General features: G+C 37.1%; 3 protein-coding genes across 7 annotated transcripts; all 3 read left to right on the forward strand.

Annotated features, from left to right (window-relative positions):
• The first annotated feature begins 287 nt into the window (after positions 1-287).
• On the forward strand, positions 288-19757 carry LOC106064880 (sterile alpha motif domain-containing protein 9-like). Of its 3 annotated transcripts, XM_056011757.1 has the most exons (9): positions 288-713; positions 901-986; positions 5257-5410; positions 6285-6403; positions 6511-6611; positions 8352-8583; positions 9634-9713; positions 12224-16821; positions 18209-19757. In XM_056011757.1, the coding sequence occupies exons 2-9, from the start codon at positions 916-918 to the stop codon at positions 18287-18289; spliced, it is 5436 nt and encodes a 1811-aa protein (XP_055867732.1). In that variant the 5' UTR covers positions 288-713; positions 901-915; the 3' UTR covers positions 18290-19757. The 3 variants fall into 3 exon arrangements, with proteins under 3 accessions (XP_055867732.1, XP_055867733.1, XP_055867734.1); XM_056011758.1 differs by lacking the exon at positions 901-986 and having other exon boundaries at positions 289-713; XM_056011759.1 differs by lacking the exons at positions 288-713; positions 901-986; positions 6285-6403 and having other exon boundaries at positions 5278-5410.
• A 2652-nt stretch (positions 19758-22409) lies between these two features.
• Positions 22410-39206, forward strand: LOC106050909 (sterile alpha motif domain-containing protein 9-like). Of its 2 annotated transcripts, none has more exons than XM_056011760.1 (9): positions 22410-23026; positions 27068-27285; positions 28047-28223; positions 29392-29510; positions 30085-30185; positions 30918-31149; positions 32367-32476; positions 33049-37661; positions 39039-39206. In XM_056011760.1, the coding sequence occupies exons 3-9, from the start codon at positions 28131-28133 to the stop codon at positions 39132-39134; spliced, it is 5364 nt and encodes a 1787-aa protein (XP_055867735.1). In that variant the 5' UTR covers positions 22410-23026; positions 27068-27285; positions 28047-28130; the 3' UTR covers positions 39135-39206. The 2 variants fall into 2 exon arrangements, with proteins under 2 accessions (XP_055867735.1, XP_013061423.2); XM_013205969.2 differs by having other exon boundaries at positions 28076-28223.
• Positions 39207-49303: 10097 nt separating this feature from the next.
• On the forward strand, positions 49304-65557 carry LOC106050905 (organic cation transporter protein-like). 2 transcript variants are annotated; one of them, XM_056011831.1, is made up of 12 exons: positions 49304-49548; positions 51599-51816; positions 52413-52516; positions 52796-52922; positions 55058-55254; positions 56978-57104; positions 58371-58531; positions 59495-59629; positions 60187-60275; positions 61231-61351; positions 62240-62312; positions 65360-65557. In XM_056011831.1, the coding sequence occupies exons 1-12, from the start codon at positions 49410-49412 to the stop codon at positions 65537-65539; spliced, it is 1671 nt and encodes a 556-aa protein (XP_055867806.1). In that variant the 5' UTR covers positions 49304-49409; the 3' UTR covers positions 65540-65557. The 2 variants fall into 2 exon arrangements, with proteins under 2 accessions (XP_055867806.1, XP_055867807.1); XM_056011832.1 differs by having other exon boundaries at positions 49305-49548; positions 58371-58489.
• The last annotated feature ends 4944 nt before the right edge of the window (positions 65558-70501 follow it).

A 70501-nucleotide genomic window follows, 5' to 3' on the forward strand; every position in this document is an offset into this window, starting at 1 on the left:
GTTTTGTGTATTTCATAAGAGTGATATAATTGTGTGCCTTATTAAGTATTAAAGTATTATCGATATTCATGAATATAAGGAGTTAGAGTTGATGTATACTAAGAGTTCGTATTTGAGTTAAGCAAGTATTGACAAGTGTAATTGAGAATCATACCCTAGATTATCGAGCCATATGTAAGTGGTAAAGATCTCACCCGAGTTCCCTCACACAGACGTCAAATGAACCACGGGAAACATCTCGTGACACGGTCTGTGTGTATCTTTAAATATGCGGCAAAAACAATCTTGGAGGCGTCATTACTAGGAATTGACTCGCTTCTTGTCAAACTTACACGCGTGTCGCTGTGCAGTTTTCGTATAATAGCGAATAGGATTACGTCAGGGCATATAAACGACATTCAAATGGTGATATTGAAAGTAATCCTTTTACAAGCAAGCACCTACTGTCACTACTGACCTAGATCTAGATCTAAATACATGTTATTATATAATTATAGTTCTAATCATGAGGATGTAAAAACATCTTTTTAGCTTGCCATTAAATACAGATATAGAAAATCTGGGTCTAAATATATATAGATCTAGATGTTTAAATCATATCAAGAATCTATGCTAGAGTGACTAGAGACAATTTGAATGTGACTCTACTGTCACTACTGTGTAATAGAAGCACTCACTCTGTGTCAGCCAACACTGTAAACATGGTCTGAGCGGTATGTTAATTTCGTTTTATTAAAATCTGTTAAACAGTAATCCTTTAGCCTTTTATTTTTAAATCACGGTAGAGGATAGCATTTATTCTTAGTTAAGATGTTGGCTTTGATTTTGATGACTGTTGAGAATCTTTCGTTAACTAAAATAAATATATAGATCTCTATGTTTAAAATGTCTCTTAACCAGGCACGGACTGGCTATATGGGCAACTGTGCAAATGCCTTGTGGGCCGATGCCGGGCTGGTGAGGCTGCCAAGCGGTCCACTTTGTCAGTACGTATCGTAGACGTGATTGGCCTTGCCTTACCATTTATAAAATATATTTACAGACTTAACTGTGTAATATTAGCCACATCTTACACTCTGAATAGTTTACATTTCCTTTTATTTTTTTTGGATTTGTTATTACTTTAAAATAGCCCAAAACATCTTCCAGGACGGCCTGGGGGGGGGGGGGGAGTAGGCGACCTGCAGAGTTCAAACCGACTCGAAACCCGAAATGCATAACGCACGGTGACACGACAATTCGTTCACGTGTTAAGCTTTACTCTTTTAGTTATTCTAAAATAACGTAATAACTAATTAATATTGCGATTGTAGGTCTATTGTAGTTTTCTTTTTTATAAATTGAGATTTCCCTGTAGCCTCTAAGTCTATTTACATGTAGAAATACCGTACAACACGTGACTGAAACCCACGTTTGACCACACGCGTTCAGTTTTATGTATATCAGAATTCATATGCAATTAAGTTGTGGGCCGAATTGTATGGTGATTGCCGTGGCGATTTAGCCACCCAGTTCGCCCCTGCTCTTAACATAATATAATATATATTATATTATATAAATTACAATTTAAACCATTATATTATTTAGTTATTTTATTAAGCCTATTATTATTACTATCATGATTGATTTTTTTTTTCGTAATCATTATTGCTGTCGCCTTCAAGCTGCTATGACATGCTAGGAACGTTATGGCCCAATGGACATCATTCACCAATCGTAAACAAACAACATTTATTCACGTGATAATATTAATTAAACAATGAAAAAAACGTATCACTTGACAGCCTTTATGGACTACGTAATTTGTATAGAAGAGATAGAGAATCACATGGCTAAATGGTGTTTATTTACGATTGGTGAATGAGGTCCATTCTTGAGTGAACATGTCGAGGTCCTTGATAGTAGACTATAGTGACAGTAGCTTGACCTCAGCGCCATGAAGGATTAGCGAATGCGTAAAGGTCCCCTTTTCAGACCTTGCGGTCTAGATGGAAGATGGTGTTAATATCATCTGTTTCTTTACAAAATACAGGACAATGGAGATATTGAAAGCAATCCTTTTCCCAGGAAGCACCTTACACTTGTGATTGCTCGAAACACGAGGATATAAAAACATTTGATAGCTTTTTTTTTTCTCTCGCCGTTGATTAGCGATACATCTATCTAGATCAGCGGTTCTCAACCTTTTAAGCTCGGCGACCTCTTTTTACAATCCTCCACTCTGCCGCGACCCCCCCCCCCCACAAAACACATTCAGAAATAGAAGAGTAGACAATAACAATCCATATTTTCGATGGTCTTAGGCGACCCCTGGCAAATCGTCAATCGACCCCCAAGGGGGTGCGACCCACAGGTTGAGAACCCCTGATCTAGATCTATATATAGATCAAGGTCTAGATTCTATGCTGTTTCTTCGGCTAACGGTTAACGAGCAGGGTGTCATGTGACCAACACGACGACCAACCGCCTTTTATCTCATTAGACTCGAGGCTTCCTAAAAATCATCCAAAAAATTCAAAATCTTAGCCTTCACCGAGATTCGAAACCAGGACCCCAGGTTCGGAAACCAAGCGCTTAACTCTCAGCCACCGTGCCCCGCTGCGAATGCCTTAAGATGCCATTAAAATGCATCTTTTTATAATCCACTGAGGTGTTTTTTCGATTGTTTTCTTTTGTCTGCCCTTTCTGAATTTATTTACATTCTATTGTTTCCGGCTGGAGGATCGTCGCTATGCTTGAGACCTACCACTAGAGTACTCACAAAGCTCAAGGACCTCTTTCGATTTCGTCGCTGGTGTTGTGAACATCCCCTTTTAAAAAAAAAAAATCCTATTTTAACTAAAATTCTCTTCTTCATTGGGTGGATGGACTATGTTGATCAAAAGTTGGACATTCCGGAAAGTGAAGTTGATAGAGCGAAGTGTTATTAATGTGACAACTGGCCGTTTTTTTTATGACAATTCGTTCCTATCCTTATCTTATATGATACAGACGTTACTTCAAAAAAGAAGATGATTACGTCCTACGCGTCATGCATTTAGTCATGCATATTAACCAATGACTTAAATTCTGCCAAGTCACTGGTTTTCCTGGCTAGCTCAGGCAACCCATTCCATGCTCTAATAGCACTAGGGAAGAAGGAGTATTTGTACAAATTTGTCCTAGCATATGGGACGAGGAATGTGCCTTTATCTTTGTGTCTTTCAGAGTATTTTATTAGATTTTGTTTTTGTATCTGAAGATTATGATTCAGAGTTTTATGTATAATTGCTACTTTACTTTTGAGTCTTCTGTCCTAAAGGCTTTCTAAATTTAGTGATTTTACTAAAGGTGCTACTCTAGTCAAATGTGAATATTCGTTTATTATGAATCTCCCATTCTATTTTATTTCAATGTGAAGCAGATAAATGAAAAAAAAAATTCTTGCTTATTTAGTTGTTCTTATAAGTAATATCCAATAACTTTAATGTACTCCCCCCCCCCCCATGTCCACGTGAAGTCTTGTGTTTTCTTTAACGATTTATGTGTAAGACTCTAAAGTGTGTTATTAAAAGAATTATTAACGACGTAATGTGTCTTGGCAAAACTAGGTCATGTGTGGCGAGCATGTCACGGACTAAAAATAGACTATCCATTTTATCAACTTGACTGTTACATTGGTTTGAATGTAATATTCCAGACGAACAAAAGTCTGCTGTAACGAATATGACCAACTTTGTTCCCCACAATTTTCTAACACAAAAGCTAAGTAAAAAAAAAATAAATAATTTTAACATTTAACTAGAAGCAGAATGAAAAAAAAAAAAAAAAGGAAACCGTGTCGTATTGAAGTAAGGTCTTGTGGTGTACAAGGCAGATGACGTAGAGCTCATATGTTTCAAAAGCCGACGGTTGATGATGGTGTCATGTGCCTAACACAACGACCAACTGCTTTTACTTCGCCAACGCGTGTTCGGTTCGGTTCGGTTCCCTTTAGATTTGTGTGGACAAAGGGACGTCCATAAAAATCCGAATTTTTAAATCGCAGTCTTCATCATGGATTCGAACTTGAGACCCCTCGCTTCGGGAACCAAGCTATTACCCCTGGGCCACCACGTTTGAAAGCCAAGTGCTCTAGCGCTCTGCCACCATACCCCCAGACATCTTTATGTTATTAAATTAGAAAAAAAAAGTTTCTTTTTTTTTTTTAACCAGGAACAAGCTCAGTCGACATAAGACACTGGCTTAAATGCCAGACTGAGTCTGGTTGTAGTAATTAATTGTGGCCCTCGTATGCATGTTATTGTTATTTAATGAACGGTACATGATATTGTTACGTTGTAATCGACTTTGGCTAATTGTGTCGTTTCATTAGTGAACTTTTTGGTGAAAGAACACACTTGCAACTTTGGGTGACGACATTAAACATATCGGTGGCCCTTAACTACTATCGTGAAACTATTTGGTTGAGACTGTCTGAATTGAGCAAAAGAGGTAGTGTGACTACGCAAGTCACACATCAGCTCTCTAATAAGTGTCTAAAATGCGGGGGCTTAGATTAGGAAAGATCCGATCAAATTTAACTGCAGAATCAGCTAAGATGTTAGACTCTCCCCTTACGTCTAAATCAGCGGTTCTCAACCTTTTAAGCTCGGCGACCCCTTTTTAGAATCCCCCACTCGGCCGCGACCCCCACCCCTCCCCACAGACACAGCAAAAGAAGAATAGACAAAAAAAATCCATATTTTCGATGGTCTTAGGCGACCCCTGGCAAATCGTCAATCGACCCCCAAAGGGGTCGCGACCCACAGGTTGAGAACCCCGGGTCTAAATGAAATGTGTACGGTAATTCCCGAAGACAACCTTTTGCGGCAAATGTAAGCGATTCTGACGGTGCACTCTTGCTTATTTCTAAGTGTAAAGATCGATTACAAGGTGGTCACGCCTGCGTTTCTCTGAGTGTAAAGATCGATTGCAAGTTAGTCAAATCTTCGTTTCTCTGAGTGTAAAGATCGATTGCAAGTTAGTCAAATCTTCGTTTCTCTGAGTGTAAAGATCGATTGCAAGTTAGTCAAATCTTCGTTTCTCTGAGTGTAAAGATCGATTACAAGGTGGTCCCTCCTGCGTTTCTTTGAGCTCAAGAATCGATTACAAAGTAGTCACTACTGCGTGCAGCCAAAGTCTCTTTGTCTAATACATTTTGAATTTATTTAGGAAATTTCATAAAACTCAAATATGTATATATAATAATATTTATATTTATGTATATTATTGCAGAGACAAACTATCAGCTCTTGAGCAATATTCCTCTGCAAAAGACACAAAGCAAACCGAAAAGATGAACGCTTCAGACTGGGAAAAGCTTCAGAGGAATTGGAAAGAGCTGCTTGAAATAAATCCTGTATGTCACATAATAAATCATCTTTATCAGGTATGTTGAACCTGTTATTTGTATGTTTCTTTATAGGGATGCACTGAAAGATGGCATCTATGACCTTCTTCAGACGCGAAGCTACTATGGATCATCTCATGGAAATGAGATGAATGCCTCTGCATTAGCTGTGATTGGAACGATGTCGCCCACGCATCAGTTTCCTCTCTCCACGCAGCTCCAAAGGAACGGCAGTGCCTATACAGTTTGGGGTCAGCGGCGTCGCAGGTTCTGCCAGGGTGTAGCACTGGATGCTGCAAACTGTCTCAGGCTCGCCATCTCCTGATTTTTCCTCAGGTTTGACTCCCGAAGCCTTTCCCATGATTGGGTATAGCTGCAAGGCAACAGAGGTTTGAATTTAGTGTTTTCATTCTCCTAGGTGGGTAGCCAGCCATGGCTAACGAGCCCCTCCTGCCAAAAGCTTACTGGTTAAGGCGCCAGTTACTCACTTTTGCCCCTTCTCCTGTTAGTGAGAACAGTTTCGCCGGACTCAATATCTGAGTCACACGTGAAGGCCAGGAGTTGGACTGGTTGTCAGAGGCTATTTGAGACGCATGCCATTAGGAAGCATTTTATAGGTTGTAGAGTGCTTACATCCATTACCACTTACGGTAATGGCGACCTTGCGGAACCGGAGGATGCATATAATTTAGCTATCGTTCTCAACTTGTCTGGTTCAAGATATTTTTACCTCTATTGGTCTCATTTTAAAAATATTATTCTGTGTTTATTTCATTGCTTTTTAATTTAAAAAATATTATTTAGACCTACTTTTCTTTAAAAGTGCTTTACATATAATTATTAATATCTTCAGCATTTCAAGAATTTAAAATAAAGTAATTACTGATACAAAAATTGGTAATGTATGTTTTAGGAGGATGTCATTACTATTAGTGAAAAGAAGTCCATTGAAAAGCTGAAAGTCTTTGATAAGGAAATGCGAAAGTTGTTGCACTTGTTGAAAGAGAAACCAGAGAAATGCAAAGCTTTCAAGTAAATCTATTTCTGTTTAAAGAGTAATCAGAACATTATTGTAGAGATGTTAGTTATGAGAACCTCACATAATGTATCTAAAAATTAAGTCCATTTTTTTTTTGCAGACATTTTTTAGATGCCTTAAAAGCGGATCCTGTGGATAAACTGATAGCAGATAAAATATTGGAAACTGAATCCAAATCTGATCCATCTCTCAAAACTAAACGTAAGTATACTTATAGAGTGGGGGGAGGGGGAGGGGGTAGAAGAGAATAAGAAATGATAATTCTTTTCGTTTGCAACCTTTTAATGTACAAAACTTCTGTTTGTAGTATTTACAAGTTTCAGGCCTCCCTTCAGAAATGAAGGTTAGTAGGCCTATGTTGTAGCCCTAAACGCTAGCAGGATGGTAGGGCGTGGCAGAGGGAAGGGTTTGAACTCGCGACCATGGTGCTGACAGTCTGAAGGCTCACCACACAACCGAACAGCCAAGTCCCCTAATTTGTATATTGTGTTTTCTTTGTTAACGGATTTTGTTTAATTTCTTGTATACATTTATGTGTATCAGGGTAGTTTGTAAGAGAGGGATTTTGATTGGTAGTACTTTGGTTGGTGATTGGTTGTTGATTGGCTGCTGATTCTTTGGTGATTGGCTGGTGATTGCTTGATATTTACTTGTGATTGGCTGGTGATTGCTTGGTGATTGCTTGGTGATTGGCTGGTGATTGCTTGGTGATTGGCTGGTGATTGCTTGATATTTTTTTTGTGATTGGCTGTTGTTTGCTTGGTGATTGCTTGGTGATTGGCTGGTGATTGCTTAGTGATTGGCTGGTGATTGCTTGGTGATTGGCTGGTGATTGCTTGGTGATTGGCTGGTGATTGCTTTGTGTTTGTCTGGTGTTTGTTTGGTGATTGGCTGGTGATTTATTGGTGATTGGCTGGTGATTGCTTGATATTTACTTGTGATTGGCTGGTCATTGCTTTGTGATTGGCTGGTGATTGCTTGATGATTGGCTGGTGATTGCTTGGTGATTGGCTGGTGATTGCTTGGTGATTGGCTGGTCATTGCTTGGTGATTGGCTGGTGATTGCTTGGTGATTGGCTGGTGATTACTTTGTGTTTGTCTGGTGTTTGCTTGGTGATTGGCTGTTGATTGCTTGGTGATTGGCTGGTGATTGCTTGGTGATTGGCTGGTGATTGCTTTGTGTTTGTCTGGTGTTTGTTTGGTGATTGGCTGGTGATTTATTGGTGATTGGCTGGTGATTGCTTGGTGATTGGCTGGTGATTGTTTGATATTTATTTGTGATTGGCTGGTGATTGGCTGGTGATTGCTTTGTGATTGGCTGGTGATTGCTTGATGATTGGCTGGTGATTGCTTGGTGATTGACTGGTGATTGCTTGGTGATTGGCTGGTGATTGCTTTGTGTTTGTCTGGTGTTTGTTTGGTGATTGGCTGGTGATTGCTTGGTGATTGGCTGGTGATTGCTTGGTGATTGCTTGGTGATTGGCTGGTGATTGCTTGGTGATTGGCTGGTGATTGCTTTGTGTTTGTCTAGTGTTTGTTTGGTGATTGGCTGGTGATTGCTTGGTGATTGGCTGGTGATTGCTTGGTGATTGCTTGGTGATTGGCTGGTGATTGCTTGGTGATTGGCTGGTGATTGCTTTGTGTTTGTCTGGTGTTTGCTTGGTGATTGGCTGGTGATTGCTTGGTGATTGGCTGGTGATTGCTTGGTGATTGGCTGGTGATTGCTTGGTGATTGACTTTATTTGATTTTCCTCCTGTTATAATATTGTACCATTTTTTATATTGTAAACATTTATTTATCAATTCCTCTTTCTGCTTCTATGAGATGGATGTTGTAGGAACTGATGGTAAGGGTTTTAATAGTTACGATCAAATTATTGTTTTAAAAATTTATTAACAGACACTGTATTCATTCCTTTTGTATTATCCTAATGTTACTAGCTAACCCTGATCTACTGGACAATGATGTGAGAACAATCTTACATGACAACTACGCTAACATGACTGGCAATTCGATTCCATTGTCTGAAGTCAGAGACCTTCTGAAGGTAAAGAAAGTATTCACGGGACAAGATGAGTGGAGCAACATAAAACTCATTGAGTTCATTAAAGAAACATACACCAACATTGAAGAGAAAAAAGAGAAAGTTGGACATTACAAAAAGCCAATCACGTATCCATTTTTTGCCAGCTTTTATACAGTTACTATAAGAAAAATGTCTTATTATTATTAATGATTTTAAAAGATATAATACATAGTGTTAAAGATATAATGTAAAAGGTGTAATGTAAAAACCTTATTAGACTGTCTACTGGGGTTTTCAAATATGTATCCTCCATGTTCATTGGTTAGTTCAGGTCAAACATGCAATATATTTCGGTATACGCACAATAATGTACTAACTTTATCTTTAAGGGATGCTACTTAACGATGATTAACAGCAAAAAGATAATGACTGTTTATTTACAGGTAATTTTATGAGGATATTACAAACAGATAGCAGGCTTGCTTATACGATCCTCTAAATCTGGCCTACGGGTTCAGGGCCGTCGTTTCTGTCTTCTCTTTCCTATCAGATTCACTGTCGCCGCCTCTGTCACGTCTATCGCCGCCTGAACGTTGCAGTTATTGTCGCTTTCTATCTTCTGGTCTCCTCAACACGCGACCAGAAATGTCTTTCACTCGTAGGAACGACCATTCCACTGTTTGTCAGGATGGCTGCCTGGCCGTGCGGTTTGCGCGCTGGACTGTCGTTCGGATTTATCGACGGTCGAGGGTTCAAACCCTGCCCGCTCCCATCCCCCGTCGTCCTGCGGGAGGTTTGGACTAGGAAGTAAACTATCTTCAACTCTGAAGGAACATCCGAAACATGTAAAACATTTTACAAACAACACCTTCCAAACCAGACAACGCACACAAGAGCACTAACACTTCTTCTCATTTGGCTGGCCCGTCTACTGATCCCTTCCGTTACTTAAGAGGCGTCGTTACTTAAGAGGCGTCGTTATGCTCTTTTCTTTCACGTAAGCGGAAATCAAGTGTCACTCCTTTCTCATCTAAACCACCCGTTCGTATTCAGTGTTGAACAGTGCGCACCATATACGGATGTGCGTTTACGAAAAGCTCTTACAACAGCAATATTTAGATAAAAACACAACAGAATTCGTAATATTTTTTTTTTATTATAACATGCCATGTATTCTGATCCTTAAACACTGTTAGACTTCTGAGGAACATTGGTCGAATAAGCGCAAGCGTTCAAGAAGAAAAAACTGCAGAGCTAGAGTCTAATATATCCACAGGTAATATCTGGAGTGTTAACATAATCTTATCTTATCTTATATAATACAGACGTTACTTCAAAAAAGAAGATGATTACGTCCTACGCGTCATGCATTTAGTCATGCATATTAACCAATGACTTAAATCCTGCCAAGTCACTGGTTTTCCTGGCTAGCTCAGGCAACCCATTCCATGCTCTAATAGCACTAGGGAAGAAGGAGTATTTGTACAAATTTGTCCTAGCATATGGGACGAGGAATGTGCCTTTATCTTTGTGTCTTTCAGAGTATTTTATTAAATTTTGTTTTTGTAACAATCCCTAGCAAGAGTAATTTATATGTATTATTCTCCGATCTCTGCTTGGCATATATTTCTTTTTGTACAGAACATTAATTTAAAGCAAGACTTGTTAGAAATTTGAATTTGTTGTGATTGCAAGGACTATTTTCTCAAATAAAACCACCACCATTCCACATGGACAGTCCAGACCCAACTGTCAACGTCAGGTTAAAATGTGTAACGTTGTAATGAGTAATGTTGAAGAATGCTGTATTTACTATTACACCTGAGGCTGGTTACTGTTAGTGTGTCGCGAATGTCGTAGACTGCTGGGTTCGTGCTTCCTGGAGTCGCACTTGACACATGACAGACACAGACCTTACAGATTGACTCAAGTTCTCTTTGGCAGACAAATATATTGTTTATTTAATGACAATAACAACACTACTGCACCTTATTGGCAGTTACATCAAGACTTCCGATGTGAAACATAATTACATCCACATAACAGCGGTATTGAATGTCCAAGATGATTAGATACAGAATAAACCACAAGTAACGTCCGCATCACAGCGGGTAACAATAATACTTCAATAATACATATCCAACTCTCTGTGTTGCAGTATTACAGAGTATTGAACGAACGAGTTTTTATAGCGCTCGGTATGGCCTTGTTGATGGACAATAGTCGCTTTCGTCGCGAAGACTTCAAGTAGTTGTAGCGGAGCGGGTGGCGGTTGTCTTCTAAGATATTGACTTTTGCTGAGACATTTCTGTTTTGAGAGTTGCTCTTCACATGACAATGTTTTGCGTGTGGTTCTTAATGCTAAAATGTTACACAAATCAGGGCCAGTCACCAGGTTTACTCCTGACCAATTCTTCATTGGAAAAGTTATTTTATTCGTGATTATTTTTCATGCCATGGAAATAAATGACCAAAGCAAGAACCAGATTTTTTATCTTGCCCCTGACTTGACGACTAAATTGACCAGTACCGAGATTGAAATACGAATTTAGAATTTACAAAAAAAATTCTGGTTCTTTGGACGCGACTATTATGAAAGTTAGCCTGTCTGTAGAAGGAATCAATATTTATAGTAGTGGTCTTGAATTTAGTAAATAAGATTAACTAAATGTTTTAAAGGTTTACTCCGATTTACCGACACATTGAAATAATTGTAAGCCATTATGCTAATTCGTCTGTGTTTTATGTACAACAATAGGCTCAACATATATGTATTTGTATGTATTTGTAGACGTTGTTAGGATTGATGATTATAACAGGCTCAACATATATGTATTTGTATGTATTTGTAGGCGTTGTCAGGATTGATGATTATAACAGTCTCAACATATATGTATTTGTATGTATTTGTAGGCGTTGTCAGGATTGATGATTATGACGTTCGTTTGGCATCTACTGTAAATGACGTAGCAACTCTTCTTGTCACAGACTCAATGAATAACGTTTATTGACATAAAATATAGACACCATAAATTTCATAGTACACAATCTTAATATATAGAATAGATTATAATCCAATAGAATACAAGCTCTTTCACAGAAATAGATTCTATCACCATCATATACTGACTTAGAGAGTGACTGAAATACTAACGCAACTATGAACTTTGACTGACTCGCAACTCAACATCTAACTAGGGACTAACCGTCTACCCTCAGTATAAGATTAGCTGAAGGTTAGAGGAATGCACTCTAAAACCCATGAGTGTTGTAAATCTAGTTCATTACATATATATATGTTGGGGTTTACGTTTACACCTTGTGGAACTAACTTTGAGGTGTTGACTAGCAGTCCCTGTTGGTCAAGCGGGTGCTGTTAAACTGAAGGTGTTTTGAAATATATGTTTAAGACAAGCGAAAATCCATTTTTGAAAAAAATAAAACTTAGTAAATTAAAAAAAAAATTTGTTAGGTACAATAAATAATTGTTTAAAGTATCAACTTGATCGGAGAGTTCGTGTGGGAAAATTAGCTTTAGCCATTAAGTTTTAATGGGAATTAACCCTAAAAATTTAGCTGTATCTGTGAATTCTTTTGTTAGTATAAAAAATAATTAATTACCAGTAATTAATTGAAAATCGGTTAATGTTTTTTTAAAAATTATTCATTGTGCAAAGTTTCGACTTCATATGAGAATGGGTGTGGGAGATATAATGTGTACACACCTTTTTTTTTTATCAGAGAGATAGATTGGTATGATTTTTGTAATAATATCCTTTATTTCAGGTGAGAGCGGTGAAACTAAAGAGGTTAAAGATATGTCCAGTCCTGAACTGACAGCCTATCTGGCATTTCATCTAGGGAAAGATGGGCCTAACAATGTCAATCTAGAGTTCTTACAAAAACAAGATGTAACTGGCAAAGTGTTTCTTTCCATGACAGAAGAGGACTTTGATAAACTACTTCCGGAAGCCACGTTCGGCGCAAGGCGATCCCTGTCTATGCTAGTTGCAGAACTGACACACAAGACAGATTCCTACCCAGCATTTTTACGTCACTTTGATTGCGAAGTCACACATACAGATAAATACACCATAGGACACTGCGCCGACGTCTCTGTGAATATAAGAAGCAGAAAGACACACCCTGTGAGAAACTTTCATCTCATTGATGAATCTGACAAAAACATGGCTCTGGAATACATCGCCGTCGAGACCATTCCTTTTGTTTCAGCATGTCTAAATGACAGACGAAACGGCACAATATATTTCGGGATTAGCCCAAACAGTCAAAATACGTTGAAAGAAGGGGAAATAGTCGGTGTCTCTATACCCAAAGAGGAAGTCCAGGCAAGAATACGAGACGCCATCAAAAGTTCTTTTACTGAAATCCAAAAAAATATTCTGCAAAATACTGTAAGAGACGCTGTCTTCGTGCCTGTCATCGGCGCAGAGAAAAACAGATTCGTTGTTGAAGTAGATGTTGTGCCGTCTACAGTTGTTCTAGAAAAGGATATCATCAGAACTAAAGAGCACAGTCTGCCAGAGCGTTTCTTGAGAAATCATAAAGGGAAGGATTCTGTTGTGTTTAAATTTTCAGAAGACGGCTTTCCGAAGATTATTTCCTCAGAAGAACTTTGTCAATTCGAAAAAGTGCAACAACCCAGGATTGTTGAGCAAAGAAAACAGGAGGAGCAATGCCAAACTAATACTGAAACTGGGCCAACTTTAAGAACAAAATTGTTAAACCTTCTAACCGGTGGCTCTGAGGTCATCCAGGATACCATTTATCCGTTTTTAATGACCAGCCCTCTGGACGATCACATGACCCAAGAATTTTTAAAAGACAGGATCGCATTTATAAAATACTTAAAACCACACATCGTTTTTGACTTCGATGTAAATGGGTCAAATGCTGGCTTGCTCAAAAGTCTAGAAGATCACCACAAGGAAAGCCCAAGAATTCTTACAACTAATGATTTTGATGAAAGGATGACAAAGCCAGAGGCTTACAAAGAGCTAGAAATCAGTTTGAGGGGAGAAGAAAAACAATCTTGGATGTTTTGTAACGGCTGTCAAAATGTATCTATTTCTGAACTGAACCCCCTAGAATGGAACAAAGAAAGGAGCAGTGCGTTCCAAAAAGCACTAAAGTGTTTTATGGATATTTTTGAAAAGGAAAGAATACTAATTATAATATGTTTATTTTCTAAAAACTATACGACGATGATTGAAGCCTGTGACGAGGTTCTTAGGAAACTTCCACTTAACTGGATTGTTTTGGCAGAAAAGGAAGACATTGCTAAACTTTGGCAAGATCAAATGCTAACAAGGAACAAAGCGCAACCTGCTGATGTAATCGGCAAGTGTGTCTTAGGGCTACCCTGGGAGCAGGTGAACTCTCTAGTTTGTCATGCAGCCAACTATGATATCATTCATGACTGTAATATTCCAAGCTCAACAGGCGTCTACGTGGATGTCAGCGAAATCGATATTACAAACTGGTCTGACATTTTCATTCTGCCGTCCAACAACTTTGATATAAATATCCCACCTGAGGAGAAAGAAACGCTTGTAAAGCAGGTTGAAGAAAAGTTTTACAGAGGTGATGAAGTAGACTGGTTAAACTTTTACTTCAAAGACCATGTCCTTAGAAGAGATATTCAGTCTACACTGCTGGATAATGTTCGCAGAGCGCTTGAAGGTAGAATACGGGAGGAGCAGGAGAAAGTCAGTGTCATCTCCATTCTTCATCAGCCTGGTGCCGGTGGTACCACGTCGGCTAAACAAATCTTATGGGATCTCAGAAACGAGTATAGGTGTTGTTTGGTGAAGAGAATTACTAACGAAACCTGTGAACAAATTGACGAGTTTCGATTTTTCAAAGATCAGCGTCCGAAGCCTATCTTAGTACTGATTGATAATGAAGAGAAATTTGAGTATTTGAAAGATCGTTTAGAAGAGAAAGCCAGAGAAAGACATCGTTCTGAAGGGGAATCTTTCCACGTCTATTGTACAATCATTGCGTGCACACGAAGGGCTTCACTGCCAATGCAGTTGAAAATTAATCAGGTAGCTTTACGGCAAGAGCTAACATCCAATGAATTGGAGTGGTTTAAAGACAGACACCGAACATTGGTGAAAAGATTTCAGAACAACAAAGATGACAATGTTAATCCTGAATTTCTGATTGCCTTTAACATATTAAGGCAAAATTTTAATAAAGAATACGTCTCTAAAGTAGTGAAAGCATTTTCTGAAGACATTCGTAGTGACCATGAGATTCGTCTGCTGAAATTCGTCTCTTTGTTAAACACATTTGATCCTGATTTCAAGGCTATTCCCGTGTCATGCTTTGACAGATTTTTCAGCACCAGCTCTAGTGACTATCTCGGCTTGCAACAAGGAGCAAGAATCATGAACTGGGAGACGAAGCTTAGCCAAGGCATCAAAGTCTTATTAAATTTGTCATCGAATAAAAAACTTACCAACAGATATTCTCAAAATCTGAAAGTGTTTTGTAAGATCATCGCGCATGAGATTTTATTCCGAATGAAAGAGAGAACACAACAAAAGGACAGTGAAATAATGATTGAACTTTTAAGATATGACATTTTCCAACAAACTACTGCCGATTATAATATACTTAAGGCAATCATTAACAACATTTTTAAAAAACGTGAAACAAAGAAAAACGGTATCGTTCGGCGAAAATTTTCAGATTTCATTCTTCATATTGAATCTACTGAGACTGCTGAAACTGTTTCAGAACTAATAGAATTACTTTTCGATAACAACAGTGATCCCTATACTGCGCAGCTGCTTGCACGGTATTACATACGGGTGAAGAAATGGTCAAAGGCTGAAGACTATGCTAAATGCGCAACAGAGAGACTTCCTGAAAATTCATTTTTTTGGGATACATATGGTCAGGTGTTTAAGGGACAGCTTTATGAAAAGTTATCATCAGAAAGAAATGTACAGGACAGTTCAAAGTTCAATGAACGTAAAATTAGTGAGCTCCTCATTCTGACCCATAAATGTTTAATGGCTTTCAGAAAAAGTCAGGAAGTTTGTGAATGTGAAGCATCCACCAATGAAGGGAGCAATCTGGTGGCTTATTTTGGAGAGCTGAGAGCCATTGTATTGCTCTTAAACGCGCTTGAGTTATCCTCCCAATTCCAAAATACTGACGTATTGCACAGATATTTAGTCGACAAATCATACAGACCGCCCGAACTTTCATTCCTTCGCCATGATGAAGCAGAGTTTCTAAAAAGTCTTGATAGTTTTTCTAGAGAAGCGATGCGTAGACTTGATGACGAGTTTCTTCAGATGAAAGGAAAAGTGAATTACTCCACAGAGCAACAGGAGAGTGACAGAAAAACTCTAATCGAGCTGAAAGCAAGTCTTGATGTCTACTTTGGAGAAATGAATGTTCTAGTTCCAAAATACACCAATGAAAGATATAGCTGTGATTACAGATTAAGATTGGCCAGACGGCTTGGAGCATCCTCTCTTAATTCTTTGCTAGAAATTAAAAAAGAAGGCAAAAAAGAAACATTGATTCAAATATTTAATTTATTGAAAGAAAACATCACATCGGATCAAAGAAATTTCGACGATCTACGGAGTATGCTTGATATTGTAACCGTATGTCTGTTGGATCAAATTAAGATTTCTGGTTTAACTTATAACCATATTTTAGAATGGAGCAAGGAAATGTATATTCTCGGTAAACAGAAACACTCTAGCAACAGGTCCCAATTAGAACTGTATCTCTACTATGTTCTCTATAATTTCCCCACCATAGAACGCTCATCTTTCAGCTTGTGCATGGAAGTAGACCTGTTAAATGCCATTGAAGAATGGAAAAGAGCTTTCAAAAAGAATTACCCGAAATCTGCCTGGTTTCACAAAAGAAGGGAGACTACTCTCTTTTTTCTAGGTAATGGCCAGCCCTTGTGTGACGTACTTTTCTTTGACAAAACAGACGTCATAGAGATGTACACAATTCACGAAAAATGGCAGCACCCTCAGTTCAGAAATAATCTCAGAATACTTAATGGCATTTTGGAAGAAGGCGGTCACGAGATTAAAGTCCAAATCCAGACACCAGGAAAATCTGGCTTAACAGTTAATATCCCTACTGCATATCCAGTGCTCAAGAACACAATGTTTAAAAGACTTGTTTATTTTTATATAGGCTTTAGTTTTTCTGGTCCAAAAGCTTTTGGCATGTGCCAAAGGAAACCCCAGAGCTGTGAGTTACTTCCTGTACCAACTAAAACAGTGAGAGTTACCTCTCCAAGGGCAGAACCGGAACCACTCGGTCAGCTGATACTTAAATTGAAAACAGTCTTGGATCAACTGAAAAATACAGAGGTGAATATTATAAGTTAAAATGTTATGTGTTGCTATACAAATTTATTACCAGTCAGTTAAAATTCAGAATAACATTCAGGAATATATATATTGCATATAAACTAGATATATGCCAGAATCTATCATTTAAACCAGTGATTCCCGAAGTTGTCTATATAGACCCCCAGAGGTCTACGAAGACTTCCAAGGGGTCTACGAAAGTTATAAAGGGAGATGTGCACGGGGGTCTACGATAAAGAATATCAATTCAGCATGTCATGACTTAAATGTTGACAATTGGAATTTTTTCATACACACATTTATGATTTGTACCTTAGGAAATCCTTAAAATTTTTTTCCTGCTGATTAAATGAAAAAAAAAATGTTTAATTTAATAACTATATTTAAATAGTGTAGTTTTGTCTAGTTATAACTTTGACAAAAAGAAATGTAGACTGTGCAGCATTAAGTATTTGAAATTGAACTTCATTACTTCCTTGTCAAACAAGCGAGTGTTAATGTGCCATTTTTTATGATGCTATGAAAAAAATGTATTATTGGAAATTTATGAATTTTCAAAAATTCAACATAACTTAAGCAGGGGGTCTACTGAAAACCAGAAAACATGACAAGGGGTCAAAAAGTTTGTGAACCACTGATTTAAACCATATTGGCACATTTTTTATAATAATTATTATAAACATTTATGAAGTACAGTATCGCCTTAGTCTGTTGGGGCGCCACACAAGATCTGTTGACCGTCCTCCATTCCTCTCTGTTTCCTTTGCCTTGGACATAATCTACACTCAATGGTAGGCCCGTCCATTCTTTTATGTTGTCTTCCCATCGCTTTCTCTGTCTGCCTCTTCTTTTCCTGGTACTGTTCCCTGAAGGATCTTGTAATATTGTCATAAGAATTCTCAGGCTCGGATAGGCTTTAAAAACTCTTATAAAATGGACATTATAAATAAAAAAAAGCCCTAATACTTCTGACTGTATGTCACATATTAGAGTATATGCTTATGCCCTATTGAAAACTAAAGCTGATACATCAGCTGTGTTTTTAAGTAACTCGGAGAATGATAACACATTAAAATTTAGTTAACTCTTTCTCTCCGTAAATATTTTCCTCGTTCCGATAGTATTATTCATTTTTGCTCATTTGTATATCGCTATCCTGTTTAGAAATTCAATAACATTTTAGCTAGTTATCAGAAATTGTTATATTTCGTATCGAATTATAGAAGAATGCATTCTCTTTTTACACAACACAAATTAGAGTTTATAAATCCAAAACTCCATTTAGTTTAATGAGTTCAAATCAACGTTTGGCCTCGACAATTAGGAGAGAAAGAGTTTAAAAAAAAAAGATTTCTAAATTGACTTTAACTCAATTCTTGTTCCACAGTTGGCTGAAAATGTTAAAATCAAACTGGAGAAAGAGCAAGAGGAGTTGAGTCGAAGAATAAAAAGCATTATAGGAGATTGAACCAATACTACCTGCAACTGTCAATAATAGAATTCTAATATGAACAATATTGTTTTTTTAGTAGCGCTATATAAAAGCTATAATTTATTCATTTATTTATGAATTCCACAAAATCAAAGATTTTTATTTTATTTTATGACATTCAAACGGGCTGTCTTGTTGTGCGTTATGCGCGCCTTTCTTGCTGACATTCCCCGTGCTGTTGACGGCCGTTGACTGTTTGTACTAAGATACTGGCAGACGACTAAACCGACGTAGGCGTAATATATCTTAACTAATAAAACTTGGAAATAACTTGAATAACTATTTTTGTGAACAATACCAAATATAACTTTTATTAAAATATAGACAAAATCAAATTGTGATGAAACGAAACAAATCTAGTAGACTCTAAGTAATAATATAAAATGGTATTTTAAACAAAACCTAACCACTACAGTAACACATCTTGCCAGTCTCACGTTCTGGAGTCGTCTCCCCTAATTAAACAGCTGGCGACAATGCCACATTTCCGCAGCATTCAGAGCCAATCGCTAACTCCTTCCCGTCGACACCATAGAAACATACACACACACACTCCATAACACCCCGTCGTCCTACGAGAGGGTTGGGCTAGGGTGTGGAATATCTTCAATTCCGAAGCAACTTCTGAATTTTGTATTTACTTTTTTTAAAAAAAATTACATTTATTTTGTTGTTTAGTGTTACTTGCAATGTAACAGTTTGCATGGACCAGACAACAGATTCTAAGACATATCTATTATTTTTTTTTGAGGGGGAGGGGAGAGAGGAAGGGGGCGTAAAGGTAAAGCTTTAAAATCCTAAACAGAAATCCTGGCATTTTATATGTATGTATATATTTTACATTTACATTTTTAGAAGACACAATGTAGAAATTGTATATTAATCATTAAAGTTATATATGTATATATTGTTTTACCGACTCAGAAAAAAAAATCAATACCTACAAGCAGTGGCGTTACTAGGGTGGGTGTCACCCGGTGCGGACCCCACCCCACCCCCTAGTGACGCCACTGCCTACAAGTTATAATTAGAAAAGACCAAGCCGATGAAATTATTATATGTTGATAATTTATCCTTTCATTTTTTTTTCTACATTCAAACATTGTTAGTTTAATCATTTTTATTGTGTTTGTAAATTATTTGTTAATTATGTTGAATATTGTAATCATGAAATGATGACAGTTTAATTCAGTGTTAAGAATCAAAAACCTTTAGTATGAAAATGGAACAATGCAATTGTTTTTATGCAACTGTTTTTCATTATTGGGCCTACTTTTGGCTTCAATTTATTTTATTCGGTAATTTGATTGTATAGTATATTTTTGAAATATTTTATATTTGTTATTTATATTATTTTTATTGTCAATATATATCATTATGAATATTGAGAAAGTACACGTTTTACAAAGTTAATATCTAATAATTAAAGCAAGTATTAATACTGCATGTTCCATTTCCTTTCTTTGAATTAACATACATAATATATAGTCCAGTGCTTTAGGTTTGTAATTAGTGAAAGACTTAAGAAATTTTTGTTTTACTAAAATGGCGTAGCTAGGACTTTAGGAGCCCTGGGGGCGGGTTGGGGGGGGGGGCTTGAGCTCTTTACGGGCTTCCTGCATTTAGACCTTCAACATCATGGCATGAGATTATGTTCTTAATGAATATGTAACGTAATAATAAATAACTCAGGTTACTCCCTCAGATAAACCCCGCAAGGAAAGAGTTAATCTGTGTGGAACACGTGCAAGAGGATCAACAGCATGAATAGCAAGATTACATGCCAGTGGCGTAATATTTAATGTGATAGAAAGAAAAATCAGACACTTGCCGTGGGAGCCCTTAAGTGGGGGCCTGGGTGACTTTCAAATTTGCAGCCCCTCCACCCAGCTTTGCTACGCCACTGATTTACTATAATTCTAAGATATACAGATGGTTTAGATAGTTTAGTAAACACAATGCTTTGAGATGAACAGAGAGATCTGTACACCGTATAGATGTCCACGTATGGTACGAGATGACCTCATCTCTTGTGAACCATGTGACCACGGGAAAGGCTTTTGTCCCGTGGCCAGGATGAAAAATTGGCTCTTCACCAACTCCTCTGTCAGGAGTCCCCGAACAACTAGGTAATCATTTAATCAAACCCGGCTTGTCATGTTCCATGTCCTCTTCCCGTGACATGAGTTCCTCTCCTCATGCGAGGCCGGAGGCCGAGTCCACGTGGGGGGGGGGTGGCCTCCATATGCCTATAATGTGCCAACGCACCCGTGAGGGGACTATCATCACCCTATGGCCCCGTTGGGGAACGGAGCAGTGGGTTTCAGACTGGTTAGCAAGCCTTTCTCACATCCCCACCACGTGCAGGTACACTGGCTAGAGCATGCAGTGGTAGCTCACTGGGAGATATGTTCGCTCACGTACTTAGCCTTTCCACATCCCCGGTTGGACGTTTCCACGGAGGTACCACGCTGAGGCGACGGGAGCATTTCCTCCGATCTGTACACCAGCTAAGAAAACCCGCTTTCTAAAAGATGACCTTTCCTCTTGTACCAATATTTTATGAAAGAGAACAAATAGGTTTGGTCTCAAAAAGTACGTCAGTTGGCCTCCCTTCTGTCGCAAAGCGTTTATGGATCATCGTATAAAAATGATATGAATACCTGGGCTCAAGCTATTGTTGGATCAATGTCGCACGCATAGCACTTGTCTCCCTCTCTCGACGCCACGGATGTATCCAAAGAAATGTAAGGTGGCCGATACAGTTGAAGTTGAGAGGCGTCGCAGGCTTTGCCAGGGTGTTACAAGTTGTCTGTGGGTCACCGGCTGATTTTTCCTCAGGGTTGTCTTCCAAACCTTTTCCCAATGTTTAGGTAGCCTATAGGTGCAGAGCAGCTGAGGTATGGATTCAGAGCTTTAATCTACTTATTTTGTATCCACCCACGGTTAAAATAAAAAAAAAACAACAACTGTTAAACGTTATTTGTTTAGGCGCCAGTTCGCCTTTGCCCCTTCTGTCAGTGATAACAGTTCCACCGGACAATATCTGAGTCACACGTGAAGACCGCAAGTTGGACTGAATTGGTATACGAGCTCCTGGTAAATCGACAGGAGGGCGCGGGAAATCTGTTTTAAGTTATAAAATGGTTTAATTTAACAATTTATACACATTGAATTAGAGCTGGTCCTTTGAAAGTGCGGGTCCTATGTAAGTGTGGGGCCTACTGCGGTCGCATAGGTTGCAGTGGCCTAAGGCCGACCCTGCAAAATTGCGGCGTATGCTACGCCTCCGGTCGACTACTATATATAATTCTCTTCTTCGCTCAAGAGTTTTGACGAGAAGAAGAAGTAAAGGAAAGATCACTCTCTTATTTCTGGTTTACGAGAAGAAGAAGTAAAGGGAAGATCACTCTCTTATTTCTGGTTTCATTAAAAAATGTATACACCATGAATTAGCGCGGGTTCTATGAAAGTGCGGGGCCCACTGCGGTCACATAGGTTGCAGTGGCCTAAGGCCGCCCCCTCAAAAATAGCGGCGTATGCTACGCCGCCGGTCGACTAGTACAATATTAAACATATAGAAACACGTAGGGTAATACTCTATAGTCGATTCTTTAATAATAAAATACATGTACTTTGAATTGAAAAAAAAAAGTTCACTTTGCTGTTATCCCAAGCAGGGCCGGCCTTAGATAATTGGAGGCCATGGGCGAGGTGAATTTGGTGGCCCCCAAATGAAATATAAAAATAAACAGCGAAAAAATAAAATAACGCAATTGATTTATACGGTAGTGCACTCCAACAATAACACTGGGAACAAGTCTTGCTATTTATTCTCTAAAAAATGTTTTTTTTTAGTCCTGTGCGAGGCCCTCATGAATCAGAGGCCCTAGGCGGCTACCTATTATACTTTGCCTATGCCTAAGACTGTGACGTTATTCAAAGAAAAAAAAAGCAATAATCAATTCGATGGAACTTATCGAAAGTGAAAGAACTGGACGCTGTCTGGAATTTCTTGCTGATCGCAATCAATTTCTAAATTTAGCCTTCTTGGAATCCCGTAATACACGAGCGAGCGAAAAAAAAAAAAACCCACAGCAGACGCCGTCATGCAATTGGAGCAGACGAAAAAATATTGGCACGGTCAATGTTATCACGTGAGACTTGCCGTGTAGTGTTTTGAAACTAGAGGAGGGATATTTATGCAGTTATCAGCTGTGATATTGCCCATTATTCCTCTAGTGAAACAAATAAGTTTACTGTTCGTTTGTAAATGAGACGTGGGCAAGTTATTTTTAGGAAAGCTAAACAGATCGGCTAAGATTTCTTTTTTCCACACGGAAGTGTAAACAAGTAGCCGGGATCGAGATTTACAAATGTGAAATACACATATTCTTAATTAATCTAAAGAAAATGTGTAAAAGACTCAAATCTATGCATTTCTAGATCAGGATAAATTCAATCTAGTCCATAGAGTCTAGATCTAGTAGTACTAGTGTTGATTATAGATCAAGATCTATATACGTTGTATTTTTTAGAAAGATCTAATCTAGGTATTGCCCAGACATTAGATCACATAGATGAGTAAATGTAGTCTAGATTAGATTCTATGATCTATTTTTTCTAATCATCAAGATGTATACGCCTACAAAACAGGAGTCTAATAAATATTTGATTTTTTTTAATGGATATAGATCGTGAGTCAAGGAATAGGTAAGTAATGTGAATGTTACATTATTTTATGATTAATATAGTCATATTTATATAGAAATTATAATATAGATCAGGGGTTCTCAACCTGGGGTCGCAATCCCCTTGGGGGTCGATTTACCATTTACAAGGGGTCGCCTAAGACCATCGAAAATATGGATTAGTATTGTCTACTCTTCTATTGCTGTATTTGTGTGTGTGTGTGTGTTGGGGGGTCGCGGCAGAGTGGGGGATTGTAAAAATGGGTCGCCGAGTGTAAAAGGTTGAAAACCGCTGATATAGATCTAGTGTCTTTACCTAAACTCAGTGTATAGACATTGGCTCTCACCAAATCATGTTGTAGTAGAATCTAGAATCTATCCATAATTAGAATCAAAATGTTTAGAAAGTAATTACGTTACCTGATTAATTTAGATCAAAGCAAGAGGCAAAGAATGATTCACAGGGAATTGTGAGCGTAATAATGAGGTTACAAACAAAGTGACTGATTTGATCATTTGTAGAAAGTGCTGCACTATGGCCTATTTAATCTAGCCATTACAGTAGCTTTGAGTAACACATTAGTCTAATGACTTGATGATTCTGTGTATTCTCGTTGATATGCATGTCTAATTGTTGAACTAATATCAATATTATATATATATATATATATATATATATATATATTTATATATATATATATATATATATATATATATATATATATATATATATATATATATATATATATATCTGTGGCATTTTACGTCTCAAGAGAGCATCTTTTCCCTTTGCAACTTCTTGTGTGACTAAAGAGGCCAATTCTTGATACACAGCTGCAGGCATATGTAATCATCAGGCGCAGTTGCATTTTCACCCTTCTTTCTGCTTCTGTTGTGTATGGCATATGCAATCCGAGACACTTCCTTTATGCTCTCTCTCTCTCCATGTGCATCTATCCAGTGCTATTTTTTCCCAGCTGCTAATGTCGATTTTGAAGACCTTCATGTCGCGTTTGCATACATCTATATATACATATATATATATATTCTAGACGGATATGACTTGGGGCCTTCAGGCCTTAGTGTTGGTATTACTGATTTACTGGTGTGAGTTTAGATCTATGTTAACTCTTTCTCTCCTAACTGACGATACCATCGTTGATTCCACCATAATGTGGTAAATAATTACGGAGAGAACGAGTTAAACATGGAAAATACTTATTCCCTTCACATTTTTTAAAAATTTTTTACCACGAAATCAAGAGAACAATGTTAAAATGGGTTTAGGCTACCCGATTTGTTAAAAAGTTTTGTTTTTTAATAGAGATACAATTAGGTACCTTTTCATGCTTTTGTCTATTTTTAGGGCCCTCCGGTAGTGGTAGGGACATTAAACAAACACCATATTTTAAGGGGCATTTAATCCAATTTAATCAAGATTAGTCTAACGGTTTTGACTTATATGCAGGACATACATACACACATATATTATATTCACACTACATTCTGCTTTATATATATATATATATATCATGGGCGTAGCCAGGATTTTTTTTCGGGGGGGGGGGGGGGTTTGGGGGGGTGAATTTTTTTCTCCCCCCCCCCCCCCCCGAACCCTCCCTCCCCCCCTCCCGGCGAAAAAAAAATTATATGTATTTATGTGTGTGTGTGTACATAATCTTTATTACATTCTGACCCTTCATTCTTTCGGAAGACGTTTATTGTGCCCTAGAATAGGTTCTTCCATGAGTTAGTGAAAAAATTGTAGATTCCCCGACATTAAAAGCAAAGGGGTCTGGGGGAGCGAAGCCCCGCAGCCAAGCACTATTTTTGATATTGAAAACCAACAAAATGCATACTCTGAGGTATCTACAGTGCATTTTCCTGCTATTAAAAAGTTCTATTTAAAAAACCTAATGTGCTATTCTTACTGGCTTAGACCCTCCCTCGTCGTTCGGCGCATTTGCCATCAAGCTGTTTCCATAAAATTGTGAACTCCCCGCCATTACTAGCAAAGGGGTCTGGGGAAGCGCTAGGAGCTCCCCTAGCGCGGGGCGAAGCCCCGCCGCCAAGCACTATTTCTGGTATTGAAAGCCAACAAAATGCATATTCTGAGGTATCTACAGTCCATTTTAATGCTATTAAAAAGTTTTATTTCAAAAACCTAATGTGCTATACTTACTGACTTAGACTCTCCCACGCCGTTCGGAGCATTTGACGTCAAGCAGTTTCCATAAAAATCTGTCACTGGTAATGTCTGAAGCCTCTTCCCACCTACCATGAGGACCTCCATGAATGAGTGGCGTCAAGTTGTACTAGGATATCATTGCAACTCTTCTTATGCGTAATTCATTTTGTCGGAAAACATGTCCCGCAAACCTCATGCGTCGTTCTCTCACAATCTTACTAAGGGGTTGACTCCCAGTTCGGCATAGGATTTCCTTGATTTAGATCTGATCTCTATAACTAACTCCTAAAATCTGTCTTAGCCATCTTTGTTGAGCTATATTTAGTGTTTTTCGATTTCGGTAGATGACTATTCACTGCAGTTCATTAATGGAGCCCTGCCACTGGTAAAAATGTGTAACCTCTCTTGAATACGCTCTTAGAATTAAGTGACTGTAGTTTGCTTTAGATTTTATATCTAAAAGAGAAGTTTTATCGTCAAAATCTTCTGTTGGCGGTTTTCCACCTCAAAATGCTCTGTAGGGGGATCTTAGACTCAAAACCATCTGGAGGGGTTTTAAACTTTAAAAAAAAAAGCCATCTGTAGAAGAAACTCAAAACCCCCGATTGGCTTGGCTACGCTCAAATAATTTTAGTGTGTAAATTGCTTTTTTTTTATATTGAAGATGTATTTTTAGCACCAAACCCCTCTGAATGGGGGTTTAAACTCAAAACCCCATTCGGCAACGCTCATAGTATTTTGAGTGCGTAATTTGCTTTTTTTCTTACACTGAAGATGGCGGGGGGTTTAAACTCAAAACCCCTTTGACTACGCTCATAGATTTTAGAGTGAGTAATTTTCTTTTATTTATATTGAAGAGGTACTTTTTAGCTTCAAACTCCACTGGAGGGGAGTTTAAACTCAAAACCCCATAGACTACACTCATAACATTTTTAGTGTATAATTTGCTTTTTTTTTATTATTAAAAAGAGGTATTTTTTACCTTCAAACCCCACTGAAGTGGGGTTTAAACTCAAAACTGAGTCAAAACCCATTTAGCTACGCTCTAAACATTTTGAGTGCGTAATTAGCTTTTTTTTATATTAAAGAGGGGGTTTATCGTAAATTTTAGACGGGGTTTTAAAAGCAAAATCTTCCTTAACTGTGCTCATGGAATTAGGGGATTTTCGTTTGCATTTTTTTTGGTTTTGTTTTATAGAAGAGGGGGAGTTAACTGCAAAAACCCCAGGTAGGGGGTTTAAAACTCAACACCCCTTGTAGGGGGTTTTAAACTCAAAACCCCTAGTAGGGGTTTTTATTTTAAACTCGAACCGCTCTAGTAGGGGTTTTAAACTTGAACCCCCCTGGTAGGGGTTTTTAAACTCGAACCCCCCAGGTAGGGGTTTTTGAACTCGAACCCCCCTGGTAGGGGGTTTTAAACTCAAAACCCCTTTGGTTGTGCTAGGGCAAGTGATGGTTTAGTATTAAAATCTCACCTAAAATAAACAAAATCAAAGCAAAAAATCGGTCACTAAATTCCGACTCCCCCCCCCCCCGGGGGGGGATTTCATTTCGGGGGGGGGTTTGAACCCCAAGAACCCCCCCCCCTGGCTACGCCCATGATATATATATATATATATATATATATATAATTTAAAAAAAAATCTTATCTTATTTTCATATAGTTTTGCGAGTTTTAATTTTATATTACCCCTGCTCAATCAACAGTTTTGTTTGTTTGTTTATATGTACACAAATCCTTAAAAAAAATCTAGTCAAGTCTACTTCCTCTGTCTTGCAGCTATTTTGGTGGTCATGGGAAAAAAAGTTGGTATGATTGTTAATCGGATTTACTTAAACAGCTACTTTATCTCTGTTGCTCTAATTCTCCTTTAGAACACTTCAAGACCCTTAAACAACCCCCTCTTGACCTGAACATAAACTTTGAAGACCCATCACCTGACGAAGACCACAATATCTGGACAATTCTACTAACATCCGAAATGGTCAACAGATCTTGTGTGGTGCCTCAACGGTCCAACAGACTAAGCCTGACTAAGGGATAAATGAAGATTGTTTTGTTATGACGATTACAACAGGCCATAGAAAAGCAGGTAGGCTTACGAAAAGGCAGATTAGAAACAGGATTAATAGAGCTGAGTAGCTGAGGCCCATTTCTTTTTCTTGGTCACCTTTTCTCTACACATAATGTGGTCTATTGGTATGTCTTCCCAATAGTCTAATATTCGCTGCTTTGGGGTCTCTTTTGATTACATCCACGTAAAAGAGGTGGGGATGACCAAATTTTTTTTGAGCCAGTCGCTTAATACTAGAATGCAAAATCCTACAAATGTCATAGTTGAACAGTGCTTGCACGGCAAAAATGCCCTATCTACGACGTGCTGGTCAGTCCTTATGCAACTTTTTTTATGGGAAGCGCTCTAACATAAGCTGTCAACGTAAGAGATATAAAGATACTCTCAAGAGTTTACTTAGGAAATGTGCAAACGACACTCATGACTGGGAAATTTTAGCCCTTGATCACGTGGAGCCCTCAGTGTCGGTGTCTAAAGTTACGAGGACAGTATTCTTCGAGTTAGTAGGAAATAAATTAAACCTGACAACATTGGACGGGAAGGGCGAATCATTCTCTTTTTAAATGTATTACACTACATTTTTTTTTATAAATATAAAGTTTGTATTAACTCACTCTGGGTGTCTGTCTGTCTGGTACAATCTTCGACCACAAAGGAGGAGTGTTTATCATATTTGTAATTATTATAACAATTATTATATATTATGGTTGTAATAATGATTTAAAAAAGAAATTTACCTAGATTTGTATACATTGAACAATTTCTATATTTTTTTTAAGGGATTAACTAAACCCTGTTCATCTGTTAGGTTACAAAAAAAGTAAGAGAACAAGATTTATGAGCCCAGCCTGATAATAACAAAAATGAACGCCCATGACTGGGAAAAGCTTCAGAGAAATATGGAGGATCTTCTAGATATTAATCCCGTCTATCCAATCATTATCCACCTTTATGAGGTAACTATTTATTTGCAAATAATATCATGTATAAATTAGTCTATAAATGACGATACATTACATTTACAGGATGGCTGCCTGGTCGTGCGGTTTGCGAGTTGGACTGTCATTCGGATTTATCGACGGTCGAGGGTTCAAACCCTGCCCGCTCCCATCCCCCGTCGTCCTGCGGGAGGTTCGGACTAGGAAGTAATTATCTTCAACTCTGAAGAAACATCCGAAACATGTAAAACATTTTACAAACAGCTAATATTTATCAAATTTTTAAAAACTAAAATAATGAACTGTTAATATTATCAACGTTGATATTATAGTTAGATATAATAGAAGTTCATATTTTAAAAGTAAATATTATTAAAGTAAATTATAATTTATCCCAATTTTTAATTTATCTGTTTCTGATGTAATGGAAATAAAAAAAAAATCCTATGCCAGTTTTTCAAAAATAGTGCTACACATGGTAGATATATTTAAATGTGTACAATAAATTGTTCATTTTTTTTTTAAATCAGTAGATACTTGATCTACAATGTAAAGGTTGAAATGTGTAACATTTATCGAAATTTGTTTGTTTGCGTCCTACATTTGCATTTAGGGTTCAATAACGTATGCTTGCATCATGTTATTTTCTGCCGTCATAGAACGACTTACAAGTTATTATGTTGTTGATCTGATTGGGATGAAAACCTGGGTTGGACACATTAACACGTTCATTACACATTTCGTTACAGCGTTTATTCTGAAAACCTTTTCCATGTTACGGTAACAGAATCACCCCTCTGATGAAATGCATCTTAATTAACCATCAATATTGAGTCCAACTCGTAGTTTTCATGAGAGGCTCAGTTGGGCTGTTCTCATAAAGAGAAAGAGTCATGCAAGCAACTGATGCTGAAATTATTAAATGTTCCTAACAGATTTGAATGAAAAATTAACCAATAATTTAATTTTTTGTTGATTTGAAAAAGAAAGTAGATAAATGGTTTTAAGTGTGAAGTTCTTCCCCTTAGATAAGCTTAGTTTTTTTTTTACGGTATCTCTTTGTATAACATGCTTGCTTAGGCACTTGAAACTTTTCTTTAATACATAAATAGATTAGACAAATTTGTATGTGTATATTTTGTTTGTCTTTCTAAGAAGATTACTTTTAAATTTTTATCCTTGACAGAACGATGTGATAGAACTTTCGGAGAAGGTGGCCATAGAGAAGATTAAAGTGTATGACAGACAGATGAGAAAGCTTTTAAAAATACTTAAAGGAAAACCAGAGAAATACAAAGGTTTCAGGTAGCCTCAATAGAACATTTACAAGACATGAAATTTCTGTCATAATTGTGTCATGTGTATGACATTTATATCATAAGTTATATATGTAAAATAAACAAATAAAGTAAAGTTCCCCTTTCCCCTATCGTTGCAGTAACCCTGTTTCTAATCTCTTGGTTTGTGATGCGGTCTTTGTATGGGATAGCTTCTGTAGCATCTCATTTCCATTGCTAGGATTCTCCTCTATAGGGCAGATGATGTAAAGGTCATCTGATTCTGTGGCCTACAGTTAACGAGGGTGTCATGTGGCCAGCCCAACGACCTTTACTTTTCCCCAACTAAGTCAGGTACCCATTAGAGCTGGGTGGAATCAGAGGCGCCCGAAGATCCAGAAATAAAAAATCCCAGTCTTCACCAGGATTCGAACCCCGGACCCCGGTTCAGTAGCTAAGCGCTTTATGGCTCAGCCACAGCGTCTCCGTAAGTTATATTAGAATTTATAAATTTCAGGGCAATTTCTACACTTCTCAAAGAGTACTTTTTAAAATTGTATGTTATATAATATTTTTAAATATTTTTGTTTGTTTGTGCACAGGCATTTTGTGGACGCCCTGAAAATTGATCCTGTTAATAAGTTGATTGCTGATAAGATCACAGGAACTGAATCAAAATCCGATGCATCTCTAAAAAACAAGAGTAAGTCTTTGGCAAGTAACTTAACAAAAATTGAAATGAAAACCTCTTTTATAAATATGAAGGTGATCTAATATTTTTCATACTATTTATTTTATGTAATCCTCCATTATTGCAAGAGTTGTTTTTTGTTCAGTGAGCTCTTCATACTGATGATTTTCTTTAAAAGTCTAGTTAGTTATTCAACTCCATTCTGAATACAAAGAAACATTTAAGTCAAGCGCGGGAATTTTTTTCTTTAGAAATAACAAATTATTGAAAGTACATTTAATGGAGTTACTGTCAATGTTTAAATTAATGCCTTCACCTTCATCTATCCCTTGCACTGTTGGGACTCCACACAAGATTTTTTTAGACCTTGTATGACGCAGTCTTTAAATGTGATACCTTCTGTAGCATCTCAATTCCATTGCTAGGATCCTCCTCTCTAGCTCTGCAGTCAGCGTCCAAGACTCACAAGCATATAAAAACGTGGCCATAACCAGGGAGCGCATCAGTCTAACTGCCTTAGCCTTTCCATATTGTTTTAAGTTATGATAGTGCTGCTGTGGACTGAGCAATCCTGATCAGTTTTTTTTTCCCATCTGAGACGATAGCTCCGAGGTATTTAAAGCTACTGACACGTGCTAGCTTATAAGAACGCCAAGGGTCCATTTAAGTAAAATGTTAAATGTAACAAAAATATTTATATAATAATTTTATTACCTAAGCATCATTTTACACTTTCTATTTCAGCCAATCCTGATATGTTGAATGAGACTGTTAGAAAAATTCTACTGTCAAGTTTGACCTGCGTCCCCAAAGAGTCCATTCCAGTCTCTGAAGTGAGAGAGTTGCTGAAGGCCAAGTCAGTTTTCTCTGGCCAGGATGAGTGGAGCAATGAGAAGCTTATAGAGTTTGTCAAAGAAACATTTACCAGGGTGGAAGTTACTAAAGTGAAAAGACCACGTAAAAGAACTGCCACAACGTATCCTTTCATTAGTATCTTTCATAAGTATTTTTCATTAGTATCTTTCATTAGTATCTTTCATTAGTATCTTTCATTAGTATCTTTCATTCATATCTTTCATTCATATCTTTCATTCGTATCTTTCAATCGTATCTTTCATTCGTATCTTTCATTAGTATCTATCTTGTATATTTGTTTCTTTACTTTGTATAACATTTTTATGCCAACGTTGTTTTTTTTTTTTTTTTTTGGAAAACTTCGAACAAACTTATATAGCATTTAGGGTCAATAAATTACATATTTTCCAATATATGTTTTTTATGTAACATTGTGAATCAGTTTTCACTTATGACAGAAACGCTACAAGGTGGCACAAAAGTAGGTTTACTGTTATTAAACTACCTTTTATATGGCTGAAGTTACTTGCTTAGTTATACTAATATAAAACATTCCTCAGAGTATAGATCTAACTTACATAAAAAAATTGTCCTATCTGATTGTAATGTATTTCATTATTTAATGCTAACTAATTTACTTGACGATATTTTTTTGTATTTCGAATTCTGAAGACTGGGATTTTTAACTTCGCGATAATTTGGGCGCCTCTGTGTCCACCCAGCTCTAATGGGTGCCTGACACTAGTTGGGGAGAAGTAAAGGCGGTTGGTCGGTGCGCTGCCCACATGACACCCTCGTTAACTATGTGCCACAGAAACGGATGACCTTTGCATCATCTGCCTTATAGTTCTTAAGGTCTGAAAGTCGAACATTGTTTTTTTTTTACTTATTTATGCCAACTTTTTGGTGTATCAGGTGTACAGAGAAAATGTAAAATGTTGTCAAGCTAACCTTTTTTTTCCTATTTAAAGTTTTATGATCATTTTTGTATATTTTGTGTTGCACTTCTTTAGCACTGCAGGATTAAATTCTCAAAGCTCTTTCGTTAGTAGCGCAATTGATTTTTTTTTTGTTATATAGTTGGCAACATTTAAAGTTCCATTTAGCGTCTTTGAAATTGTTTCATTTATCCTTAAAATCGTCAATAGGGAAAGGTTGAAGGAGTTTAATTAATGTTTTCCTGTTACATAATCAGGTACAAAAACTGTTTAGAGTATTGAAAGGAAAGTATATGAAAGAGAAGAAGGTGTTTAGTCTTTTTATAAACATTGTACTTGTTTTCTTAGCAGCTTTTATGAAGTTGTAGAAAATGTTAATTAACCCTTGACCTCTGTAAAGGTGCTTTGTTAACATTGGCCCGATCTTTGAAAGTGTGCAACCTCCTCCGGAGGTGAAACCTGAAAGCCCTCAAGAGCCGAAAGAATTAGAGACGATCCAAATTTCTGAAGGTAATATTTACCAAGCTTTCTAACGCCCCCTTTCTAAACACCAACATATGCATTTATGCACCTTTTTTTTTCTTCGAAATTTGGAGAACAAATCAAGCAATTATGTCACTATGATTAAAGCATGTGACCATTTTATTTGAAAACTTCCAGATAACTGGATTGCATTAGCAGAGACGAAAGACATTGCAAACTTTGGCAAACTCAAATTTTTATGTAGAAACAGGACAAGTTGCTCTAAAGTAAATGACAGTGGTGTGGTTGGTTTGTCAGGGAACAGGTAAAACTGAATTATTACAACCTTTAAAGGGTGAGACCTTGGGAGACTGCACAGTCTCGTAAAGTCGTAATTCCGGCCTTGAAGATATACCTAAAGAACCACAGGGATATGCATATAACAAGGTGTTATGAAATAAATATTATTGATAAATTGTCTGTTATCGTTATGTCCCTCAAATTAGTTCTTTTTTTTTTGCTATATTGTTTGTTGTAGGTAAACGAAGGACCTATGCATGGCAATTACTGATTAATCAGACTAATACACTTATAAAATTAAATTTCATGTTATTTACCAGGTGGAATTACGGAATGCAAAGAACAGAAAGAGCTCAATGAACAGAAAGAACTCAAAGAACAGAAAGAGGTTAGAGACATGTCAAATACTGAGCTTCGAGAATTTCTGACGTCTCGTCTCGAGCAAGAAGGACAACCCACTGAAGACTTAAGTGTCTTAGAGATGCAGAATATTTCTGGGAAGATTTTCTTAACCATGAAAGAGGAAGACTTTGATAAGGTCCTTCCGAAAACTTCAACTTATGGTGTGAAAAAGACATTGGCTTTGTTGATAACAGAACTTTCACACAAAACAAATGTGTACCGAGCATTTTTACGGAGATTCGACACTGAAGTTACACACACAGATAAATACACCAAAGGCCACTGCGCGGACGTGTCTATTAATATCCGAGGCAGAAAAACGCTTCCTGTTAAAAACTTTTATCTAATTGAAGATACAGACCAAGAAAATGCTCTAATTTTCATTTCTGAAGAGGTTGTGCCTTTTGTTTCAGCCTGTCTGAACGATAGAAGAAATGGCACAATATATTTTGGAATAAGTCCCGCCGAAAACGAAAAGTTTAGCCAAGGGGAGATAGTTGGTGTTTGTCTGCCAAAGGAAGAAGTGGAAGCCGAAATCCGAGAAGCCCTTAGTTGCTCATTCACAGAAAATCAAAAAGAGGTGGTCCTCAGTACAGTTAGGGATATTCGCTTTGTGCCTGTGATTGATACTGAAGACCATCGGTACGTCATAGAGCTAGACATTGTACCTGCAACAGTTGCTCTCGATAAAGATATTGTCAGAACAAAAGAAAAATTTCTCCCTGATCGTTTTCGCAGAAATCATAAAGGAAAAGATGTAGTCGTATTTAAATTTTCCGATGAAGGTTTTCCAAAGGTTGTTTCGTCTGAAGAACTTTGCCTGTATGAAAAAGTTCAGCCAAGGATAGTTGAGCAAAGAAAGCAAGAAGAAGAGAGTCTATCAAATGCTGAACCGAGCCGAAATTTAAGAGTCAAACTTTTAAATTTTTTAACTGGGGGCTCAGAGACAATTCAAGACGTCATTTTTCCTTTTCTTATGACCAGTCCATTAGATGAACACATGAACCAAGATTACCTGACGAACAGAACAAAGTTTATAAAACATCTTCAACCCCAAGTCGTTTTTGATTTTGACGACAATGGAGCGGATGCAGGACTGTTAAAAAATTTAGAAGACAAACATGAAGAGAGCCTACGGATCCTAACGACTGATGATTTTGATGAAGCTAAGTTGAAAATAGAACAGTACAATGAGTTGAGAACAAGCCTTGATCAAGAAATGAAAATAGTTTGGATGCTCTGTAATGGTTACAAAGACATGTCTATTCCCGCTTTAAAACCTTTGGAATGGAATAGAGACAGAAGCGGCTCGTTTCAAAAAGCACTAAAGTGTTTTATGGATATATATGAAAAAGATAGAATCACCATCATCATTTGTTTATTTTCAAGCAATTATGTCACAATGATTGAAGCGTGTGACGAGGTTCTTAGAAAACTTCCAGATAACTGGATAGTATTAGCTGAGACGGAAGACATCGCCCGACTTTGGCAAGATCAAATTTTGTGTAGAAACCGTGCGAATAGATCTGATGTCAATGAAAGATGTGTGGTTGGGTTGCCATGGGAACAGGTAAACTTAATTATTTGTCAAGCTACCAACAAAGAACCCAGTGAAAACTGCTGCCTCCCAAGCTCCACTGGAGCCTTTGTTGAAATAAGAGAAAAGAAACTGAAGGACTGGAGCGATATTAGCGTTTTGCCTGCTAAAAATTTTGATTTGAAAATTGCAAAAAATGAAAAAGAGAAAAGGGAGAAAACTGTAGAGGAGAAATTCTACAGGGGTGAACAAGTGGATTGGTGGAACTTTGTCTTTCACGATCAGGTTTTAAAAAGAGATGTCCATGACACGCTTATGGAGAATGTTCGCAAAGCCGTTGCAGTTCGACGCAAAGATGATCAGGATTGTGTGAATGTAGTATCTATTCTACACCAGCCTGGCGCTGGTGGAACTACATCTGCAAAGCAAATTTTATGGGATCTTCGAAACGAGTTCAGGTGCTGTGTTGTGGACAGAATAACGCCACAAACATGTGCTCAGATTGACGATTTTCGACTGTATAAAGAACAGCGCCCTAAACCTGTGGTAATATTAGTAGATAACGAAGAAAAATTTGATCAACTGCGGGATAGTTTAGAAGAAAAAGGACGAGAAAGATTGCGTTATGGTAATGAAGTCTTTACAGTTTATTGTGTAATCATTGCGTGCTTACGAAGAACGTCACTGCCATTTCATATGTTCAAAGAAAATCATGTTGCACTGAGGCAGGAGTTCACCCCCAAAGAATTAGAATGGTTTAAAAATCGACACAAAACTCTGACCAAAAGATATAATGATAACAAAAACGAAAATGTCAACCCAGAGTTTTTAATTGCGTTTAATATTCTGCGCCACAATTTCAACAAAGACTATGTGTCAAATGTGGTCAAAGCTTTCACGCAGGGGATAACCGATGAGCGTGAAATCAAACTTCTGAAGATCGTGGCATTATTAAACACGTATGACCCTGATTTCAAAGGCATTCCAATCTCTTGCTTCGACCAAATGTTAAATTACGTTTCATCCCGTCAACAGGGAAAGCGAAATGTAAACTGGGAGGCCAAATTGAGCCAAGCAGTCAAAGTTTTATTAAACGTGTCCTCTAATAAAAAACTCACAAGCAAGAACTCCCAGCACTTGCAAGTCTGCTGTAAAGTCATGGCCCAGGAAGTTTTGTCGCGAATGAAAGAAAGAACGGGACAAAAAGACAGCAACATAATGTTGGAAATATTGAATCATGTTTTCCACCAAACCACCTCTGACTTCAAGTCATTGCAAGCAATTATAAACAACATTTTCAAAAAAAGAGACTACCAAAAAAATGGTTTAGTCCGGAACAAATTTTCTGAGTTCATTCTTCAAGTCGAGTCCAATGAAAATGTTGAAACTGTTGCAGAATTGCTGGAGCTACTTTACTCCTTAAACAGCGACCCTTTCACAGCTCAGTTGCTAGCTAGATATTATATAGAACAAAAGTGTTGGGATAAAGCTAAACATTTCGCTAAAAGTGCCACTGGCACGCTTGAAGAGAATTCATTTCTATGGGACACTTACGGGCAAGTTTTTAAAAGCCAGTTATATGAACTCGTGTCGTTTGAGAAAAATGTGCAGGAAGGGATGAGGTTTAAGGAACATGATATCTGTGAGTTTATCAGCTTAGGAAAAATGAGTATTTGGGCATTCAGAAGAGGGCAAAGTGTTAGCGAGCTAGAGCCATCCACTAACGAAGAAAACAATCTGGCTTCCTATTTCGGTGAACTTAGAGTGATAGCCTTGCTCCTCAGTGCTCTGGAGCTGTCCACACGTTTCAAAGACAGAGACGCCTTGCATAGCTACTTAACCAGTAGTGACAAGACGGACGAAGAGCTGACATTTCTAGGAGAGGAGGAACAAGAGTTTTTAAAAAGCCTGGAACAATGTTCTAAAGAAGCCATGCGTCGGCTGGACGACGAGTTTCTCCAAATGAAAGGAAAATCTGCTTACACCACGGACAGACATGAGACAGACAGAAAAACATTAATTGACCTCAAAGCCAGTCTAGATGTTTACTTTGGAGAATGCAGCGATGAGGTCCCGAAGTATTACAACGAAGTTGATAGTTGTGCCTATCGTAGAAGACGAGCACGACTTCTCGGGGCCAAGTCTTTACATTCTTTACTGGAATTAAGAAAAGATGGTAAAAAAGAAATTTTGTGCCAAATCTTTCAATTACTGCACATGAATGTAGCTTCAAAGGAAAGAAATTTTGATGATCTACGCAGTATGTTGGACATCGTAACAGTCTGTCTTCTCGACAGAAATTTGGCTCCAGGAATAACATACGTGAATATTTTGGATTGGTGCAAACAGATGTACTTACTTGGGAGACAGAAGCAAACAAACGACAGATATCATTTGGAAATGTTTCTGTATTTTGTCCTGTATAATTTCCCAACTGAAGAAAGATCAACTTACGGGTTGAGAATGGAAGCCGATTTAAAACTGGCCATAGAGGAATGGAGAAAAGCCTTCAACAAAAATTATCCCAAGTCTGTAAAATACATCAAAAGAAGAGAGACGACATTGTTTTTCCTTGGGAATGGTCCTCCATTGCTGGACCTAGTTTTCTTTGAAAAAGCAGAAGTTTTGCAAATGTATACGACACCACAATTCAGGAAAAACGTACGAATCCTAAATGGGGTCTTAGCAGAAGGAGGTCATGAGGTGATAGTCAAAGTAAAAGTTGGCAGCAGTCGTGAATTCTCTCTGTCTGTGCCGACCGCGAACCCAGTTCAAAGAAATGAGATGTTTAAGAGAAAGATTTATTTCTTCTTGGGATTTAGTTTTTCTGGACCTAAAGCGTTTGGAATGTGCGTGGAACCACCTCAGCCTATAGATACTCCATTGTTTATAGCAACAGGAACGAGCAGTCCGCAGCGAATGGAACAACCTGAAACTCTGCATTTGCTCATTAGTCAGTCGAAGAAATATCTTATGCAGCTTCTTGACCCAAAGGTAAATTATAGAATTTTTGTATATGAGATGTAATATAATAAATGAAACGTCCATAAAATCTAAATCTACCGATTCACGCTGGTTATATATATATATATAAAATTATTACTTTTCTTGTATTTTAACGTTTATTTTTAGTTTATTAGTAGTTTAAAGTTAGGCAATCCATCACTAAGTACCGGCACATATTTTTGTATTACAAAATAGCACTGTATAATGTATATATAGGGGAGTGTTCACTGGGGAATACTATTATGTATTGTTATCTGGGTGCGACTCAAAGTCCTATCAACCTGACAGCAAGAAATTAAATGACAAAACCCCTTATTATAATTTTTTTTTCTATCGTAGCCCACAAAGTTTATTTCAAAACAAGTAAAATTATTATATATTATCATATACGGATACCAAGCTTATCCATGACATGTACACATCTGGCCTTTTAAAGCGAGAATTGGACTCCATAGCTATCTACGAGTTCATGGGAAATAAGAACTGTGCTTATCCCCAACGTAAAGATCTACCAGTACAAAGGCGAAATCTGTGTAAATTTTTCAGGCAAAATTAATTGCACTGAAGCCTTGCTGAGCAGGATGAATTAACTTGTGCGTTCCACGATCATCACACTAAAATATAAATCAATATCAAGGCATGCGGTTATTTCTTTGTAGTTATAATCGCATGGATCACATATTCTTTTATAGTTCGACTTCCATACAACACAATATAAAACACTATTTGTACCAACAATTTACAGAGCTCCATAAAGTTGTGCACACTCAGTTGTAATTTTTAAAAGTCTACACTTTAAAGAACAGGACTATGCTATTTAGTCTACTGGAGGGTAGAACTATTTTTCCCGAAACTAATATTACTTATAAAATACTTTGAATCAACATTTCACACTTTGCCTGGAGCAGTTCTAGTCATTCGATAGAATGTTGGGGGCGGTGGCTGAGTGGTTAAGCGCTTGGCTTCCGAACCTGGAGTTCTGGGTTTGAATGTCGGTGACGACTAGGATTTTGAATTTCTGGATTTTGAGGACTTCCTGAGTTCACTTAACTCTAATGGTTACCTGACTTTATCTGGGAAAAGTAAAGGCAGTTGGTCGTTTTGCTGGCCACATAACACCTTACTCGTTAACCGTTGGCCAAAGAAACAGATGACCTTAACATCATCTGCCCTATTAGATCGCAAGGTCTGAAAGAGGAACTCTACTTTTTTTTTTTAATTGTACAGATTTAGGGAAAAAAATCATTCCTACCTTGCCTGAAATCTTCAGACACTCTTTAGAATGCTGGATTACACAATATGCCGGTATATATTTATATATATATATATATATATATATATAAGCATTTTCTTGTCTATTTCCAGCTACCTCCGCACCTGAGATCAAGAATTTACGAAGAACAAGATCAAGTCCGTAAAAAAATTCGGATACTTTTGGGTGAACGCCTCTCATATACTTGAGTTCTCTCTGTTTTTTCAAAGCTTGACAAGAAGTGGCTGTCTTCAGGTGGACACATCCTGACAAGACATTTTTTTAAAAATCTTTTGGACAAGTTCAGTTCCAGATATGGACATTGGAGCGCCCTTTGGAGATCAGTCTGACACAACGTAGAGTGTTTTATATTTTTAAAAATATATAATTTAAATTGTGTATCGTTTTACGCTTTAAATAAAAAAAAAAGTATCACTGACTGTAACAAATTTATAATAACTAAAATAACTAGTATTGAAATTAAATCTTGTTGATCATTCATTGTAATTCAATTGTTAAAATGGATGTTATATTGCCATCGTCTTTTCAAAGGAGACAAATCAAAGGTAACTTTAAACAAGTAAAATAAAAAAAAACTACTGGTAATTAGTTTACTTCTATCCATCAGTTTGGATCAGTCATATAATTAAACTTGTAATAGATCTAGACTAACAATAATATATTTGTACGATTAGAAATATTTTTACCAATTGTTTTTGTTAATCGCAATGTCATGTTTTCTCAATAAGCTATGATCCTATCACTTGTCTGGACCAGTTGGAAAGGGGTAAGGGTGAGAAAGAAGGGGGTATCTTGGTGATCGCTTTTTAAATGTATTTATACCAAAAAAAAAGTTGGCGACCTGAATTTGAACTCGAGAGTTAAGGCCTCCTTAAGCCAACACACTAGCCACTGGGCCAGGGAGCTGCTTATGTAAATAGGTTTGATATTTATTTACAAACTTTTCTTTCTACAAAATCTAAAGGGGACTAATTCAACTTATACCACCTTATCAGTCAAGTAAAATTTTTGTGTCCCTTTTCGAAATACCAAACATATTAATTACCAATAGTTAACTAATTGGTTAATTTTAAAACTAATTTTTGTGTTGTCGGGTAAAAGAAATAATTGTTATAAAATTTCAGCTAGATCAGAGATTGGGTGTTGGAGAAATAACGTGTACAATCTTTTTACCAGACAGAGTGAGTTGATATAACCTTTGTAAAAAATGTATCACACACGCTCACACAACACACAATATTTACACATGCTTTATCAAGAATTGTAGATGTACTAGCCTCTAGTGTAGACCTACTGATTTTAAATTCATGTCAACAGTGATGAAGAAGAAGTGCATATGAAATTACTATAATATAGAATTCATAAAACTATATATATATATATATATATATATATATATATATATATATATATATATATATATATATATATATATATATATATATATATATATATATATAATAAGATCATTGCTTTTATGTAAAAAAAAAAATAATTTAATATTGCATTAATTTATTTCATGTCTCGCTATTAAAAATGAATGTGTGCTATGTAACAAAATTATGTTAAATGTTATCTGCAGCGAAGTGGTCTACACTTGTGTATGTCTATATGCTAACAATATGAAAAAAAACACCCAAGATATACCTTTTTTCTTTCATTGTTTTATAATAATGCAGAAAATATTCATTTATAGGTAACATATCACATTGTTGAATTTAATATTAGCAGGAGATAAACTTGTTTAACTTTGAATTGATACATCAGTGTATAACATGAAACGTTTTCCTGTGCTGTATACTTTCTCGTAATTCTTTGTCCAGAACCTCTTTAACATAGTAGACAATTAGTAAAAAAAAAAAGTAAAGTTCCCCTTTCAGACCTTGTGGTCTATAGGGCAGATGATTTTGTAGCCTACAGTTAACAAGGGTGTCATGTGGCCAGCACAACGACCAACCGCCTTCACTTTTCCCCAACTAATGTCAGGTACCCATTAGAGCTGGGTGGACTCAGGGGCGCCCAAGGATCCCGAAATAAAAATCCCATTCTTCACCGGGATTCGAACCCGGGACCCCCCCAGTTCGGAAGCCAAGCGCTTCACCGCTCAGCCACCGCGCCTTTGTAGACAATTAACTGGGTCATAATTTATTGATATATATTTTTTTAATCATTGTTAATAAGAATTCTAATCGCTTCAAGATTTCAAGATAATCCTGGAGTCTCGGTGGTTGAGTAATAAAAGATCTTTGTTGACGAACCTGGTTCGAATCCTGTTGAGAACTGGGATTTTTGTTTTCGGGAATCTCAAGGCCCAGTTCTAATTGCTACGTACGCATCATAGTGTGAATTTTGTATGGTGCAAATGTGTGCTGAAAGGAGAAGGAGGAGAAAATGGAGTTATGTTAACTAGGTTATTATTAGAATCAGGGGCGTAGCTAGAAATTTTTCATCATTTGTGGGCCCTGGGGGTTTGACCTCTTTGGGGGCCCCTGCATTTTGCATAATATTTAATATATAATGTAAAAAAACACTCAAGTGGGGGCCCGGGGCGATTTTCAAATTCTCCTCCCCCCTTCTCCCCCACCCTAGCTACGCCACTGACTAGAATGTTGTTTGTTGAACAAAAGATGAAAGTTCCCAGAATCTATTATTGATGGGTTTGTTTTGGTGCATGATTGAGAGTCTAGTCTATTGTTGATGGGTTTGTTTTGGTGCATGATTGAGAGTCTAGTCTATTATTGATGGGTTTGTTTTGGTGCATGATTGAGAGTCTAGTCTTATATTGATGGGTCTGTTTTGGTGCATGACTGAGAGTCTAGTCTATTATTGATGGGTCTGTTTTGGTGCATGATTGAGAGTCTAGTCTATTATTGATGGGTTTGTTTTGGTGCATGATTGAGAGTCTAGTCTATTATTGATGGGTTTGTTTTGGTGCATGATTGAGAGTCTAGTCTATTATTGATGGGTTTGTTTTGGTGCATGATTGAGAGTCTAGTCTATTATTGATGGGTTTGTTTTGGTGCATGATTGAGAGTCTAGTCTATTATTGATGGGTTTGTTTTGGTGCATGATTGAGAGTCTAGTCTATTATTGATGGGTTTGTTTTGGTGCGTGATTGAGAGTCTAGTCTATTATTGATGGGTTTGTTTTGGTGCATGATTGAGAGTCTAGTCTATTAATGATGGGTCTGTTTTGGTGCATGATTGAGAGTCTAGTCTATTATTGATGGGTCTGTTTTGGTGCATGATTGAGAGTCTAGTCTATTATTGATGTGTCTGTTTTGGTGCATGATTGAGAGTCTAGTCTATTATTGATGTGTCTGTTTTGGTGCATGATTGAGAGTCTAGTCTATTAATGATGGGTCTGTTTTGGTGCATGATTGAGAGTCTAGTCTATTATTGATGGGTCTGTTTTGGTGCATGATTGAGAGTCTAGTCTATTATTGATGTGTCTGTTTTGGTGCATGATTGAGAGTCTAGTCTATTAATGATGGGTCTGTTTTGGTGCATGATTGAGAGTCTAGTCTATTATTGATGGGTCTGTTTTGGTGCATGATTGAGAGTCTAGTCTATTATTGATGGGTCTGTTTTGGTGCATGATTGAGAGTCTAGTCTATTAATGATGGGTCTGTTTTGGTGCATGATTGAGAGTCTAGTCTATTTTTGATGGGTCTGTTTTGGTGCATTATTGAGAGTCTAGTCTATTATTGATGGGTCTGTTTTGGTGCATGACTGAGAGTCTAGTCTATTATTGATGGGTCTGTTTTGGTGCATGATTGAGAGTCTAGTCTATTATTGATGGGTCTGTTTTGGTGCATGATTGAGAGTCTAGTATATTATTGATGGGTCTGTTTGGTGCATGATTGAAAGTCTAGTCTCCCCGTGTACGTGGTACAAACATGAGTTGGGGAAAAGTAAAGGCGGTTGGTCATTGTGCTGGCCACATGACGCCCTAGTTGAACGTGGGCCACAAAACAGATGCCCTTTACATCATCTGTCCTATGGATCACATGGTCTGAAATGGGAACTTTTTAAAGTAATCCTAGTAACTCATTCTCATGTTTATCCAGACTTTCTAGAGCCGAAGAACTAGGAGTGCATACGTTTTTATAAGTTAACAATATTTCCTCTTCGTATCAATACATTATTTAAAATTACCTTTTACCCACACGTCAAACAATGATGACATTTTAAATGTGAAAAGTTTGAATATAAGGCGGAATGATTGCAACAGAGCATACACGGCAATATGTTCATTATAAGTAATGGAGAATTACCGGTACTTGAAATTGCAGGTTTATAAGGTTTATGTAAGTGTTTTAGTGTTTACCAATGTTTCTACAGCTACTTCGTTGTATAAAATAAGGGTTTTTTTATTTATGTATGTATTTATTTATTTTTATAATCTTAATGACAGTCATTTCATTGATGATGTGATTAAAGAATAGTTTAAGTCATGTGTAAATAAGAAACTCGATTTGACTTTATCTTTTTCTTTTGTCATGTACACATAGATATAAATAAATATAGACTGGCCGAAGGAAGTAACTTCATGTAACTTGAGAACATGTATATCTATTGTATTCGGATTTCCGAATTATGAACAATTGCATGATCTTCATTGTTAGAGATTAAACAAAAATACACTGCCTCCTTATTTACAATAGATGTAGGTGTGTATCAAAGTTAAAAAAAGCACTTTTATACTGCTCATAAATGCTGTATAATAAAGTACACAAAATTGCAAGTCACAAATTTTCGTTTCACAAAACTCTTTAATTGGCCAGTCTATATTTATTTATGTCTATGCATGTAGGCCTACACAACATAGTGATCTCCCCTGGCTTAAAACCTATCGCAGCGAAAAGTCTCTTCACCAGGTTTACAATGTACAACTAAACTTGTTAGAGAATGATCGAAATTAAAGTTTTTTGAGACGTAATGATGTACAACTCTCCCTACAACAATACTTATGTTTAGCGCATATTTCATGCTTTAGCATGCTCAGCACGCTATTGTCATTTTTTTTTTTTTTTTTTGTAGACATAGGAAGGAGGGATTATCTAGGAAACACTTGGCTCCATTCGAGATACAAACACGCATCCCCTTGTTAGGTATTTGAGAGGGTTACTCCACTCAGACACACAACCATTGTCAATATTGAATGGTCTATATCTAAGTGGCTAAAATCTAAATGTTAAAAGCTGTATTCTAAAGTAGCCAAAGATTCTTTTAAAAATTCGTTTGAGTCCATGTTAGCCAGCTTAAAGGGGGGTTGGGTTGAGGTAGGTTTTAAGAATAAAAATGAGAGAAACTTAAGACATAATTAGTTTTTCTATGCATAGATAAAGTTAAGACTATTCTTCGCTAGTGGTCTCCGTACTCCTATATGATTGTGAAAGTTGGACACCAAATTCTGAAGATGAAAGAAGAATCAAGGCTTTGAGAGTAGATGCTACAGAGAAGTGCTGGGTATCAGATACCAAGAAAAGAAGATAAATGAGTTTCTACTTTTTACAAGTCAACCTTCTGGCTGGCAAAAAAGAGAAAGTCTGTGAAATGACAAAATCTGAGCTGTTGCGTTTATTTTTGTCCTTAGTTTTTCTTGTAGTAGCAGTTACTGCTGTAGTAACTGATCTAATTGTCAGTAAGTAAACTAGTGTAAATTCTCTTGTAACCGTAGACAGTACTGAATATACAGGGGGCCTAGTAGTCACTGAAATATTATTCAATTACAATATTAATCACTGTTAATTTTTCAGTAAGTCTTAGCTCTAACATGTAGGCTTATTTATGATGTGATTAAAATACATTTTCCAAAATATGTTTCCAGAAATCTGATCATTAAACAGTACTTCATATGTTTAAGGAAGTTGATTGTTACGTTTTAGTGTTTTTTTTTCAGTAAATATTTTACATGAAAATTAGTGGTGACTATTAAACGCTTAAAAATTTGGGGCTAAGTGAACACAAACATGAAATACATGTATGCATGTATTTTATTACTTTGTGTTTTGTATTTGTAAGTTCTTGTTTAGTGTTGTATATATTATTGCTACGTTAATTTGTAGTCTTATATCCTGAAAGGTCTCCAAAGTTAGTGACTAACTAATGGTATTACACTAATCAAATGTGAATATTCATCTGATATAAATCTCATATCTCTATTTCGCATCTGTTCTATTTGAGCTAGTGGTCCAAATTAGAGTAGGCCTACCCATATTCTAACATTGACCAAAGATTAAATAAAATTTCTATAATTTCATCATTATGAGGATTCTGTATTTAATTTTTCTTTTATTTTAACACCTAGACATTTTGGGCCTTTAGTCGTTTAGCTGATGTAGTAAAAAAAAAGGTACGTTGTTTTTTTTGTTTTAGGTTTTTGTTAGTCTTAATAAATGGCTTACAGAAAAGCTGTAGCGACCTGCATAGTTAGCCAAACGTGGTGCAGACAAAGCCGTTAATTTATTTAATTTTTCTTCTCATTTTCTGCGCCTGTCTTCGACAAGGGGCTTATTTTATGTACCTCAAATGTATGTCCCGCAACTTTCTTGAAGGCTATCCAGATGTCTGTTTCAGAGACCATCTGCTGCGAGGTGCTTTTTTATATGTCATTTTTTTTCGCAAACTTTTATTAGTAGTGCCTCGACAAATGAACGAAAAGACGTTTGTACTCCCCCCCCCCCTCCATCTAGCCAGATGGGGTGTAGGCTCCCTTAGTGGGGTCCCGGAGGATTTTGAGGATGTAATTGACTAGAAAGAAACTTACAAAACGTAACACAATTTTTCCGTTTTTTTTTTTAAAATACAGAGATCTAGAGCATTCGCAAAAATCATACAGAATTTAGTCATTTTGAAAGGATTTTAATGGACCAAATTAGTGGTCGTTTGATACAGGAGTTATCCTTGCTTAACTGGGCTTCAATTTCTCAGTTCTTTGAAAGAAATTCACTTGTTACTTGTTTATTTACCCTCACAATGAGGACTCCTCAGCAGTGGAAGTGGTGTTTTCTACCTCCTCTTAGCCTGTCAGGTTCCTCCACCTCACTCTGTTCGACTTATTCTGTATGTTAAAGAAAAAATGTTTGTTCCACTGTGCCAGTAACTATCAATGACATGAAAGATCGAACAATAGCAATCAACACAGTGAAGGGGGGCATCCAAAAGCGCATTTGAGAGACATTTTCATATTGGATTGATATTGTCCGTGTTGTAAAACATTTTTTTTGTTGCATTAGTTTTGGCGCATTCTTTTTGGATTACCCTGAATATTAACAATATGTTGAGAATTTAGATTATTATTATTATTATTATAGCTTTTATATAGCGCTACTTTCATGCTTATAGCATGCTAAGAGCGCTTTTGGTCCAATCTCATTTGTGGACCAGTGGGAGGGGGGGGGGAGTATCTAGGAGTTGGTTTTCCGTGCTGCCTTTAGGCGCTCAGTAAACACAACTCTGCCCGAGTCAGGTGTCGAACCTCGAGCCCCCTTCTAGGTAGCCAAGCCAAGCCAAGTTTAAGCGCACATGGCCTCTCGACCACGCTTTAGGAATGTTTATCAAGTCTAGTTATTGTTTTTTTAAAGTCTTCAAATTGAGATAGCATATGAGATGCAGCAGGTGTTCAGCAAGAGGAAAAAAAAGTTTGAGAATCGCTGCTCCATACCAGTGAAGAATCAATAGCGCCTAAGTTGATTTTTATAGCGCTTCTGTTATGCTGTCCTCATGTGGGCGCGCCAAAAGATCGTTTTGTAATGCTGACCTTCCTAATGTGGGTTAGTAGTCCTATCCAGTACCAGGTCGGATGATGAATAGTGTTACTATAGATCTAAGCCTTATAATAAAAAAAAAACAAAAAAAAACGGCGTACTAGAAACATTGTCTAAACTTTATCGGAAACCGTTGTTATTGATATGATAATCAATTTCTATTGAACGAATAAAGCCCTTAGAGCTTAGCTAATGGACCCCATTCACCAATTTTAGACAGACACCCCTTGAGTCACGTGCTTTCCTATCTATTCTATACAACTTGCCACCAAATTCAAATCAAACAAGAATATCACGTGACTATATCTTCCGTTGTTTTGTCAATTGTCATCACGTGACCGTTTGTTTTTTGAATGCGGTTCATTCAAATCTAGGGAATAGAATCGCGCCTGCCCACATCTGGAGGAAATGTAAAATATAAATGAATATTACATTCAGCAATTTCAGCGATTTTTTTTTGTCAGAATTCATAAAAAAATACCAATTCAGTAAAGTGGGAAAGGTGAGCTTTTTTCTCTTTCAGTTTTGAGGTACGGTTCTAAATTACGAAGCAGGACTTTTTGGCGCAGCCGTTTTATCGTGACCGTTTTGGTGCAGCAGTTTTGGCGTGATGGTCGTTTTGGCGCAGGAGATGTTTTGGCACGAAATGTTTTGATCACGCTGTTTATATTCATTATATCATTTCTTTAAAGAAAAATGATACACATCTATGTGAGTTTCTTATACCAACTTATACCACCAACTATTTCATGATGGCATGAAGGCTCGTGTCCAAGAAAGTGGAGAACCATCATAGCCATTCGAAGTATCAAACGGGGTAAAACAAGGCTGTGTCCTAGCACCTACACTGTTCAGTATCATGTTCTCCGCTATGCTGACAGTTGCATTCACAAATAGAGAAAATAACGGGATAAATATATCATACAGATTTGATGGTGGCCTATTCAACCCGAGGCGGCTTAAAGCAAAAACAAAAACAAACGCAGCAGTAATCAGAGACTTGCTATTTGCTGACGACTGTGCCCTAAATGCCTGCTCTGAAAACGATCTGCAGAGCATCGTCAGTGACTTCTCAAGAACATGCTCAGACTTTGGCCTTACCATCAATACGAACAAGACTGAAGTCTTATATCTACCTGCTCCTGGGAAAGCCTACTCGGATCCAAGCATTACTATAAATGGACAGGATATAAACGCAGTGGACAAATTCACATATCTTGGCAGCACACTCTCCAGAAATGGAAAAATCGATAGTGAAATCGACCTGCGTATCGCCAAGGCCAGTGCATCCTACGGCAGACTGTCTACAAATGTCTGGAATAGACGTGGTATCACCACAATCACTAAGCTAGGGGTCTATAGAGCCGTCATCCTCCCTACATTGCTCTATGCCTCAGAAACATGGACAGTGTACAGTAAACATGCAAAGAAACTAAACCACTTCCACATGACATGTCTGAGAAAAATACTAAATGTCAAATGGCAAGACAAAATACCAGATACAGAAGTCCTTCGAAGAGCGTGTCTGCAAAGCATCCACACAATCCTGATGCAGTCCCAGCTGCGATGGGCAGGTCACGTCTACAGAATGGAAGACCACCGCATCCCTAAACGACTCTTGTATGGCCAACTAAGTGAAAGAAAGCGCTCGCAAGGTGGTCAAAGAAAGCGCTTCAGGGACACCCTTAAAGCTTCTCTGAAGGCGTTCAGCATAGACCCAGGCACCTGGGAGACAGAGGCACATGACAGAGCATCATGGCGTCGCGCTGTGAAAACTGGCGCACAGGTTGCTGAGGAAAAAAGAACAATGCTGGCAGAAGAAAAACGCCAGAAAAGAAAAGCAAGGCCCACGACACTAGCTCCAGCTGGAATAACCTGCCCAGTGTGCGGTAGAACATTCCGGGCTCACATAGGTCTCACCAGCCACACGAGTAGACATAAAACCCCAGTGCAAAGCCCTCAGCCCCCTGGTTGACAAAGTGGTCATAATCGAACTACGATGGACGAACTATATAAATTCCTTTACAAGATAAGAGAAAGCAGAACGGTTAGAGAGGTACTTCTAAATGTGAAAAGTTCTTGCTTCGTCCTAGTACATTCTCAAAAACGCGATTTGTATATGAATATATTATTTAAAATATAAATGATTCTAAATCTCCTCTCATTAAATATCGGATGTGACAGCGCTATATAAATTATTGTAATAATTTTCATCATCAATGAACCACGATGGACGAACCATATATACCACCACATCTATCTGTAAGATACCCCCCCCCCCAAAACAACAACAACAACAAAAAAAACAATATTTAATTAACTATTTCGTCAATTTTTTTTATAATTATTATTTTATCAGGTACAAGAAATAGTTTTGAAGAATTTCAACTTTATCCGAGAATGAGTGTGTGAGAAATAACTTGAGCAGAAACTTATTAACACACAGAGAGACAGACAGAGTGAGTTGATATTGGATAAAAAAAAAACTCGACCATTAATTTCAAGTTCAAAAATATTATTATTAAAAGTATTATTGTTACACATATTTTCATAAATAAAAAGAATGCTAAAGCAATGGTCAACAATTGGAGCCCGTATGCAACATACACTATGAAAACAAAACGAGCCAGTACTTTGAGGCCCGCCATCGAAATTAAACCTGGAGTGTTGTGAGCGGGGACAGAGAAATACAATGGAGCAAGACGAGAGCAGATTTGATGATGTGTTTAGATCTCTCAAATGGAATGGGTTTTATCAAATGTCTCGATGCCTGGTCTTGTTGCTGTCTTCCGTGATACTGGCTTTCAATCAACTTTCAATCATATTTATAGGTAGGTGATACTACTTATTTAAAAAAAAAATATCCATGCTTAAAAACTTAAAATAAAACAAGAAAAACTAAAAAAAAAAATACTTTAAAACAACAACAACAAAGCTTATTCAAAGTTATTTGGATCAATTAGTTTGAATCTGTCATGTCATTAAATTTGTAATAGATCTAGACATATAACAATAAATCTGTGCGATTAATAATATTTGTACCAATTGTTTTTGTTTAGCTCTATATTTCATGCTTTTAGCTTTCTCAATACTCGATGATCGTATCCCTTTTTTGGACCAGTTGGGGGGAGGGGGGAGAATGAAAGGGGGAGAATGGATTTTTCCGTAATTGGTTTATAAAGCATTTATAAAAAAAAGAGAAGAGGAACCGACCTGCGAACTCGTGGCTCACGCCTCCTCTGGCCAACATGCTAACCACTTATGAGGTACTTATGACTAGATAATATTTTTGTTGCAACAATTTGTTAGAATACTTGAATATTTGCTAAACAAAATATTATTTTTAAAAAAAAGTTCGCAGAAATTTTTGTGAATTCGCTGTTCGCCCAAACGAAACCTGTGATCTTCAATTAAACAATCTTAAATCAACATAATTCCACCATTTCCACGATTTTTGCTAAAGTATATTTTTAAACAAGATTTAAACAAGGCGGCACCGATCGAATTCACCAATGGACCAGGAATATTCAAGCCATAGCCATGTTATGATCGTTGAAAGTAATATAATTTTTAAAATCATTGGGCACTAAAATAATAATAATAATAATAAAATTTTAAAAAATCTCTTTTAAAGTTTAAATCTTTCAAAATGAATTTTTATCAAACATAAGTACTTTTTCAAAGACAAGTTTTTTTTTATATATATATATTCATTAGGTAAAGTTCTTATTTCAGACCTAGTTATCTATGCGGCAGATGATGCTTTCTATGGTCCACGGTTAATGAGGAAGTCATGTGGCCAGCATAACGACCAACCACCTGTACTTTTCTTCAAATAATGTCAGGTACCCATTAGAGCTGGGTGGACTCAGAGGCGCCATGAAAATCCCGAATGTAAAAATCCCAGTCTTCACTAGGATTCGAATCCGGGACTCCCGCTTCGGCAGCCAAGCGCTTTACCACTCAGCCACCGGGCCTCCACATATTCAATTAGCGTACACTTATATTTTCTAAATAATAATTATTAACCTTATCCATACATTCAAAATTAATAAAATGTTACATGTAATAAAGAGAAACTAAAAAAAAAAAAATAAGAAGATTTATTCTTCTAACAAAAATTAGATAAATTGGCAACACGAAAAAAAAATATTCTTGACCTACTTCACAATTTAATTTAATTTCCGGTTGTGAGCTACAATTGACTTGGGTCACACAAATTAAGATTTTTCCCCTCGCAAATAAAAATTAATATCTCCCTTTCCATTGGTCATACAATCTAGTTCTATTTACAAATATTGCAAATCTTGGTCAAGATGCGGTAAAGCTCATTTGCTTCTATGGTTCATGTTCAACAAGATACAGTGTAGCCTACACAACGACCAGATGTCTTTACTTTCTGGTTAGTCGTTACAGAAGGCTTCAATACTGACCTGCAACGTCACAACCTGTGGGCAATTTACACCAATAGCTCGTTGCCACGTCATACTGAACTGTGACGTAGCAGGCCAGTGTTCAGGCCTTTATAAAGAAGGGTCTCGATTAAAGCCATACTATGCGGACATGGTCTTCGATTCTATTGTGTTATTATGTATTCACGCCTTTTTTAAACGGCTAATCTTGTGTTAAGAGATTCGTTCTGTCGATATCGAGTGTTCAGGTTTGAACCGTTTCCACCTAAGTACTCGGCCTACCAGTTTTGGTTAACACAAGGCTATACTAATATACTCCCGTCAAAAAGGGTTAGGGTTATGAAAGGTGTCTACTAATCATGGGCGTAGCCGGGGGGGGGGGGGGGGGGGTTGGGGTTCAAACCCCCCCCCCCCCAAAAAAAAAATAATTCCTGGCTACGCCCATGCTACTAATAATGTTTCTATGCAGGCAACGTTCCAGGCTACCAGTGTCGAGAGCTTCAGAACCTCAACGTTACTGTTAACAATGTTACCGTGGACGTCCTGTCTGACGCCAATCACAGCAGCTACAACGTAACATACAATCAATGCTCCATCGACGTCAAGAATGCCACTGACGTCATTCTCAGTGCTGACTGCAAAGGCTATGACTATGATGATGATGTGTCCAAGTCATTTGTGTCAGAGGTAGTCTAACAAGTTAGTTAAAGCCATAATAAAATATACTACCTGCGATATTCAATGTCTAAACGTAACCATTTGAGAAGTTACACTTTCAAGCCAATAATAGGCTAATAGTTTTACACACAAATATACTCAAAAGATAAGCTGTGTTTTTTTTTTCTAGATTGTAGTGGCACTTAATTTCTATTCAAATCGCCATGTACAATGACATTTACTTCAAAGAGAACATAAAAGCAACTCCGATTGGTAGTCGTTTCCACATCGCAAATTTTTCGTCATTACAGAAATGTTTCCAAAATGAGTTTGGGTATAATATTTACCAAATAATTCAACCGAGTTAGGCTCGGCCAATAGGTACTCTATTATATACAGTAAATTTTATTCTTACTACATACTACTAATGGCTGAGTGGTATTATGGCGAATCCTGTTTCTTTCTGAATCAATGTCTGATAGAATACAAATAAAATCTTGTCATTAAAGATCTAATTGTTGTTCTGGCTCCTTTTAACTTAAAGTTTATTCCTAACTATTTTCATTAGGTAATTGAATTCCCAGACTATTCTATACAATCTAATGTTTAACTTCTTGTTCAACAAGTGGGACCTGGTCTGTGAAAAAGAAATCATGTCGGACAATGTGCAAGTATTCTACATGCTTGGGGAAATAGTCGCATCACTATTTCTGTCCCAGTTGTCTGACAAGTAAGTCCTAGATCGATTTTAAGACTTTCATGTAGTAGTTAATGCCATGCAGAGAGAATGTTTACAATTTATCAAGATTGTGTTATGTCTTTAGAAAACAAAATCTTTACTAAAATAGGTAGCATTTTACGTCAGGGTACTAATTTTTAAAAGCATTCTGCCTTAAAGTTACTACTGAATACTATGATCTAATGAACATGGAAAAGTAGTTTTTTTTTCTTTATGGAATGTTTGTAAATTATAAACTTAAATTACTGAATTTTTGTGTTTTCTCTACAGCTATGGACGAAAGCCAACATTGGTCTGGTGCGGCGTGCTGTCTCTGATAACTTCAGGCATATGTTCTTTTCCACCAAACTTGGTGTTCCTCATCGCGTTCAAGTTCCTTACAGGAGTTTTTCTTACAGTTGAGTCTCAGCTTTAAGATAGCTTTTTAGCTTTATATATATATTGTTGTAACTCTCTAGGGCAGGCACTCAACGAAAGACAGGTCGACAAGAGTAAATGATGTATTTATTTATTATAACTAGCACAAGCATCAACAAATAGTAATAGTTACTAGTTAGACTTGGACGTCTGCTATAAAGTCACAGGGAGTAATATGTCTTAACTTCTAAGAGTCCTACTTCAGAACCAGAACAGACCACCGACACACTTCCCAGTGTCGCTCCAGGTCTCCCACATAGTTTCCTAGTATCACACAGGACAGCACTCAGCACCAGACTGTTCAGACTCCCATGACTTCTAGCCGGCTCACAACAGTCCTTCTTCCTGTCTCTATATGTCTTTCACTAGTCGTGTTCAGTAGTGCTCAGATGCGCACCATTAGTGTAGCGTGGGAGCGTGGTTACAACATTGCCCCCTTCTCAGATCTGTTCGTCCCAGATTCAGGTGCCCTACAGGGTGGTGGACGTTGGTCAGTGCAGGTGGAGGTCGGTCTGTGGGAGCTACAGACGGCAGGGAGCGTGTTCCCCACAAAGTCATCCACACTGCTCTCTGCTGGTGCCGCTTTCTCCTTCTCCAGTTGATCTGCCTTTGTTTAAGGGGGCGTCGTTTTCGTTGTCTGGCCTTTCTCTCAGTCAGCACCGACGGCAGCTTCATGGCAGGAAAAGAGGCAGTGGATGTCATGGCGGTGGTCATCAAGACCATTGCTCCAACACGCTTTCTTGATGCACCGTCTCTATATGTCTTTCACTAGTCGTGTTCAGTAGTGCTCAGATGCGCACCATTAGTGTAGCGTGGGAGCGTGGTTACAACAATATATATATATATCATTGGCGTAGCCAGGATTTCCACCCACCCACCCCCGGCCAAAATATATATATACTGAAGGAAGGTCTGTGCGAGCCCCAAAGACCTTGTAATATGGCCATAGAGTTTTAGCTTGCGTTTTTTTTTTTACGATAGTTAGCAGGTCATCGTGGGGTCCAATCGTTGCAGTAACGCTGTCTATAATCTCTTGGTTTGTGATGTGGTCTTTAAATGTGATACCTAGAATCCTTCTGTAGCATCTCAATTCCATTGCCAGGATCCTCCTCTCTAGCTCTGCAGTCAGCGTCCAAGACTCACAAGCATATAAGAATGTGGTCATGACGAAGGAGCGCATCAGTCTGATTTTGGTGCCGATGGCTAAGCCTTTGTCTTTTCATAGTATTTTAAGCTTTGAAAGTGCAGTAGTTCGGGTTTCGTTCCTTCACCTGAAACAATAGCTCAGAGGTATTTGAAGCTACTGATACTAAAGAAAAGTTAAAACTCTAAAAATAATATATATATATAGATATATATATATAGAATGTTTCCACTTCAGACCAAGCGGTAGCAATTAGAGTCGGGTGGACACAGGGGCGGCCTAAAAAGCCCGAAGCTCAAATTTCCAATCTTTACCGAGATTTGAACCCAGAACCCAGGTTTGGAAGCCAAGCAGTTAACTACTCTGCCACCGCGCCCCCATGGTGAATATTAAGGGTAATTAAAAGTGTAAGTGTGTGTGTGTTTTTTCTTTTAATTGGAGGGCAGGCTGTAGAATACGGTCTGTGGAGTTGGATTATTATAAATAAAGTGCGTCTCTAGATCTAGATTTATGACTAACAACAAAGTTTGGGAACCACTGTTCTGTACAATGCCTAAGCAAAGTAGGAAAAATGAGAAGCGATTCTCATTTCGCCATAAAAATCCTTGGCATGTCGCACTTTGCCGGTCTAACTAAGCCGAGTGACGTAATGACATTTTTTTTCTCCCTTTCACGTCATTCGCAATGATTCCATTCAATCACATGATATTAGAGCTCGCACAAAAAATGTCTATTAACCCTCGCAAATTCTCTCGTGTTGAAAAATATTTTTTTTCTAGTCTAACTAAACCGTGTGACGTAGCAAAAAGTTTTTCTTGACGTCATTCGGAATATTTCTTATCTACGGTCAGTTTTAGAGTTTGTGTAATAATACGAATTCTCTTTGTTATCTTGTTATGTTACGTCGACATGATTCTCTTATTTTAAACACTTGTTGTTGTTGTTTTTTTCACTCTCCAAAAACGTTTTAGACGTCAACCAATTCAGCGTACACTCTGCTGACAGAAATGATGCCTACAGACTTCAGAGCTGTGCCAGAGACGATTAAAGCTTTCTTCTATCTGACCGCCATGTTGATCACTTGTTTGATCGCCTTCCTGATAAAAGACTGGCACTGGGTGCAGATGACTCTAGCCCTCCTGTCTACCTACGTACTAGTTTTACATTGGTAAGAAAGATCGAACAAAGCTGGCCTCATTGCTGGTCACATATTAGGGCAATATCATTCCTCATTCAGAGATTGCATTCATGAAGTCAAACCCATAAAAAGAAAGTTATTTGATGTATCAGTGTACAAACGGAAGTGCAGAGTTTCTTTTAGCAGGGGATAGCGTAGAAGGTTAAATTTCTGCAAGATAGAGACGCGGTATTTTATTACGTCCTACGCGTCATGCATCTAGTCATTTATGTTAATAAACGACCCAAATTCTGTCAAGTCACTGGTTTTCCTCACTGACTCAGGCAACCCATTCCATGCTCTAATAGCACTAGGGAAGAAGGAGCACTTGTACAAATGTGTCCTAGGATAACGAGGAATGTGCCTTTATCTTTGTGTCTTTCAGAGTATTTTATTAAATTTTGTTTTTGTATTTGAAGATTATTGTTCAGTGTCTTATGTATAATTGCTACTTTACTTTCAAGTCTTCTATCCTGAAGACTTTCTAAGTTTAGTGATTTTACTAAAGATGTTACTCTAGTCAAATGTGAATATTCGTTTGTTATGATTCTCACTGCTCTATTTTGTGTCTATTCCAGTTTCTTAATGTTTTCTTGAGCTGATGAGTCCAAAACAGAGGATGCATATTCAGTTACACGTACACTATTTTTGGATATGAACCGTATCGAAAGACATTCCCTAACACATTAGACCCCTGAATAACGATTTCACATACATTTAATAAAGTTTACATGCTGTTTCTTTTAAAACACGACTTAAATGTTCTGCTATTCTCAAAAGTGCCCCACAATACTTGGAAAGACCTTGAGTTTCACCGTGGCTGTTACAATTTTAATTGAATCTAAAATTCTGTTTATTTTTGTTGTTCATTTAATTAACCTGCCTTCAATTCAAACATATCCAGGTCCAGGGGCGTAGCTAGACATTTTCTATCGTTTGGGGGCCTGGGGGGCTTGACCTCTTAGGGGGGGGGGCTTTCATTTTGCGTAATATTTTATTTTTTAATGTAAAAAACACTCTTTGGGGGCCCCTTCATGTGGGGGGCCCGGGGGGATTTTCGATTCTCCCCCCTCCTTCCCCCACCATATCTACGTCACTGTCCAGGTCCAAGTTTTGTGCCAGACAACAGCGATGTCTTGATTGATGTTACGATGATATCGTATTGAACAAATAATGTGTTACTGATGTTTTAATTTCATATGGTTCTCTTGTTAAAGAAATAGCTTAGGAAACACTGAGATGGGCTATAGTAGAGTGAAACAGAAAATTATAAAAAAAATGTGTGTGTTCTTTCCTTAACTTTATTAGGCTATAAATTTTAGACCGAAAAAGTGCAGCAACAAAAACGGTCGACACTAAATCGACATTCGCCTAAACGGCTTAGCCAAAACATCTGCGCCAAATTGTCACGTACAAAATAATTAATGTGAGTTCTTGCTACAAGAAAAAAAAAAGGTTAGAAAATATCACTTTTCTGTGCTGAAATATGCACATATATTATCAAGTACATTTTAAAATGCATATTTTGATCAACAGTTTCTGTTTTCTCTACATCGGATACAATAAAAAGCCATTTATTTATAGACATTCGCCATATATAGAAATCTAAAGTACCATATGGATAAACAGATGTTTTCATCATAAAAAATATATATAAAATCTGTAGATTAAGACTCGAGTTATACTTTATTTGATTTCACATCTAAATGTCTAGGTTTACTGATGAGTCTATCATCTGGCTTTGTACTACCAAGAAATACACACAGGCTGAAGAAACTATACGAAAGATAGCTAGAATAAATCAAGTGGACCCACGGGAAGCATTACAGGCAATGAGAAAGGTAATTGTAGCCAATAGAAATAAAAAGACAAAATTGTAATATTTGGCCATCTGGTAACCTTTTGAATAGATGGATCTACCTATCTATCTATCTATCTATCTATCTATCTATCTATCTATCTATCTATCTATCTATCTATCTATCTATCTATCTATCTATCTATCTGTCTGTCTGTCTGTCTGTCTGTCTGTCTATCTATCTATCTATCTATCTATCTATCTATCTATCTATCTATCTATCTATCTATCTATCTATCTGTCTGTCTGTCTGTCTGTCTGTCTGTCTATCTATCTATCTATCTATCTATCTACCTACCTACCTATCTATCTATCTATCTATCTATCTATCTATCTATCTATCTATCTATCTATCTATCTATCTATCTATCTATCTATCTATCTATCTATCTATCTATCTATTTGTCTGTCTGTCTGTCTGTCTGTCTATCTATCTATCTATCTATCTATCTATCTATCTATCTATCTATCTATCTATCTATCTATCTATCTATCTATCTATCTATCTATCTATCTATCTATCTATCTGTCTGTCTGTCTGTCTATCTATCTATCCATCTTTCTATATATCTATCGAATGTCGTGGAATGCTGGGTTCGTGCTTTCTGGAGTCGCACTTGACACGTAACCAACACAAATGGTACAGATTGAATGAGTCCAATTTTGGCAGACAAGATATAACATTTATTTAATAAAACAATATGTTGCACACTTTATGGTAGTTACAAAAATGATCCAATGCATAGAATACAGTCGCGTCAGCTTAACTGCAATACACGTAGTATACAGTATACTATATCTTATTAAATCACACCCACATCACAGCGTGTAACAAGTTACTACTTGACTCTTTAAGTCCAGAAAAAAAACTTTCAAAATACGTGTAGGCCTACTGTCTCAAAAGACTACTGGCTTCGACTACCCAAAAGATACTACTTAACTCAAAGTTACTACTCGACTCTCTAAGTCACTACTGTCCGCACCGGACCAAAAGATACTGACTGCCTAAAAATGAATGTAATCATCCTTACTTCCTGTTTCTATATCAGAAGTTTCGCGTGTCTTTTCACCCTCTTAACCCGAGGTGTACATATAACAGGCAATGTCAACCGAGACTGTGACAGTTCACTAGTTTCTTCTTAAATACGAATATAAAATCAATATAATGATGTTCCTATGAGATGTTTCAAATTATATAATCAAATGGTAATTTAAAAAATCTCATTTACTTAAATTGTAATTGCGAAAGTCCGCAGATGAAGAGAACTCTGAGAGTCAACACCTGATCGCAGGAAATACAACGAACTGGTTGGACTTTGTCAGGAACAAGAACTTGTTGAAATTGTTGCTGATATCCTCATTGCTGAGGTACAAAACTGAGACTCTGGTCTGGGACGAACGAAAACAAATGTGAACAGTTTTTGACATTCCGTTAAGATAAACAGAAAGAAAGAGAGAGAAAAGTGGAAGAGAGAGATAGAGAAAAAGAGAGAGAGAGAGAGAGAGAGAGAGAGTGAGAAAAAGAGTGGGAGAAAGAAAGAAAGATAATTTGAGAGAAAGAGGAGGAAAGAGTGAGAAAAAGAGTGGAAGAAAGAAAGAGAAAGAAAGAAAGATAATTTGAGAGAAAGAGGAGGAAAGAGTGAGAAAAAGAGACAGACATAAAGAAAAAGACAAATTGATAGACATAGTGATAAAAAAAAATGTTTCTCAATGAGATCCGGTAATGAACACAAACTATCTGATATAGGCTTTTTTTATCACCCCCTTTCACTACTGAAAAGTAATGTTATGTACTGCTTAATATACGGTTTTAAAACAATTTTACACTGTGCATTGATAAATTAAGAACGTTAACATTCTGTCTCTCTGTCTGTTTTGGTGAAAAGATTGAACATGTTTTTTCTCCCATTTCCTATTCTCGGATCAAGTTAAAACTTGGCACAATTAGTCATTCAACCTGGCGTGACATGAATCAATAAAAAACAACGACAAAAGCAACGAATTAGCTAATTAATTGTTGGTGATGAATTATTTTAACTGATATGGAAATAAGGAAAATAAATGCTACTTAATGAGAAATGTGGATGTATGTATGAATTTAATCCCTTTACTACGTTTTTTCTCCCACTTCCCATTCTCCGATCAAGTTAAGTTTTGCATAATTATTCATCGTTCATGATAATACACAAATCCACCCAAAAATTAACCAATTAATTAATCGTTTAGTACTAATTAAGTTTGTTTTATATCGCAGAGAGGGAGCAAAGCCATGTAATTTTCAAATAAATGGCAGTAATTAGCGGTTCTTTCCCTTAAAATAGCTTTTTTTTTTTTTTTAAGTATTATCTTTTCTATTGCTTGTTTATTTCACAGGTTTGTGGCTACAGTAGGAAATCATGGTCTTGTTTTCACTTCTGCGTCGTTAACAGAGAACTTCTATCTGGGCTACTCTCTGGGAACATTGGTGGAGTATCCAGCTACACTCCTCTTCTATCTTGTTGTCAACAGGTACACTTGTATCTTCCACGGGGAACATGACTTTTAAATCAGTGTAGTCAGATATTTTATTTGTCGCAATTATTTAAAGAGAGAATTCATAAGAGATTTTAAAGAAATGGAATCCCATATATTTTTCTGGTGTACTGTGGCGTTCCGCCTCTAGCTACCTTTCAATGTATGTTTAAACTTGTTGAAAAACACAAAACTAGTAAACACGTTTGTGCATAAAATTAGCATATTTGAATTCTAAATAATCTTAAATAATCTTATTTTTATACTTGAATGGAACTCATTCACAATCGTAAACAAACAACATTTAGCCACGTAATAATATTGATAAAACAATGGAAAAAAAAACTGTCACGTGACAGCCTGTGTATTACGTAATACGTGGCTAAATGTTGTTTGTTTACGATTGGTGAATGAGGTCCATTGTAACATCCCTTTAGGGTTTTGAGGTAGATGAATGGCCACGACATGGTTTAAAATGTGCAGGTGTCTATTTTATGTTTATTTTTTATAATGAAAATTCATAATAAAATGAAACATATGTTTCCCACATTAAGACTAGGGCGAAAGAAATGTGTGTACATCTTCCATTATATTGCTGGAACAGTCTTGGTTGTCTCCTCTCTGCTCCTTATGCCATTTGCAGGTAAGCAAGCTAACATAAACTTTCGTCTTGTCTTTTTCTTAATAGAAGTTTATAGGAGACAAGACTCTTTGCTTTTTTTTTTAAATAACTAGATTATGCAGTATGGAGTCTTAAAATTACTAATATTTACACTAATATTTACATATTATATAATGTAAATTTATTAACAAATTTATTTTTCCTTTTTGCTATCAAACAAATATAGTTAATTAAAATTATTTTAACTATGTAATTGATTAATTGTATTGATTGATTCTTGTTGTGTAAAGAACAATTAAATAATTGTGCAAAGTTTCAACTTGAACCGAGAATGGAGAGTGTTAGAAATGACGTGTACACAATGTGTACCAGACAGACAGACAGACAGACGGACTCTTAGACAGAGTGAGTCATTTTATAAGTGATTTTAATTTACACTAAGGAATTTGGTGCGTAAAAGTTAGGATACATTTGTTTTGTTTATTTTCGCTTGTATAGCGTAGCGACTATAACGCCATAAAAAAGAGTTAGGAATGGAGTCAAAACAGTTTATATGTGAGCGTCTTTAGCAGACGTTCAAGTTAGTCCGTTGGGAAGTTTCGGACTTATTTGTTAAGTGACCACATTGACGGATTCCCTTCAAAGCCGAATGGACCTCATTAACCAATCGTAAACAAACAACATTTGGCCACGTGATTCTCTATCTCTTCTATACAAATTACGATCTAATTTTTTATACACAATGGCTATCACGTGATTTTTTTTCCGTTGTTTTATCAATATTATCACGTGGCTAAATGTTGTTTGTTTAAGATTGGTGAATGAGGTCCATTGTTAGTTGAAAGCTAAGCTATTACCTCCGCTTGGACACTAGGTTACTCGAGACAAATCGCACAGGTTTACAACACTGGATATAGACCAGGTGAATAGAACTTATCTACTTACTGGTTAATCTTATTTCTCTTATATGTTCTAGATAACTTTCCTGAAAAATTTTGGTTATCTTTTGTCCTGTCGCTGTGTGGAAGATGGTCTATATCAATATGTTACCCAGCAGTAGCGCTCTACACCATGGAACTATTTCCTACTTGTTTCAGGTACTGTTCGCTTTGACAGAAACAGTTTTACAACACAATCTACTATTAATTTTAATTTCAAAATTGTAGTAATGTTCTCCACATACGCACACTTTCATACAGATGTCAAAACACATTTGATAATCACAATGATCTAAGGCAGCGGTTCTCAACCTTTTAAGCTCGGCGACCCCTTTTTACAATCCCCCACTCTGCCGCGACCCCCACCCACCCTCACACATACAGCAATAGAAGAGTAGACAATAACTTTCCACATTTGGCTTTAGGCGACCCCTGGTAAATCGTCAATCGACCTCCAAAGGGGTCACGACCCAAAGGTTGAGAACCCCTGATCTAAGGCTATACCTTCACACTCACTCTGACAATTAACTACACGTAGAGGGAGAGCTACATGAAAGATCTAGATCTGAAGAAATAGATATTCCTAAATAACACTTTGAAACAAAATAACGTAATACAAAATAAATTGTTTATAAGTGCTTGTGCGGAAGGAATTATATATTATGCTTTTGTACTTTAGACATTAAAATATCAGCTGCCAAATACATATTTGCTAGAACTTGTGAACAAAAAATCATTTTTGGTAGAGTTAACCGGTTTCGATCTTTAAAATAGCTTAGTTGTCCTAGGCTTAAGTTAAGAAAGAATATGTTCACATTTAGTATGTTATCGTCACGACAACTGGGAGAATTAGTGATTATTATTATCATTATTACGAGTAAGTGGACTGACCAAGAATTGTATATTGTAGATATTTACAATACATATAATACGTTTATTACAATATAAATTACGTTTACTAACATTAAATGTAACTAGGTATGTGTGTACACCCTCAGAGTAGTATGAAGCAGCTTATCTCTCTATATCTATTTATATCTTTAACAGAAATACTGGAACCGGAACCTCAGAATTTGCCTCCAGTGTGGGGTCTCTCGTCTCGCCATATTTCCGTACACTTGTAAGTTGTCTTATTCTTTAAACCTCTATTGTCTCTTTATCTCTTCAATTTTCCTGCAATTCTAAACAAAGCTTATCTAAGAGAAAGAACCGCAAAATGATTGCCATATATCTCAATACTGTAGGAACAAGCTCCATTTTTCTATACAAAACAAAACTACTTAATTACCACAAATTGATTAACTAATTGGTTACTTTTTAAAATTGATTAGTGTATTGTCATCGACTATGAATAATTATGCAAAATTTCAACTTGATCCGAGAATGGGAAAAGGGAGAAAAAACGTCGACAAAAAGTAATAAGGGGAATAACGTCACATATACAGCCACATCTCTCAATAAGTAGAATTTATTTCACTTTTACGATATCAAATTAAATAATTTATGACCATTAATTAGTTAAATAATTGGATAAATTGTTTGATTGATTCAGGTTTCGTTAGGTACAACATATACACATGTACAAAACATACACATGTACAACACATACACATGTACAACACATACACCTGTAAAACACATACACCGGTACAACACATACACCTGTACAACACATACACATGTACAACACATACACATGTACAACACATACTCCTGTACAACACATACACATGTACAACACATACACCAGTACAACACATACACATGTACAACACATACACATGTACAACACATACACCGGTACAACACAAACACATGTAAAACACATACACCTGTACAACACTACAACACATACACCTGTACAACACACACACACCTGTAAAACACATACACCTGTAAAACACATACACCTATACAACACATACACCTGTACAATACATAAACCTGTACAACACATACATCTGTACAACACATACATCTGTACAACACATACTCCTGTACAACACATAGACCTGTACAACACATACACCTGTACAACACATACATCTGTACAACACATACACCTGTACAACACATACATCTGTACAACACATAGACCTGTACAACACATACACTTGTACAACACATACACCTGTACAACACATACATCTGTACAACACATAGACCTGTACAACACATACATCTGTACAACACATACACCTGTACAACACATACACCGGTACAACACATACACCTGTACAACACATACATCGGTACAACACATACACCTGTACAATACATACACCTGTAAAACACATACACCGGTACAATACATACACCTGTACAATACATACACCTGTACAACACATACACCAGTACAACACATACACCTGTACAACACATACACCTGTACAATACATACACCTGTACAATACATACACCTGTACAACACATAGACCTGTACAACACATACATCTGTACAACACATACACCTGTACAACACATACACCTGTACAACACATACACCTGTACAACACATACACCTGTACAACACATACACCGGTACAACACATACACCTGTACAATACATACACCTGTACAACACATAGACCTGTACAACACATTCACCTGTAAAATTTCAACAGCACCCGGGAAAGGATGTGAGGGAAATAACGTAATTGTCATACTGACAGATGGGGGCGCGGTGGCTGAGTGTTTAAGCGCTTGGTTCCCGAATGTGGGGCCCTGGGTTCGAAGCTCGATGATGACTGGAATTTTGAACTTTGGGACCTTTAGGGTGCTCCAGAGTGAACCCAGCTCTAATGACTAATACCTGACTTAAGTTGGGGAAAGTAAAGGCGGTTGGTCATTGTTCTGACCGCATGACACCCTGCTTGTTACCCGTTGGCCAAACAAACAGATGACCTTAACATCATCTGCCCTTGATCTGAAAGGGAACATACAGACAGATAGACAGACGGAGTGAGTCTATATAAGATTTGTAAAAAAAAAATGATGCCCAGTAAGGATGGCCCTGATATATATAAAATAGTAGCCTTGTACTTTTATTTCATTGAATGGTCATTGGATTAGGTTAGAGTGAGAGAGATTGAAAGTAGGAACACTAATAATCACGTGATCGGATGTTGGCATGAAAGTGGAATGAGATTTATGACAGTCATGAAAGTCATAATGTATCAGAAAGTCATAATGTATCATAGAGAAAAGTCATGATGTTCAGTGTTCAGTTCAGAGTAAACTAATGATAAAGCTTCAAGAGAAGTCTCGAATCTGCTTAGAAACAAGTCATGACGCAGCTTATTGAGAAATCATGATTAATTTTAGATCAAAGTCATAACGTTAATTAGACTGAATTAAGTCCCGATTATATCTTAAACGCAGTCATATTTGTAGTTTGATAAGAAAGAGGTCGCTACACTTACAAAATTAATGTAAATAAAATCTAGCTATGCCTTGGTCTTTTTGAAAACAGTCAACTAAATGTCTTAATGTATGAGTCTAATTAGTAGTTTTATAAGTGTAGAATTGTATATGTTATCTGCAGCCTACGTTTCCAGTAACATATATTTTTTTATATGTACATTTCTAGATAAACACAATTTTAATTTAAACATATATTTAGAATGAGACAAAACAGAGTTTAGATTTTAAAATATAAATTTGCTAGCCGGATATGACCCTCGGCCAGCGGGCCTCAGTTTGAGTTTTACTGATCTACTGGATTGAATTTAGTTGTATGTATAACTGGAGAATGTTCGCATCAAATTTTTATTTTTATATTGTTGCGAAAATTAAAGGAGAGTGCGATAATAGGTTTACCCGTTCAACCGACATATTCATATTCAATTTAAAATGCAGTGAAAACGGGTTCACCCAATTTGTTAAAAAAGTTTCGTTCTTTACTAGAGACACAGTTAAGTACCTGTCTGTTTTTATGGCCCTCCGGTTGTGGGAAGGATTTAAATACACACTACGTTCTTTTATGCCAAGTTTTATCAGGATTGGTCAAAATGTTTGGATTTTTATTCGGGACATACATACATACATACATACGCCTCACTTTCTGCTTTATATTATAGATTTCATAGTGTATCCATGTTTTTGATTTTAATATTGTCAGATTTTTAGTACTGAACTTTTTTCTTTTATTTTGTTTGCCTAATCAAGATTAGGCACGTACCGTGGGCACCTAATATTATTTTAGGCACAATGTGTGTGTTAGCCCCACTCACTATCAGAGGCCTACCAGAAACTAAAGGGCGAGAACTGCCGCATACTTTGGAAGATATGGACAGAATAATGAACAAGCCACAGGAAGAAATCAAGGAAAACAGAACTCGGGTTTAGTTACGTATGTATTTTTTTAAATTTAGAGTTAATGTTCTTCAAATAAAAATCTACATACAAAAAAGATGTTGACATTGTTGATTGATTGCATGATTTAATTTCATTAATACGGTTGACAAGAAAAACATTACAAAATACATTATGAAACTTATAATTACATACATATTTTTAAAAAGCAATAAAAAAAGAAATTCAAACCGGGTATCGAACTCTGGGCAATTACATAATGGAGTAATCATGGGCGTAGCCAGGATTTTTTTTCGGGGAGGGTTTGGGGGGGGGGTTTATTCCCCCCCCGACCCTCCCCCCCCCCCGCGAAAAAAAAATTATATATATATGTGTGTGTGTGTGTGTGTGTGTACATAATTAATCTTTATTACATTCTGACCCTTTCGGAAGACGTTTATTGTTTATTGTAGACTCCCCGCCCTTGCTAGCAAAGGGGTCTGGAGGAGTTCGCAGCGCTCCCCCAGCGCGGGGCGAAGCCCCGCCGCCGAGCACTATTTCTGGTATTGAAAGCCAACAAAATGCATATTCTGAGGTATCTACAGTGTATTATCTTGCTATTAAAAAGTTTTATTTCAAAAACCTAATGTGCTATTCTTACTGACTTTAAACCCTCTCGCGCCGTTCGGCGCATTTTCCGGCAAGTTGTTTCCGCAACTCTTATTTTGCGTAACTCATTTTGTCGGAAAACATGTCCCGCAAAACTTCATGCGACGCTCTGTCACAACCTTACTAAGGATTCGACTCCCAGTTCGGCATATGATTTCTTTGATTTAGACCCGATCTCTATGACTGACTCCTAAAATCTGTCTTAGCCATCTTTGTTGAGACACATTTAATGATTTTCAATTTCGGCAGAAGACTATTCACACTTAATTAATGGAGCCCAAGCCACTGGTAGAAATTTGTAACCTTTCTTAACTACGCTCTTGGAATTACATGCCTGAATTTCGCTTTAGATTTTATATCGAAAAAGAAAGTTTTTTCGTCAAATCATCTGTTGAGGGGTTTTGAACTAAAAAATCTCTGGGTTTTTTTTTTTTGTTTTGTTTTTAATTCAAAACCCCATTTAGCTACGATCATAGAATTTGGTGACTATAGTTTGCTTTAAAATAATATTGAAGAGAGAGGTTTTCAACTCTAAACGCTCTGTAGGGGAATTTTAAACTCAAAACCATCTGGAGGGGTTTTAAACTTTAAAGAAAAAGCCATCTGGAGGAGGGGGATTTAAACTCAAAACCCCCTTGGCTACGCTCATAGATTTTATAGTGTGTAATTTGCTTTTTTTTATATTGAAGAGGTACTTTTTAGCTTCAAACCCCAACTGGAAGGGGGAGGGGGGTTAAACTCAAAACCCCTTTGGCTACGCTCATAGAATTTTGAGTGTGTAATTTGCTTTTTTTATATTGAAGATGGGGTTATCGTAAATTTTGGATGGGGTTTTAAAATCAAAATCTTCCTCAACTGTGCTGTTGGAATTTGGGGATTGTTGTTTGCATTTTTTTTGTTTTGTTTTATAGAAGAGGGGGATTTAACTGCAAAAACCTCTGGTAGGGGGTTTAAAATTCAAAACCCCCTGGTAGGGAGATTTAAACTCAAAACCCCCTGGTAGAGGGTTTTTAACTCAAAACTGCCTAGGCTGTGCTGTGGTAAGTGATGATTTAGTATTAAAATCTCACCTAAAATAAACAAAATGAAAGCAAAAATCAGTCACTTAATTCCGTCCCCCCCCTGCGGAGGGGGGGGGGTGATTTCATTTCGGGGGGGTTTGAACCCCAAGAACCCCCCCCCCCTGGCTACGCCCATGGGAGTAATTAATTATTAGTACTTTCCTTACATAGACGGATAGACATCTATATAGAACTAGATCTAGCCTTCTGATTTAGAACTCTTAAAATCTAGATCTCGATCTACTTCTAGATCTAGAATCTACATGTAATCTATTTTAGATTTACGTAAAAATATAAACAAAGCTAGACAATCTGTCAATAAACTTTAAGCAACTCTAAATTTAATAAATAACTCATTTATCGGTACATGACATCTGACTTCACAGAGCATATTTTGTACTCCAATTAATAGCCAAATTTAAATTTCTTTCTTTTTTACTTTACTTTCTAACGGTCAAACCAGAGTTTTCCACGTGTGGCCAACGAGCAAGTCATTCGTTTCTCAGCGATATGCATCAATTGTTAAATTAAAGAAAAAATTAATTTATAGAGTTTTTATGTTTTGAGATCAGCGTTCAGGTCATGCCCACCAACCTCCATGAAGTTGTGACTTGAATAGAGGTATTGTAAAAATGAGATATATTTAGCTTTTAGTATATTCGATGCAAAGCATGCAAAAACATTAAATTGATAAGCTATGCCATGGAATAGCAAAGGCTAGACAATGAGACGATTCTATTAATCAATTTAGTTATGCTATCTATGTTGATGGCAGGGGCGTACAGAGGGAGGTGTCAGGGTTTAACCCTTTCCCCCCAACCCATGAAATAAAATATCCCTACCACCGAAAATGTTTTCCTTTCACACTGATCTCTTTTTTTCTTCCAAACGATGGGCTCTTTAAATAAAATAAACTTACGAGAGATCAAGTAACAGCTTGAAAAGAAGCTAAAGCAAGTTGTCCCCTTCTAAGATCTGTCCGTCTCGGACAGAATCTACCTCACGACATGAGCAGTGAGGTTTTGTCGGTGCAGATGGGGTGTAGACCGGTGAAAGCGTCAGTGGGCTTGAGTTTGACCAAGCCATCCACGGTGCACACAGCAGGCGTCGATGTCTCCGTCTCTTCCAATTGGTCTTTCTCTGGTTGCGTGACGTCGTGGTCGTGGAGTTGCCTCCTTGTCATTGGATGCCGAGGGCAACCACGTAGTACATAGAGAGTTAGTGGGTATCATGGCTGTGTTCACCAAGATCGTTGGTCTACCAAGTTGCTTCATCAGGCTTTCTCGAAGGGGACTTTTCCAATGAGTTGCAAGTCTGCAGGAGATCAAGTTGTCAAAGACGGCATCATCTTCAGCCTGTGAAGATGGTTGGCTTCACTAGCTGTTTTATTTACCTTGCTACTAGGAAAGTTAATGATGAATTTTTTAAAAATCCTAGTTGATTAACAAATAAAAACCCAGATAGTCAAGTTTAAAGAAGACGTATAACCATTGTCTATTTCTCTAGAAATTGACGCATTCTGAACACTGTGCTGGCCAGCTAAGTAAAGTGGCCGAAAACATTAAGATTTACGGAGCTAAGGCAGTTCGACGTGGGCACTTCTGGAGCATGATGTCCGTTTTTCAATTTTTTTTTTAGGTTGATTGTCGGACTAAGCAGAGCAGCAGCCTCAACAAATTTAGCGAAGGCAAGTTGAAGCTCCTGCTCGATGTGTGAAAGAGGTGGGCAATAATGCGCATAAAGAAGCTCATTAGCAATCGTTTCTTTAATTTTAGTATATGATAGTAAGTGTCGTAAATTAAACACGCTGCCTTCAGTGCGGAACTTGGTGGAGATGCCCTCACGCAGAGGTCACTTCGTTTTATTTAGCATTACTCTAAACTCTAAAGGATACTGAGAGAAGAGTTGTAGAAACACAAAACCCTGTTTTACACCATCCTCTATCGGGAAATGAGCTGATTGGTAGCCATTTTACCATATTTTTAATTTTTGACTCTCATGCAGCTGCTTAAGAAAAAATCTTGGAGGGCATTGAAGCCGAGATTTAAAAAAATCCTCCCAAAAAAACACCGCGACTCACATTGTAGAAAGCCTTGACGAGATCGATGTAGTCAGCTTACAAGTCCAGGTTCTGCTCCTTCATTTACCTGCATTCGTCGAAAATCATTTCCGATGTACTTTTAACAGCCCGGAAACCATATTGGCTTTTATAGAGCACAATTTTACTATAGAGTAGTCGAGGCGTATTCTGACAAGTACTTTCTGCCATTGAAGTAACGTAATGCCACTATAATTAGAGCCATCGGACTTGTCGCCTTTTTTTTGTGTAACAGTAATATGATTGTGGCATAGCGAAGGTCAGACTTGATAGTACATTACGTCCGAGCATTACATGATAAGGTTAAAATTACAGTGCGGCACCACCGAATTTTAAAACTTCTACTTGAAGACCATCAGAGCCAGGCGCTTTATGGCTTTTGAACTTTCATATTCACGTCTCAACTTTGATATTACCTCCGCTTTTTTTTTTCTTAAGATGTTTGAGACTAAGTCTAGTCCGATCTCAAAATCATAGCAATGAAACACTGTCTTCTTCGGTTATGCCGAAGGCAGTATTTCTGGAACAAAAAGGTCATTCTGCTAAGTTTTGTTCTAATATGAGGTGAATATGGGTTAATATAATGTCTGCTAGACGTGTCCTGCATTGTTCAGATTGACATATGCACTACATGTGATGTCTTTAATGTTTGTTCACTTTGCCTTTTGGTCGAAATCTTTCGAGGCCAGTTTAAGATGTTCAAGTGGCGGAACAAATTTTGCTCAATTATTTTACTTCTTTTTTTTTTTTTTTACATAACTGAATATCTTAATTCTTTCATCTCCCAATAGCTCAAAATTAATAACTGAAATTTAAAATTAACGCATTATTTAATAATAGTGTTTGCTCGTAAAGCTAAATTAAGGGATAATACATTTGTATTAAGCAATTACATCACAGAGGTTGACATAAACCTGTTCCATTGATCTAAAATTAAAATTCATGTAAAACAGGGGTATATTAAGTGTCGATATCTTTTAAATGTTATGAGATTCTTTTTTTTTTAACATCGAGCGTTTTTATACACTAAATGGCTTCGGAAATAATCTCTATTTAAACAGTTTTGGAATCAAAAGAGTTTAAACTGCACCGACCTGTATAATTACAGATTAAATAGTAAAACTAACTAGTAGGAGAGGAACAATTACCACAGGCACTGTGTCTGGATGAAGTACCATCTGTAGAATC

The sequence above is a fragment of the Biomphalaria glabrata genome, chromosome 15 (assembly GCF_947242115.1).
Source record: "Biomphalaria glabrata chromosome 15, xgBioGlab47.1, whole genome shotgun sequence".
NCBI classification, from domain to species: domain Eukaryota; kingdom Metazoa; phylum Mollusca; class Gastropoda; family Planorbidae; genus Biomphalaria; species Biomphalaria glabrata.

What these genes read in the sequence shown, in the direction of transcription:
- LOC106064880 (XM_056011757.1), top strand. Translation starts at nt 916, where the DNA reads ATGGGCAACTGTGCAAATGCCTTGTGGGCCGATGCCGGGCTGGTGAGG. An exon ending in TAATAAATCATCTTTATCAG is followed by an intron (nt 5,411 to 6,284) that starts GTATGTTGAACC and finishes TGTATGTTTTAG; the next exon opens with GAGGATGTCATTACTATTAG. An exon ending in AGAGTCTAATATATCCACAG is followed by an intron (nt 9,714 to 12,223) that starts GTAATATCTGGA and finishes CCTTTATTTCAG; the next exon opens with GTGAGAGCGGTGAAACTAAA.
- LOC106050905 (XM_056011831.1), top strand. Translation starts at nt 49,410, where the DNA reads ATGGAGCAAGACGAGAGCAGATTTGATGATGTGTTTAGATCTCTCAAA. An exon ending in TGGGACGAACGAAAACAAAT is followed by an intron (nt 58,532 to 59,494) that starts GTGAACAGTTTT and finishes TTTATTTCACAG; the next exon opens with GTTTGTGGCTACAGTAGGAA. An exon ending in CTATTTCCTACTTGTTTCAG is followed by an intron (nt 61,352 to 62,239) that starts GTACTGTTCGCT and finishes TATCTTTAACAG; the next exon opens with AAATACTGGAACCGGAACCT.
- LOC106050909 (XM_056011760.1), top strand. Translation starts at nt 28,131, where the DNA reads ATGAACGCCCATGACTGGGAAAAGCTTCAGAGAAATATGGAGGATCTT. An exon ending in TCATTATCCACCTTTATGAG is followed by an intron (nt 28,224 to 29,391) that starts GTAACTATTTAT and finishes TATCCTTGACAG; the next exon opens with AACGATGTGATAGAACTTTC. An exon ending in GACGATCCAAATTTCTGAAG is followed by an intron (nt 32,477 to 33,048) that starts GTAATATTTACC and finishes GTTATTTACCAG; the next exon opens with GTGGAATTACGGAATGCAAA.